Raw genomic sequence first — 70214 nt, 5'->3', positions numbered from 1 at the left:
CATGCGGGGTCCATAGGACCCAATTAGTGACTTTTGGACAATGGGTGTCATTGGTCATGTTTTGACGTCAACAGTGCGTACATCATAGTTTTGAAGTTGTTTGGATGAGATTTGATCACTTTGGACCCCTGATTGGTCTAAAAGGCATTTTTATCATTTAAGCTTGAAATCTTAGATTTTAGAGTTTTGTGCTAAGTTGAGTTACGTACTTCTCTTAGGTACTGTTGGATCTGAGTGGCTTGTTGAGGATTCATTGAGTTTACGAAGATTTGCAAGTTGGACCAGAATTGAGTAAATCTATTTGGTTTGTGATTGAAAGATTTGGATTGTGACTTAAAACACATGTTGTGATATTTACTACTATGTGGCTTTATGATTGTGGTTATGTGCATTTGATGTTCATAGTTGAAATTATTTGTGAGTGGTCATGTATATTAGATTGGGATGTTGTGATGGCATGGTGGTGTTCATAAATGAATGACCACGTACATATTTACAAGTAAATATATTTTTATATATTGTCGGGATGGAGTAAGTGTCTACACCTGTGAGAGAGAGTCGTATAGCTTGTAGGGATAGTAGAGTACACACTGTGCCCTACGGCTGTATCAGTGTTTGTACATGTTTGAGTTCACATTGTGTCTGAGGTTGAGTATGCACAGTGCCCCGAGGCTGTATCAATGTTTGTACAGGTTTGAATTCACATTGTTCCTCGAGGTTGTATCAGTGTTTATAAGTTTAGGAGTTCATATTATGTCCCGAGGCTGTATTAGTGTGAATAAGTTTAAGATTATGCATTGTGCCTTGAGGCTAGATCAGTGTTTGTAGGTTGGGAGAGTCTAGCGTATTCTCACTTATGTTGTCCAAAAGTGACATTTATGATTGTGTTTCTAACAGATTTGAACAGGTTTTGAGTTAGGTAATGACCAAACAATTCTTTTAAAAGGAAAGAATTGTGATTGTGATGTTTCGATTGATTATGATTACCTTGATTATACAAGGATTGTGTAATGCTAATTAAAGTGCATGTTGATGTATATTATGTGGATATGACATAGATATAATACTGTTGTAGTGGGTTTGTTCTTTGGTGAATTCGGTACACTATTCGACGGGTAGAGGCTAATCCTGCCGAGAATAGAAACCCATGACTTCGAAAGAAACAAGAAGCAGGAGAAGCATGAGGTGTACTTGCAATGTACAAAGTATGGTTTGATAATATTTGTGAGTTTAGACTTCAGCTCTGTATAATAAGCTTTGAGGAGCGGAATATGTAATATCAACAAGAAGCAATGTAGAATCATAGCTACAAGAAAAACAGTGTTTAGTGACGACTAAAAAGTGTCAGGTAACATAATACTTAACGGCTAAAGAGTCGTTAAGAGTGTCGGTATCAATAAAGAGTACCCTCTTCCTTGACACTTTTTCGTGTCACGTTTCACAACTTATAGTCAATTCTTCTTTTAATTCTCCCAACAAGAATGTGAAAGTAAGATTATTAACCTTAATTAACATGAACAATTAGTTATTCCATCTAGAACAGAATTAGTCCCCACTCAAGTAACTTTAATTAATACGAGAAAACAAGAATTGCATTCAGTACAAAATTAAGGAAAAATTGAAGTATAACCAAAGAAGTCACACCTGTTGTAAATCCAGACCTGGTCGAGTATCAAGTCTTCTAGTTTTCAACATAGTTTCTATTGATAAACTAATGTTCTTTGCAACGTTTTTATTCATAACCTTGTTTACAATAGCATTATCATGACAGAAGTGTCAATTCAAGAGAGAAAGGGAATGCGAAATATTGATGTATAGAAAATTTTGGCAAAATAAAAAACTGAGTTTGTGTAACACAAACTACTAAAAGAGAGAGGGGCAACAACAATAATTAAAGAATAACTAGATTTAAAAGAAATGAAAAAACACACTAGTTGAATTTTCAAGGCATCTGGGTTATCTTTCCTAGATTTCTCACGAACAAGTGAAAAAAGTTTCTGCACCATAAATCTAAAGACACACTAAATGTGAGAAATGATGTACAAAACTACCACACAAGAAATATATATTTTGTGAAAAAGAGAGGAAATGGGGAGCACCAAACAAAGCTAACATGAGAAGTAGGAATTTGCGAACATTGTCATTAAGGTGAACGGATATGTAGTCCGTTAAAATAGCCTTTCCAACCTAGAAATGAACACAGTTGCCCGATATAAGTAGTCTGTTAATGCAGCATTTCCAACATAATTTCCAAACTCCTTTTAAAGACCAAAACATTACCTAACATCACTTACAGCAACTTCCTTATCGTGGCACGTGGGGGACCAGACTGAGTGCTCCTTGTGTTTGGGGAGTGAGGCCAACCTCGAAAAGCACATGTGTTTAGGTGGTGCCTTCTAGTCAGCTAGGACATAGTGAATCGGTTCATATTGGTTGGATAGGACATATAGCTTGGGCATGACATTTTGGCAAGTCATGTTGACTAGCTAGGCTATATTGAAACAAGTAGAATACTTCGGGTTGGACATTTAGGCAAGGACGTATTGGCTAGACCATATTTCAGGTATATGCAAGGTCATTCGGTGCCAACTAGGTACATACAATAACAAGCCCCCAAGTTTTTAGTTGAGAACGAGTTCTCGACTGAGAACTTTCAAGTCAATCATATTGGCTGAGCCGAACAACCTGTTGTGAGTCATGAGCCTTTAATACAAATGATTAGTAGTCGCGATGAGCCGGGTGCTTATAGCTAGAAGGAGCAGTCATGCATGCCTTTGTTTAATAGGCAAGTGGAAGGCATAGGGGACATTCCTAAGGGAGGATCAACTAAGTGCCTTTAATACCAGCTTCGGTAGGTTAACTTAGCTTGGTGCTAATTAGGTGCCTCTAAAACCTGCTTGGCTAGGTCAGGTCAGCTGGTGACGATGAGGTACTTCAGCTAGACTAGGTAGGTGAGGTCACTTGGTCCTGACCAGGTACAACAGCTCAGCTAGGCAGGTGAGGCCACTTGGTGCAGACCAGGTACCTACACTAACAAGCCCCCAAGTTCATAGTTGAGAATGAATTCTTGAATGGGAACAACAAGGCAATCATGTTGGCTGAGTCGATGAGCCTGTTATGAGTAATGAACTTCAGCTACAAATGGTTAGAGGTCAAACAAGCTATACACCCTTCAATGGCGAGCTGAGTCATGAAAAGCTGAGCCTTAGTAAGTCTCAGTGGCAAACTGAGTTATGTTGGTCATGGTTGGCGAGCTCGTATAGGCCTTGTGGTGAGCTAAATCATGGAGAGTCGAGCCTTGGTAGGTCTCGGTGGCAAGGAGAGCATTAATCGAGTTCACACATGCGATATCACATTATAACATGATGAAGATGTATGTAATGATGACATGATAAGGATGTATGTGATGATGACATGATGAGGATGTATGTGATAATGAAATGATGAAGATGTATATAATGATGACATGATAAGGATGTATGTAATAATGAAATGATGAAGATGTATATATATAATGATGACATGATAAGGATGTATGTGATGATGACATGATGAGGATGTATGTGATAACGAAATGATGAAGATGTATGTAATGTGACACACTACTTGCTAATTTACCGAAAATATACCTTTTTCTGTCTCACTTTAACCATGACGGGATTTCGTCATCTCTCTTTAACCATGGTTGGACAAGTTGGAGGTGGTAGTGAAGCCGACATACATGGTGTCACCCGAGCCTCAAAGTTCTTAGTTGAGAATTAGTTATCAACTGGGAACTTTAAGTAAGTATTGGTGGAGGTGATCAACCAGTATCTTGGAGGTGAGAGTTTTTATTAATCAACCACGGAAAGTGATTGGGTCCACATGCAACGTGGACTTGGCTAAGCAAATTGCGCATGTGGGCATGTGACGTGGAGTTGAGCATGAAGGCGAATGAGCTAACTATGCATAGTGCTCGGAGAACTACCCGTGCTAGGTGGACATAGAGCTACTCGTGTCGGGAAGGACATATTGATTTGGGTAGGACCATTTGGATCAGATAGGACCTGTTGAGTTAGGTAGAACCTTTTGGATAATAAGCACCTTTAGAATTGGGTAGAGGACCTTTTGCATGTAGTGCCTTTTGGATCAGGTAGCATCTTTTAGATCGGTTAGGACCTTTTGGATCAGGTCGGCTCGGATGTATACCCACTCTCTATTCAAGGATCACACTTTGGGTGGGGAGTTGCATCAGTCTTCATACCGAGCAGATTCGTGTTTGGCTCATTCGTACCTTGCCTATGCAAGTAGTAGCAAGAGTCACGCAACTTGGAGGTTGACTATACAAGTGGTCGGGTCAGTAATCTGAGGTGGCGAGAGTGAGGCCAAGTCGAGCCGAGCATACAAGTGAAGATGGTGGAGTCGAACCATGGTGGGACAAGGTGGAGAACAAGCATGCAAAGTGCTTGGGTCGGTCATAGGGGAATGTCCTACTCGGAGATAGGATCTGACCTGGAGGTAGGTCGATCTATCAAGATGGAGTACAAGCATGCAAAGTGCTCAGGTCGATCCTGGAGGAATTCTGACCCAGAGGTAGGTCAATCTATCAAGGTAGAAAGCTAGCATGCAAAGTGCAAGGGTTCGACTTAGAGGTTGACCGTGGTCGACTACGACATGGAGGTAACGCATGCAAGGTAATCATCCAGTTCATCATTCCGAGTAATATGTCACACATGCAAGGTGGTAAGGTCGATTAGGCGTGCAATGTGGTCAACTTGATCACGCATGCAAGATGGTCAACTCGGTTACGAGTGCAATGTGGTTAGTTTCGTCACACATGCAAGGTGGTCAGGTCGATTGCGTGCAATGTGGTCAGCTCGGTCACGCATGCAAGATGGTCAGTTCGTTTACACATGCAATGTGGCCAGCTCGGTCACGTATGCAAGGTGGCCATCTGGCTCATCTTTATGAGTCACACGCCACGAGTTCAAGGTGGGCAAGTTGGTCCTGCGACATACGATCAGGCATACGAGGTAATGGTTGACCTATCATGCAACGTGGAGATTGAGCATGCGAGGTGGTGGTCGACCTATTAAGGCGAAGAGCCACCTATACAATGTGTTTAGATAGGCATGCAACATAGAAGTGCTCGAGTCAATCATGCGACATGGAGGTTGAGCACGCGAGGTGCTCGGCTCTGCATGGGACGTACGGTCAAGCATGCGAGGTGGTGGTCGATCTATTAAGGCAAAAAGCCACCCATGCAAGGTGCTTGGCTCGACATGCAACTTAGAAGTTGAGCATGCAAGGTCGTGGTCGACCATGTAATGTGCTCATGTCGGCAACGACATGGAGATTAAGCATGCGAGGTGCTCGGCTCGGCATGCAACGTACGGTCAAGCATGTGATGTGGTGGTCGACCTATTAAGGCAAAAAGCCACCCATACAAAGTGTTTGGCTCAGCATGTAACGTAGAAGTTGAGCATACGAGGTTGTGGTCGACCATGTGATGTGCTTAGGTCTGACATGGAGGTTGGCCATGCAAGTAGTCGGGTAGATCATTTTACTTGTGGTGGTCTGCTACGTCACGCACACAAGGTGGCCAAGTTGGCATGCAACATGAAGATTGACCATGCAAAGAGGCTCTTGTTTATCCATGCATGGTACGATACCAAGCCGATCTCGCTCATTTCGCTGGTCTTCAATAAAGAGCATGTGGGATCAATTCGTTTCTCCATTATTTGGTTGTCTTATTGGGTGGTTGGTGGAGCTGAGCTATTTTTATCCTTATCTCCCTGATGCTCTTGTTTTTAGAGAGATTATCAGCCCTTACTTCATCATCTCCTCCGACCTTTACCATGGCACATGAAAAATTAGCATAGAAGACAGCAGATCAATGAGAGGTGGCGATGAGGTTGGGTTTGTGGAAATGGCCAGGTCTACTTAACAACCAAGGGATCGGGTTGGTGACGGTGGCGAGGTCTGGTTTGTAGTGAAGATACCAGCTTGGCTGGATCAGGCCTGTAGCCAAGAAATTTGGTGGGAAGCCTTGGGACCAATCCGAGCTGCTTTTTTTTTCTTTCTCCTTTGGCATGCTACTTATGTTAATGACAACAATGGTATCAAATGGTGAGGTTTATCTTATCTGGTGAGTTTTCCTGCTTATTATGGTGAGAAGATCCGAGCCGAGCAGAAATGGTGAGAAAATCCAAGCTGAGCAAATTATCCATTGTTTGATTAATTTGAATCGAGCAGAATATCATTTGTTGGATTAATCCAAGCCGAGCAAATTTTGTAGGCTTATGTGCGTTTTCTTGCTTGTCTGGATCAACAATGTCTGGACCATGAGAGGTTGTTCCTAGAGGAGGTAAGATTCACGGGGGAGAGACAGACTTCACCTTGGAAGAATGAGAAATAAGAACGATATAACCTTTTGTATCGATTTCCTACTAACGGCCCAATTGTTAACGAGTGAAAGGTTTGAGAGTGGTTCACCCATGAATAGGGTTACGTCTACTATAGAGTTTGTATTTTACTATGGAGGAGCATTACAATATACATAGTGAGACTTGAAAGCCTGAAAACATGAGGAAGATGGAGAGTTTGGGCATCCCCGGATATGCCTAATGGGAGGAGAATGGGCCTCCTTTGTTAGAGGGAGGTCTCTCTCCTTATATAGCTAGAAGAGAATAGCCACTTGCCCTATGAGCAAGTGGCAGAGGCATGAGAGACATCTTTACTAGAGCATGAGTTGGGCACATGAGGCCAGTTAGGAGAAGGCATGGGCCTGTCTTCTTGGTGCTCGTGGCATGTGGGGGACTAGACTGAGTAGTCCTTGTGTTGGGGAGTGAGGGAGAAGCACATGTATTCAGGTCGTACCTTATGGTCGGTTAGGACATAGTGAATCAGGTATGCCATATTAGTCGGGTAAGACATATAGTTCGGGTATGACATTTCGGCTAGGTTACAATACCTAGCTAGGCCATATTTTAACAGGTAGAATACTTTGGGTAGGATATTTCGGTTATGCCATATTTCAGGTATAGGCTGGGCCATTTGGTGCCAACTAGTTACATATAATAACAATGGGAACTTTTAAGTCAATCATGTTGACAGAGACGAACAACCTACTGTGAATCATGAGCCTTTAATACGAATGGTTGGTGGTCGCGGCGAGCCGAGTGTCTATAGCTGGAATGAGGGGTTATGCGTGCCTTTGTTTAATAGGTAAGTGGCAGGCGTAGGGACATTCACAAGGGAGGATTGAAATGAAATTTGGACAACAACTCAGTAAAGAAAACTGCCCAAAACTAGTAGATACTTAGAGATTGGAACCGACTTTTTTAATATAGTTCTATATTGTTGTTTGTTATGGGTTTCAGGTTTTCATATTTCTGAATATATTTCTGTTTGGATTATGGGAAAATTAAATTTTTTTAGTTTTTATTTTTGCCTTGATTGATTGATTTGGTTTATCTTTTCAATTGTATTGTATTGTCTAAGACTTAAAGATTATGCTTTACTGATAATGCATTTCTATTCACAATCATTACAACATACATCAACTTAAATGGCGGAGCTACATGCATACTTTCGTATAGACCAAAATCTAAACAAAATACTCTAGTTAGTCCTGCCCTTGATAGTTTTTACAAATCATAGTTGATAATAATTGATCTATTGGAATTTTTATGTACTTGCCATTTCCATTTGGTAGGTTTTCCTCTGACAACCAAAGCAACATAATTGGTTTTGAAGGCCCATAAGAGCATCCATAATTGGCTCCCTAAACCACCTCCTTACACAAATTTTAGGGAAGAATTGGAAAAATACAACTCCAACTATTAAAAGCCATTTAATACCCACATCATCCCAAACATGATTACCCCCATGTTTGAAAACAAAACGTGCTACAACATGTGCTGCCCGATTGCAACTCCTGGGAGCAAATTAGATTTCTATAAAGTGTCCATGATCTTTCACTAAAATTGAAATACATATAAGACATACCTGATGCTATTTTTTGGAATACACAACCTCGGAACTCATTCAACGGCAGCGGCAACACAATCAAAAGCACGAATGGCTTAAGGCTTCTGCTCTCGCACAGAAACTATTTTAGCTCTCTCTTTATGATGAGATTAGGGTTAGATAACGTGTCTGATGAGAGCAAGATATTAAGCTTATATAGGGCTAAGTCAAGTCATCTCTCCAAGGGTCGACTTGACTAACACTCTAAGCCCATCAAGCAACGATTCACGTAAGACCCCTTTAATTGGCTTCAAAACTTTCCTTAATTCATAAGGTTTTGGATCTCAATGTATAACCTAATTTAAACTCTTATCAAACCTGATATAACTTAATATCTAGTGCATCGATTTAAATAGGAATATAACAGCAAACACAAAGGTCATCCAATTAAGTTGAGACAACAACGGCTATATATTGAAGACAATCCCTTCAAGGTCAGCATCCACCTCAGCCTTGCCATTGAGCATCGAGATATATCTCTGAGCATCGGATTCCAACATCACATTCCTGAGTTGTACTTGGACACACCCACTTAGGAGTCACCATTTGGCTCGCGGCCCGCAAGGCGAAGTTGGTAGCTCTACGCTCGATGGGCTAAAGCCCAACTGGCCAGATGTGAGGCCCGCTCTATTGTTGGGCAGGGTTGGGCTTAGGTTTTGAAACCTCCGATCATCCCTCGGCTTGGCCCGACAAAGCCCTCTCATGGCCTGGCCTAGTAAGCCCTCCGATTTGCCTTTTTTCGTCTTTGGTTTTGCCTTATTTTCATTATAAACATTTAATTTATTTTTAATGTTGGTTCAATTTATTTTCAATTTTTAATGTTGACTCAATTTTTTAAAATTTTTTTTTTACTTTTCATTCTTATTTTACTTTAATTTATTTTTGTATTACTCCATTTACTTAAGTTTACAATGTAAATAAGGAAGTACCCCCTATTTGGATTCAATTAAAAATACTAGAAAATCAAATTCCCAACAAATCAAAATATGAAAATCCAATTTTAGTATAAGGTACAATTTATACCAATATTGATACCTCAACAAATCTCATAAAATCGAGTTTGCTTATTTAAGATATAAGGAATGTAAACCGCCAAAAATATCATTGATAAAATTAGTATTTCGGAAGTCTATTTTTCATATTTAGTCAAATTTTGAGAGAAAACAATTTTTGAAGTATGATATGTGGTCAAATTTTGATGCACAATAATATAGATTACTACACATCTACTTGAAAATTTGTTTTCTCTCAAAATTTGACTAAGTATGAAAATTGGACTTTTAAAATATTAATGTTTTCAATGATATTTTTGACGATTTATATTCCTTACATCTTAAATAAACAACCCTGATTTTATGAGATTTTAGTATAAAGTATACATTGACTTGTTGAGCTATCAATATTGGAATAAATTGTATCTACTAAAATTGGATTTTTCTTATTTTGATTTATTGGGAATTTGATTTTCTAGTATTTTTAATTGAATCAAATTGGAGGTACTTCCTTATTCACATTGTAAATTTAAGTAAATGGAGTAATACAAAAATAAATTAAAATAAAATTTAAGAAATTTACTTAATGTTTAGAACGGACCCTACTTTTTACTAATAATCATGTAATTTGAACCCTACTTTTTTGAATTTTGATTCCACCTGGTTTCTATATCAGAATAGGTAATGTGATTGGCAATTAGATTGCGAAAATCTTCTAATTTCATTATGCTTATCAAAAGCTAAGGGGGAGTTTGGTATCCTATTTAAATAGGGAATTCAAAAACGTTGATTTTTCTTAAAAATAAGGAGTTCTTAAATCTATTTTTAAGATTCAAAAACTTGTTTAGTATGCAACTTAAAAACTGTTTTCAAATCTTAAAATTTTGAGAACTTGTGGGTTGTTAGAAAAAAACTGAAAAAACATATCTTTTTGTTTTTAATGATTGGGGTGTTTTTTAGTTGTTCTTGAGTTTGAGTTTTCAAAAATAGAGCTACCAAACATGTTTTCTTTGTTTTGGACTCAAATTCTGTTTTTGAGTTTAAAAAGTTGGATTCAAGTTGAATACCAAATAGGCCCTAAATGTTCGTGCTAAGTTCCAACTTTAGATTGCTTTGTAAAATGAACAAATCTGTGTAAGTTAAAAAAAGAAGTCGAACCCGCTCACATTTAAGATGGTGCTATGATATGAAGGATTAGATATTTACTTTACTAAGATCCATCTAAATTTTTTCTCAAACAAGGACCAATTTATTTAGTGCTTAACATAAGAAAACAACAAAAAAGAAAACAAAAAATTACATATATTAATGTGTATACCAATTATTTATTTTTTTTCGTTCGAAGGTAACATCGTTGGATTTTAGCAATGTCAAACGCTTCATGTTTCCTTTACTCATTTTTCTTTATAGATAGGTGATATTTTATTAACCAACTAGTTTTTCACGGAAGTGGTATTTTTTTTCTTCAATGATAGAAGATCCAAGTTCAAGAAACAAAATTGTATTAGAAGAAAACACTAAAGGTTATTATAATCTTGGATCAAAAGATCCGCAAGCAAATCAGGCGGTTCCGCCGTCGAAACAACATTATTTAATCCCACGGCATAACGTGCTAGCCCTATGAGCTACAAGGATCTTAGGGGTGGGCATCGGGATCGGAAAACCGGAACACCGAACCGAACCGGTGAAAAAAAAACGGGAAAAAAATCGGTTGACCAAAAAAGTCAACAAACCGGACCGGAACCGGACCGAACCGGTTCCAACAGGTTTTGGTTCCGATTTTACATCTTTCCGCACCGGACCGGACCGAACCGGACCGGTCATATATTTTATATTTTATATTTTTACAAATTTTTAAAATCTAATGCCATATTTTAACTTTTATAATCACTAATTTTCCAAGTTCAACTTCAAAAAATTTCTAAATGTATGAATTGGATTATTTGTTCATTTTTAAGCTTAAAAAATAAGTTATTTATTATAATTTTTTTTAAAAAAAATAAAAAAAATAATTTTTTTTTCAAAAAAAAATTAAATTAATACTAAATTAATAATCCGGTTCAAAACCGGAACCGGTCAGAACCGAACCGGCCGGTTTTTGAAATTTTTTTTGCCTAAACCGAACCGAACCAGACCGGTTAAATAATACCGGTTTCGATTCCGGTTTGAGGTGTGAACCGGACCGAACCGGACCGCGCCCACCCCTAAAGGATCTTAGTTTCTAGATATATTTAAGCATCCTTGTACATGCTTGAGCATGTTTGGGTTCGTCTTTGATTGTGCAAAGCATTACCACGCTCATAAAGGCCAAGAAAGAGATGGTATGGGGTTGCTTGCTGGTATGGTTAAAGTACATTGATTATAATTGGATTAGATTATGATGGCACCATTTTTTGGCAATTGAATGCTTTCTATCTACTTTTATATTTTAATGGTTATTCCACTTCAATATAGTTCTAAAACTTTGATCAGTTTTGATGATTGGTTTGCTAATTAAAAAAATAAGCATTGCCGCCAACGATGTCTAGTTTAGTGAAAAAGAACCTTGACTTGCAAATAAGAGGTCTTAAGTTCGAGCCCCCATGGCATCTTAGTTATGTTTGTGTGAGAAATTCCCCTTTCTCTTTTAGTTTCGACTATCCCTTGTAAAAAAAACAAAAAAACAAAAAAACAAAAAAACTTAACATGCCCTTAAACCAATTAGAAGAATAGAAGTTTCTTTTTTAATTTTAACCTACATATAATGCAACTTACATACACATCACCAAGTTTGAGCGGAAAAATTGGGTTTGAGATTGGGATATGAAAGAAATAATCAAGTGGCCAAGAGAAAACTTATGTCATCCCACCAAACTTTTGGCACCTCATAAAATATATAATCACTTCTTGATCCCAAAACGAAGAAAAAACATCTAATTGGTTTTAAAAACTTCAAATTCAATGCAACTGTTGGCTAGGCAAGTTGGATAAGATAGTGTGTCTGTCACCTGGCATTCGAGTTTGAACCCATTCTCGTATATTAGAATAGTTTAGAATATCACTTTGTCAAAGAAAGAAAAAAAAACATAACAAAAACTTTAAATCCAATCGAAAATCAATAAAAGTAGAGTCCAAAAACTTGATCAATTTAATTGAACAACATTGGTGAGATTGCTTCTTCATTAAGGATAATTGGTGAGAATAATCGCACAACCACTTAGTAAGGACTCTTGAAGATAATCATCATAACAGTTCAAGACTCGAACTCATATTGATGGCCAATTTGGTGGATCTTATTTTTTTACTCAGCCAAGTTTGGTTGGTTTGGTCTTTGGACAACATCAATGAATTATGAACGATTATTTTATGCAGAAAACTGCAAATAGACAATAAAATGACAAAAACTGAACATCTTTATGTGTTTTCAGCAGATTCCAGGTTGTCTTCACTTTGATATCTATTTAAAATCACTTCTGCTGGTAAGAGAAAAAAGAAGACAACATGAATAGATTGCGATCTGTTGCTAGATTGCTCAAGTCCCTTTCATGATCTGCATGTTCCATCATTACAGAGCCCAGTTCAAAGCTATAAGCAACAGAAAAATCATTACAATAAAACTGGGAGTTTGGACAGCAAAACCCCTGCCTCCTTCCCTGTAATGAGTAAATCCTATTTTTCTACCAATCACAATTTGCTATGCATAAAGAGAATTTTCCTTTCGTGTTTTTGATAAATTATTTTTACATGTCAAATTGTGATTTGCTGCTAAACCATTCTTATGCCATTGCATAGAATGGCTAAGAATGCTTTAGCAGCGACTGTAAATGCCTAATAATAGCATGTAAAATTCTTGAGAAAAGGGGGCAAAGGTAGCAAAATGTGGAGATTGATGGGTAAAATCGAGGAAAAAGAAATATATATATATATATATATATATTATATTAATACAACAAAAGCTAAATACAATGCATGTCCCTACTACAAGCCCCAACCAATCCAATGACACATGATAGAGAAAAAAACTGACGCCAATGGATTACAGACCTGCTCTATATGTATTTCAGGGCAGGAAAAGAAAGAGAAGAAACCCTGCATTTACATGTAAGACTACATAAATGATCTACGATATATGGTCACATCCACCTAGATGACGAGGACAATCAGAAATAATACAAGCAGTAGAGGCAACAATCTCAACGAACAAAACTGGGATGAGACGAGCCGACTTGATGCAGCTGATGGTTTTGAGGGAGCTCTTCCAGCAACAGCAGGTGCAAAGCCACCCGGTGTGCTCTGCTGCTCATTTGTTGGCAAGGGATTTGGTGGTGTGCCTTTTGAGGGAGTTAGGGGCATACTCTTAGCATCACTAAAATCTTGGCCTGCAAAGTTTATTGGTAATTATTGACAAAAGGGCTCTACCTCAATAATTAAATAGCATCAGCAAAGAGCTGCGCTTTTCACTTTCTAGTTCATCCTAATACAGTGACTTGAACTAGGCCTATAGCAGTGTCAGACAAACTTACAGTTAGGATAAATAAAACGAAATTAGCTAGTGGCATATCACTTTCAGGTCAAACAGATGATATTTCAACCATCATATGTTATAAGGACAACCAATTGCAAACAACAACATGGTCAGTAGGAAACATCCCTAATGTTTCAAGAAAGCCAGAGAACTCACAATTTGAGCGAGACCAGCCTAACTTTAAGTTCTCTCTATCAAATACTGTCCGGTATCCCGTCATGAAGTTCTCTGCAAAAGAAAATTCTCAAGTAACAAACCATTTAGCAGGAAAAAAAAAACAAAACAAAAGCTAAGCAGCATTCTTGCTACAGAGAAGACTCATGCTTACGTCCAATTGTTCCAATATCACCATCTGTCGGCTGTATGGCTAAGCAAAACCCAACAACTCCCTGCACCAGGAAGGCCTAAACTGTAAGATTTTATCTGAGTGATCATCTCTCACTGGTATATATTACTTTTCTAAACATCAATAAAAAAATGTTTATGGCACAAAATACATATGAAAAGTAACCTGTATGATCTTTTCTATATGTATATTAAGAGTTCAGAGTATATCAGTACGGATGAAAATCAACACATTAAAATCAGTTACACATTGTATTGTACAGAACAGAACAATGTCATGAATACTCAATTACAAAGTCAAGGCATCACAAGAAGAAATTTTAAGGCAAGACAAAGTCATGAATAGTCAATGACAATATAGAACACCAAATATTTGTTCCATAAGAGCTTTTTAACTAGCAATTGTTGAACTAACTCTAATTCCTTGTACAAAGTATGGTTAAATCCTTGCAATTCCATGTCAGGCTCTACTGGGGAGAGAAAGGGCACATGTCAAGGAAAGTGTTATAATAGATAGAAATTGTTGCCCCACATCCAAAAGCTTAAGGTTTGGGAAATAATGGTAAACCAACAAACTTTATCAAAGTACAAAGAGAATACCTTCTCATTATCAAAGCCAGAAAGTTTAACATTAATAAGCAGGAAAAAGAACTGTGTAATAACCATGATATTAAAGCGCATCATTCTTCAACCAAAGATGGGAAAGTGAAGTATCAAACAAATGAATTTAACATAAATTGCACCACCAGCGGACTGCTAATGCGAAGATTTACAGATTAGGTTCAGGTTTGTTTGACTGAGAGATATGACACTTCTAGACAAGTGAGCGCATTTATAAAGTTCATTCTCATTCAAATTAAAATAGTGTATTGGAAAAAGCCTCTCGACTATGACAACAGAAATTACATCATAAGTTGACTTTCGATGTCGTCACTTATTGTATGTAAATAAAATCACTTTAGAAGCAAATTAATCATCTAGTTTATTATAAAGATACTACATGGTTTACTATCAAGCTAGCTTGAATTGTCATACTACAATTATGATACAAATTTTTACCACTGAACAAAAATTACAGCTATACCATTTTGAATTAAAATTGTATCATGACTTAACGACAATCTGGCCCAGACATCATATTATTATTTTCATCATGAAAATGAACTTCTTGAACCATTTGTCTTCTTTACTAAGTTGTTATATGGCCCTATAAACTCAGTGAGCTATATGTATATTGACAGAAATAAAGAAACTTAAGTTATTTCACATCCACTCAAAAAATCTGAAGAGCTAGTTTACCTACCTGATTACCGTTTATCGGAAAGACAGGGTCATGTACCACAAAGCTGTTGTTTGCCACGAACATGAACGTGACAGAAGGCACTTTGGGAAGATCTTGAGAACTGTTCTAGGAAAAACCACCAGAACAAGGGCATAAGATACAGACACACACAACTGAGGGAAGTGGGGTCGGGAGATTCTCAAAGCTTATAATTTCATGAAAATTCACCTTGTATTGTAGCAGTACTTCCAAGGAGATCCTGCATAGTTGGTGATTGTCGCATTTACCTGTCTGTCAAACTATCAATGAATGGAAGTGGTATCAGCCTACCAGGTATGCAGATAGCAAACTCAGATATTGGAATTTAATGAAAAGATGTACCTCCTCTGAAATTTTATCATACAATGCTTCTGGAAGAAATGTAAATGATGTCCCACTGTCAACCAATGCTTTGAAGCTTGTCTGCTTAAGACAAGAATTTCCAATACAACATGCTTCCACTCCAACAATATAGGTTTCACTGGAACAAACGATAACACAATGGAGATTTCAGCATCTACAAGAATGTTAGCTTAGCAAGCATCTAGTAACTATCACTTAAAGTTGTAAATTGAACAGAAGTGCATATATAGTTTTTACTAGTTTCCATTTGAAGGCAGGAAAGATGTAGATTGTTGTGTAGCTGGTCCCTGGTCCCCAAAAAATAGTCTCCCAGAATCATCCTCATCAAAGCACATTGAGAAAGAGTTCTTGGTCAATCCTGCCTTAGCAAGGAAAGTAGGAACTGAAATCTCTCCAAGTCCTAAACCCAAAAGACCATCGGGAGCAATCCCATCCAGGTAACCACCACTTTGCTTCATACCACATCTGCATTATGCCAGAAGCAAATTTCTAAATCTTTGCTGGAACCATTTCCGACATTTAGTTCAAAATATTAATGAGGCAAGAAATATCAACCAAACACACCCTATGATAACAGGGGCTTCAATAGAAGTGTTTGGCCCATCATCACCGCCAGCAGCAAAGTGTAATATGTCCTCCACAAGAAGTCCAGAACTCGATGTATTTTCTGTGTAGTAGTCAACAGTGTACGGGCATGACTGCTTGGGACTCTCGCAGTTTGTACCAGATTCACATAACTCATGGCTGCAAGATACATGCTTGCTGGTGTTTGAACCCAATGGGCTGTACTCGTTCAAATCTCTATCCTGCATAATAGATGCCCCAAATACGAGGGAGCACCTGCCAATCAATTATTGGAAATAAGTGCTAAACCTGTTACCAAGCCTTAGAAGAGACTTACTAACTTCACTCAAACATAGATACCCCGAGTCTACTTAACGAAACATTGACCATTAACCAACAACAATTGATGAGTCTATATTAAATTCCTCAGATTTCCCCTTTTTTTCTTTTGCAGGTTGGGAGAGAGTGGCTTCAATTCCTCAAGAAAATGCAAAAATTTCTTCTTTTTCTTTTTTTCTAACATCTTTCTAACAATCTTGGATACACATTAAGTTTCCAGTAGCTCATGGCATGAAAATAAAACGATGAACATAAAATTAAAGGCAAAAGAATCATAATTACATAGAAAGGTGGCCTACCAGGGTACTATAGTAAGAGGCAGATAAGGGAGCGCACTGTATGCAATCACATGGAACCCAAAATAGATCACTCCCAGTATCCAAAGCAACCAGAAACGAAACATTTGGCGTCCCTATATCAATCCACGTATAATGTAACCTAAAATACACACAAAAATACATCATCTTTCTACATTATGGCATTATGCTTGAAAACAAGAAATTTGAAACGAAGTGAAATGAGGTAAGAAAGAGACGCACCAGCCGAAGTCGTTGCCAAACGATACCGTGTTGCTACCTTCAGAGGGGAAGAGGAACTGGAAGTGGCGACGAGAGCCGAGCTTCATCTTCTGTTTCTGGAAGTCGGTGCTTGCAAGTAGGTGATAGTAATCCATGGAGTTCCTCTGCGGCCACCGACCTAAGTCCTTGTAGTCTTCTCCGCTTCTCGAAATCCGAAGCGCCTTCGCCTCATCTGAGAAGCGGTGTATGAGCCTCGCGGACAGCGTAAGCGCGCGAGCATTCTGAGGCTCTAGAAGCACGCACGCCAGTAGAAGAAGCACAGAGAGTAGAGATCGAGCCGCCATGGCGACTCCAAGAGAGAAACCTCAGCTTGAGATCTGAAGGAAGAGAGAGGAAGAGAAGAGAGAGAGAGAGAGAGAGAGAGAGAGAGAGAGAGAGAGAGACTGAAATGGAGTGAAAGGTAAAGTGGAGGGGAAGAGGACGAGGAAGACGCACAGCAATGGCCTATGGGAATGCGAAGCTAATTAATAAATTTAAAAAGGATAATTAATTATGATTATTTAGTTAATTAATTAATTTGTTAATTTGTTAATTAAAGTGAGAGGTGAGGAGGTGTTTACGTGTCGCAGATTCGCAGTGTCACAGAAAACGACGTGCTTTGATTGGAGGTGACGCTGTGTGTCTGACACCTGGGCTGGGACCGCTGGCTCCTCCTCCATGCTCTTTTTGTTTTCTTTTTTAATTTTACAATTTAATATGTACTTATTTATTTGGAGTTTGTTTTCCTCTTCAGATTCAGAAAATATAGGAAAGATGTGACTTTTATTTTTGTCAGAAGGGCAAGAGATTTGTAGTTTAGGTGGCTTAGGGATGCTCAGAGTAGTTATATGATGAGAAGGGGGGTGGCAATTTTGGGCACAAAACTTATTATACGACTTAAAATTCGCATGAGAATTTAGGGGATTCAACTCGCACGATTAAAATTCGAGTTATTCTCATATCAACCCGCCATGACTCGTTTAATAAACGAGTGAGTTTCTGGTCAACCTATCAACCCGCTAAAATACCTATTAACCCACTAAAATACCTATGTAACCCGGAAATCCACTAAAATACTCATGTAACCCGCCAACCCACTAACCCGTTTATTTGTTTATTCTTCATTTTTCTAATTTTTTTAAATATATTTTAGTTGCTACCACTTAGCGGGTCGACTCGAAACCCGCACGAGAACTTAATGGGTCAACCCGTGTGACACATTTATTAAACGGGTCGGGTTTGGGTTGAGCATTCCTAACACGTATATAATCTTAACACGACATGAACTCAACACGACACGACTCATTGTCAGCCCTAGAGGGAATGAACTTAGGACGTTAGATGCAGGGACAAATGTTTTAACTTGTTTATAAGCCCTTTGCAAGGAGAAAGACTTCCATGAAAATAGGATAATACTATATTTGCTATTCCTTGCCAATAACGCTATGACAACGTAATAACACTTTCACATGAAACAGTATTATTGGTCAGAAATAACAAAACAGTAATATCCCCATTGTAGCTAAGTTTTTCTCCCTTGCAGAGATTCAATCCTTGAATCAATGTACTTCAGAACTCAAGTTTTAATCACTTCGCAAAAATGTACAAGTATAAAGAGTTACGAAGATGACCTTTACAAACTGAAATTGCAGCTAATATGGCTCACATGGTTATTTGAAACTCTCCATAAATAACTTGTATGTCATAAGGGAGAATAATAATTTTGAAATACAGACTCTTCTTTATATCAATGGAGCTGCCAAATTTTGGTCATTTCTTAGATTTGGGGCTCCAAGTTTTTGAAGCTTCCTCATTGTTGTGATTGTGAGTAGCCAGTTTAGATGATATTATGATATACATTTTTTTTTTTTAATACAAACGATATTCTACTTTAATATAATTTAAACCAGAGAGAGAGAGGAAACTTAGATGATATTTTTTCGTTAGGCTTGCCTCATCTCGTTGGTTTAGCCTTCAGCCCAATTTTTATTATTTTTTTATTATTACATTTAAGGAAAGAAATCGAACCATTCCCTTATCATAATCTTTCCTTATGAAACTTTGATTGATGAAACAATCGAGACCACATTCCATGTGGATCCACAAAGAGAAATAATCTTCAACACATATAATACTTGGACCTTAGTCCTTTGTCGAGATGGAGGAAAATACAAGAAGATAAAGTGAACAAATCATTAATCATTACTATTTATTATCCATCAAATAATACATCAACATATGAACTAGCCCAAAACCCATAAACAATTTCATTATTCCTCTAACATTGACAAAGCACACAAGAAAGTTACATCTTTCCCACAGGTCATAAAAGAATACATTCACAAATGACTACTTACTGGACTGTTGGCAAAAATCAAAATCTTTGGGAGATTATGTACATTGACATGACAAATAATCCAGAATGAAAAGAAAGAAGAAAAAAATGAATCCCTTTTTGAAAAAGTTTTCCTCTAATAATTCAATTTTCAGAAGAATAACAAAAACTCCGTATGGGGTTGTTACTTGTTAGACCACTGGAACTCTATTTCTAAATTCCGTGAGGGCCCACTTTTGCTTTCTGGCAACAGAGTGTACTCACCGGCAACGGCTCCCAGCATTACTACCCGATCAATCTGGATGGTAACTTTTCCGAATGAACTCTGTCAATATATCAAAAGATAATTGGTTACCAGTTACTAGGTAGAACAAGAATAAGGGATCAGCTGAGAAAATATATCCTGTTATTATAAAGAAAAGTGTCTATGTTGGCCATTTCTTTGTTCACTTACCTTTCCCATTTTGCTCTTGTTCTTGCAAGATATGTGGAGCTTCTGGCCTTTCGGGGGACTCTCAAAGGACCACGAAAAGGTTTCATCCCATTCTGGATTAGGGCCAGTTGAAACAACCTGAAAAGTTCAGAAATTCATTGTGAGAAGTTAATACCGATATCAGGCCAAATATCACTGCAGACACAGAAGAGACACAATGTGCATAACTATCTCCAAAAAAATACAATCAAAATGTTTCCAGGAAACATAACCTATCCACATAATTTCAATAATTCGGTTGTTCTTGCAATAATTGCAGAAGATACTATGTTTAATATACAGTACATGACCCACAGATTCAACCACGATCCTAATCCTCAACCAATCACGAAGACTATTCAAATTAACAACCAGGAAAAATTGATGAACAAAAGCTAATTACCTTATTAAATCCCCAAGTTCTAATTCTAAGAATAAATAAAATAAACTTAATTTCTTCTTGAATACACATTGTAAATACTGGCTGCAGTCTTGCATTCATGATGACATAATCAAGCGTTCTATGTGGCACTCAAATGAATGATGAATTCAGAAGAAGATTCAAATCTCTTAAGAATAGGAAAGAAAAGGTAGCAGAAAGCACATTTAAGGCATTTTACCTTAGTTTGCTTAGGTGGAGTGTTGCCTAGTGTAATCTTGCAATAAACACTAGGGTTTCCCACTGACTGCTTCATATTATTTCCACGTTTGATTATGACCACCAATGTCCCTGGCAAACATTGTAACAAAAATTCTGTCTTCTCCTGAAACCGAGGTGGGCCGGACTGAATTAAGTATTGCAGCAAGGGAATCGCATCGGCTGCAGCAATTGACTGAGCCCTAGAAACTTCCGCGGGGCATGCTGACCAGGCTTGCCTAAGAAGAAAGAGTGCATCCAAGGCAGCTTCTTGAGTTGCCTCTGACCCTGTCTTGAGGGATGTAACAAGATGAGGAATGCTTAGCGTTGCAGGTTCTGTGGCTCTAAGACGTGGGAAATTGCTAAAAAGAGAATTCAGAGCTTTCAGATACTCCTCATTCACAGTTCCAGTTGCCCATAAATCCTTTTCGATAGCAGCTATGACACGACAAAAATCTTATTAGATTCTTTTTTTAAAATGGAAAAAGAAATCGGCTTCAGTGATGATCGACCTAGGGGTTCTACTATCTCAGACATTGTATATCACCATTTAAAAAGAGAACTTACCAGTAATGGCCCTTACTGTCTCACTAGAAGCATACTCTTGAATGGTATTATTTGAAAAGAGAAGTTTAACAAACATTGCAGCCTGAATGGACGTTTCTGGATCACTTGAACCAATCAGATCCAACACAACCTGAACACCACCAGCCTCAGCAACGGCTCTTTTATTGGACCGACTGTACATCACAAGGTTTTGCAAAGCACATATCGCTACAACTTTCATTTCTTCAGTAGGTTGGTCTTCAAGCACATTTACTAGTGCACGACAAGCAGATACAGCGTCAGCACTTCGAGCAAGGCCTTCATTCTGGAAGAGATCACCAAGAGCTAGAGTTGCTAGCAACCTCGCTTGTTGGGCTTGGGTTTGCGGATCCAAGAGGTACTGAGACAATGGTACTATGGCAGACTTGGTAGCCTTAGTTTCTCTGATCTTCACATTGTTCAACAATACTTCCAACAGCCTTGCAGCAGTTTCCTCACACTGATGAGATCTGAGAAGTTCCAAAAGAGCCTCTAAAGCACCACTTTCGGCCATTGCTTCTGCACTGGTTGCATCATCACTTTCCAGTACCAGAAGAGCATTCAATGCACCAACTACTGTGCTTTCTGAGCCAGAACGAAGCAACCTTACCAACACAGCAACAGGCACTTCCAAATAAAATTCAGAACTAAACTGCAGAATACTTGATAAAACGGAAGCAGCCGATTCCCACAAAGCATGAGGAAGAGATGGATCTGATTGCAATATCACCTTGGACAGTTCAGTGACACCACCCTCTTTAGCAATTTCATTTGGCCATATTAGCGCAATACTAACAAGGGCCTTCACAGCTCTCTGCTGCAATATGTGTATACCAGAGCCAAGAACCCGTATGAGAGGACCAATCACTTGCTGAGTCACTGAATCCTTTTGAAGTTGTTCTTCAAAGAGTAAATGTGATAGAAGCTCAGCAGCCAACTGTTGTACTGCAGGAGCAGGAGAATCAAGCAGGGGGATAATTGGTTCAATAGCTTGGTGGGATGTCAAGCTATAGTCAGAACGACACTGTGGATGCTCCAAAATGTTGACAAGAACCTGTAGTGCACTATGCAGCCCATCAGGTCCAAATTCTGGTCTTGTTAGCAGCATAAAAAGGGGCTCAACAACTTTTGAAGCAGACGGTCCCTTAGCAATGCTTGCATTGTTGGTCAATATTCGGAGCAGTTCTGCAAAAGCAGCACAGAGAAAATCGGGTGCCTCATGGAGGATGTCAAGTATGCTCTCAATCACTCCAGCTTTCACCATTTCCATCTTACAAGCAGGCCTGTCTTTCCCTAACTTCACAAGGGCTCTGGAAATAGCTTCGTGGAGCAAGTAATTCTTACCATAGAGGAGGCCAACAAGAGGAATAACTGCACCATGAGCAGCAACAAGCTCTGCAAGTTGCTCATCATCAACAAGTTTATCCAACGCTCGGACAACTGAATGCTGCGCAGGACTGAACTCAGTAACAAGAAGAGACACCAGAGGCTCCACACATCGAGCTGCAGCCATTGTCGACCTGATTCTTGTATTTCCAAACAGAACACAACACAACTCAGCAGCATCCCCTTTCAGCTCCATTGAGCAATTTGATGAAAGAATCTTGCAAAGAACATCTACTGCATTCATTTCAACATCTGCAACTGCTAAGGCCCTTGATGGATTTTCACTCAGCAACCTCACCAACGCAGCAATTGCAGCATGCTGCTCCCTCTCAGAACCAGTATTAAGAATCTCCACCAAGGGTTGAACGGCTTGCCGAGCACTTTCTGCATTCCTTATATGATCAGCAGAAAATAAGCTTTCCAATGCTTTAGCAGCACTATACCTGGAAGCTCTTCCACCTAACCGTAAAACTGCCACAAGTTGACTGACAGCACCAAATGAAGAGTCATGTCTCCTTATCTCAGCACTGCCAAATAGTATACCTAACAGATCTGTAGCAGCTTCCTCAGTTGCATCTTGAGGACCAAGTGAGAGATACCTAGTCAGTGCTTCCAAAGCTCCTGATTCTACCATTACAATCTTATTTGACGGACAGTCCTTTGCAAGTTGAGTCAGAAGCCCAAGTGCTAAAAATGGTGCTCCAGGACGATCTGGAATTGGTTTGAGAAGATCAACAAGTGCAGGTATTGCTTTTCTAGAAGTAGCACCAACTCTTATGTCTTCAACTCTGAACAACCTCTCAAGAGCAACTTGCTCAGGATAACGCACTAAACCAAACTCTTCTGACAACTGCAAAAGATCACTTATATCAACATCGGCACAGCCAAGTAGGGAAATGAGCCCGCCTGCTGCTCCAGAATTTGCAACAGATAAAAGAGTACCCCTGCTACCATTACAGACTAGGCTGGCCATTGCCTGTGCAGCAAAATATCTGGTGGTCAACTCCTCTGACCTCAACCAGTTTGCAAGTACTGGTATAGATTTCATGGTTGCGTGTGCTCGTATAATATCTCTATTTTGAAATAAGATTGCCAGCAGCAAAGTATAAATCCATATGCTACTATCTTCTTTAAACTCAATCTGCATAAATTACACCAAGGACCATACCACGTTAGATGATTAGACTATAAACCCAATATTTGATGGATAGAGAACAATAAATTTATATTCTGGATCAGTGTATATAGAAATTCAGAATTGGTAAAATGTATCTCGATCTTCTTCCTTATTGAATGAAAACATAAAGCGGAATAACAGAGCTACCTGAGAGTAGGGTGAAAAACAATTTGAGATCCTGTCTGTGAGAACTTCCACCGCCCCAGCCTCCATAATCACAATCTTGCACCTTTCATCATGACAGGCGAGAACAGACAGAAGCCACATAACTAAATTAACACCATAAATAACTCCTGTGCTTGAATTAGATTCATCATTCTTTGTTTCTTCTTTACTACGCCTATAAATGCTAATGGAGTCATTGTCATCATCCCCTGGGTTTCCCAAAGAAGTAAGCATTGCAACAAGAGATTGAATGAGATGGGTACATAAGTTTGATTCGCTAAGATCTTCCGTAACCCTCTGATGACTAACTTTTGCAGCACAAATAAGGAGTGCAGCTCCTCCAATTTTAACCTTTGATTTAGTTGAATTGATCACCCTTTTAGTGATTGATGATATACATCCAGAGGCAGTAGCAACTGTGTCCCCCAATACATCAGGCTGATCTCTGCAGAGTCGGGATAATATTTCAATAGCTTTATCCTGCAACAAGGGTGCTGCATCAGCAATGGATAAAACTATTGGGGTTATGCTTTTCGGGAATTCAGCTAAAACCGCCCATGCAGGTTTTGTTTCTCCAGTAGCTCCTTCTGACCTGGACAGAATAGCAAGTGCCTCGAGTGCCTCTGATGTGGCAACAGATGCATGAACAGATTCTAGAAAAGAAACTAGTGCAAGAACGGTTCCAGCACGATTGACGCAATCGGTTAAAGCATAATCAATTTGACGAGAATGGAGCAGGCGAGCAATTGCTGCTGCTGCATGGGTCTTTCCAGATACCGAGCCTTCACGCAAAACTCTAGTAGCTGGGAAAATGATTTCTTCAGCAACTGCTTTCTCTGAAACTTCACTGTCCAAAATAAGATTAGCCAAAGCACATGTTGCTAGTTCTGCAACTTCCAGAACTGAAGAGTTAGCAAGCACAACTAACGGAGATAATACATCTCGAGCAACAGCAGCAACATCCCGGTTCTCTTTAATCGAAAGAAATATTGCTGCAAGGCAACGTGAGGCCTCTGCAAGGATACTTACAGATTCAACACTAATCAACTTAATGGCTGACCAAAGAGTTTTAACAGCAATGCTACTTTCACGCAAGTCCTTCCTAGATTCAAAGATTCCAGCTAAAGCTGATGCAGACTTGGCTTGAGTCTCTTCTTTAGTTGAGCTCAAAATTTTTATCATTGTCTCAATTGCATCATTAGCAGCACTACCTTCACGTGATATATCATTGAGGGGGACCACCGACAGCATACTTTTCAGAGCATCCAAGACATACACTTTAGATTCAGGTAGATCACTGGTTAATAATGCAGTAAGTTGGCTGATGGTTGCTGTATCAGATTTATGGATTAAATGATTTAAAGTCTTCGCTGCAATTTCTTTTCCGTTTGGGCTTCCATTCTTCAGAAGCCATAATAATGCAGGAACAGCATCAGCACTTTCGACACACGCACGTATATCTTCACTGTGATTGCATAGGTTCCTAAGGATTGATGCTGAATCTTCCTTGGCTTTTGCAGATCCCGTCTCTAGAATCTGAACCAGTGGAGGTATGCCACCAGCAGCAGTAATAGCCCATTTACTTTCGTCATTCTCATTAGAAAGCAGGCAAAGCAGTGCAACTGCACATTCTTGCTGCTGTTCTGATGAAAGCCCAAGAAGTGATATCAACAGCTGAACCCCTTCACGGCCTTGAAGCGCACGCCAGAGACTTTCTTCACTATTGCAAAGTGTAAGAAGAGCTCTCATAAGCTCATCCTGAACTTCATTTGTAGCCATTGTGATCAAACCAACAAGCAAACGTTTTGCTTCTGAATTTGAGAGTTTAGTTGAGAGTACGGAATTCCCATACAAACTTGCAAGGGCCTCTATGGTTCTTTCCTGAACAAGAAATGGTAAACGAGGTTTGAATTGTGAAACCAAAGTCTGCTCAATAACCACAGGATCTGATGCTCTATTAGATTCTGCTGTACTATCATATATCATAAGAGCTGAAGCTAAAGCCCCTAATGTATCAGCAATTTGGGCAGGTGAAGAGCAAGATTCAAGGCTTTGACCAAGGCTTGAGATCACATATGACAAACCACCAGAAATATTTGCTAAAGCACACATAGCATTCTCCTGCAACGCTTGGGCATACTCGCCCTGCATGAATTCTTTTGAAGGGGCTATTGTAGCATTTATCAACACAGGAATACCATTGAAATTAGCTATTTCCCGCCTTGCTTCTTTGCACTGGGAAGAAAGAGATTTTAGAGCACCTGCTGCTTCTGCTCTAACACAAGCTTCATTGCCAGACCCCAAAAGCTTGAGAAGTTGCTTTGTAGCCTCTGAAGCCAGCACCTTAGAACAAACAGATGCATCTTCCATCATCATACATGCCAGAAGAAAGCACACGTTAGCTTGAGTGTTTGGCTGTCCAGTCGAAAGCAACTTCACAAGTGCATCCACTCCTCCAGCTTGAAAGGTTGCAGTCCAGAATCCCTCCGTGCTGCTGGATAGGTTCTTTAATGCTCCAGTCAACAAGCTATCAACCAAGCTACCAGTCTTGATCCCTTTTTGCAGCTGCTCCCAAAGCACTGGCACAACTCCTTCAGTTGAAAATATTTTTGATCCAACATGATCCCTAGCACCACCTTGAGAAACAGCATAAATTGTTTTTGCAGCTGCAATTTGCCCTTCTGCCGAGCTGGACCTGAGTAGACCAAGCAATGGTGGAATGCATCCTCCAAGCAAGACCTTCACCCTTAGTTCATTCTCCTTACAGAGAGAGCCTAAAACAGTAGCAGCTTGTATCTTAACTCCAACTGAACCTGATCGAAGAAGAGAAACAAGTACTGGAACTGCTTGAGAGTGAGATCCAACAGCACTGAAAGCATTTTCACGAGTATCAATAAGCTCAAGCAACTGCTTCAATGAATATTCCTTCTCTTGTACAGATGAGGAACTTTGACGCAGCTGCTCAATGCATTGAGCAACACTTGCCAATGTCCCATCTGCATCCTCCATGCTACTACGATCCCTGTCAGAAAATTTAGAACAGCAGATAATTTAGGCAGAATTATCCTTTTTTTATATTATTATTATAAGAAACATAGCTTATATAACTAAAAGAAAATACAACACAGGGGACAAGGTGTCCCCTACAAACATCAATTAGTCTACATCTAAAACAAGAAAAAACAACAAAACAGAATTACAAGGCAACATCATCCTAATACGAATCATAGCATGAAAAGGTAAACCCCTAACCTCAGAGGAAATAACTGATGGTAAAACTTAATATTTCAAATTGACAATCTTTAGCCCAACTTGATTTTGGTGAAACTTAATATGGTTTCTAGTCAACATTGACAATGCATATGCTCAGTAAGTTCTCTATCAAATATTTGTTTTTTTTAGATTAAGGAAAAGAAAATAAAGATACCCTGGGATTAAGACAATGTCTAGTTTCAAGTTGAAGGCAGAATGAAGAGTATCAGTATGAGTGAGACAGCAAGTAGAGGCATTAAAGTATGCAAGGAGATTACCACCAAATAAGAACATAATTCCATGAGAGTAGACAAGCAGACACTTGCTCACAGAAAGAAAAATGCCCACCAGCATAATCTACAAGAGCCTTAATGATTACCAAGTGGCAAACAAGTTCCAAGATGCAGACAAAAATAATTCTACCAAACCGCACAAAGAATTTGTAGAAACAAATTTTAACTCACCTTGAACCCATTTTTATAATAGAATGTGGTGTTGGAGGCTCTGAATCTTGAACTTTTGCATCACCATTTCTTTCCTGTAATCATAAGAATGAAAGCAAAAATCCATTATCAGTTTTCATATTATCTAAAAAATGAATCCATCTCCTCTCCTTTTTCTTAATATTATTCTTAATTTTTTCATCACTTGGTCCATTGTGAGTTGCATTTTAACATCAAAGTCTGAACAACCAATTCGATTACACATTTAAATTTTCCCAAACTCCCAGAAATGCATCCCTGAAACACTTAATTTCAGCGTAACATAGATTGTCTATCTACACTAATAATTTACACCGAACCTACTGCACAATGAGGCTTTTAGATTGGAAATTGAAACAAGAACAGGATAAATGTGATCTAGTGCGTCCCCCCCAGTATTCATAAGAGGCACATGAAACTTTCAGTATCTTAATTATACTCTTTCAACTGGTTTTATAATCTACAATCTCAAATTACGATTCAAGAACAAAAAAAAAAAGGAAGAGAAAAGAAGAAGAAAAAAAAAAAAGAAAAAAAAGAAAGAGAACCATATAAGAAATGAAACAAAAATGACAAAGGAAAGTACCAGATCATTAGTGGCAAGGGTGCTGCCATTGCTGGCAGCAAACCTCCAACCCAGTGTGGTTGCCAGCTTTGCTACTCTTCAAGATTCAAAGAACAAATCAATGAAGAGACCTTGCCCTTCTCCAGATCTAACTCACAGCCTCCTGTCAAACACAATTGCAGACCAGATTACACACAAACCAATTTCCAATCTACAAATCTTTCCCGGAAAAGAAAAAAGAAAAACTGAAGCATTGACTTAAGTGAGCTAGTGAAGCTCAATTCAATTCAGATAACACTTGTTCCTCACTTGCATTTCTACAAAGTGGGCTATTTGGGCACAGAACAAAGGAACAGATCAAAGACAATTCACAGAAATTGGACAAGATCGAATCAAGTCCCGAGCTTGTCAGTGGGTAGTCAAAATGTGAAACTAAAAAATGCAACCCAATTCATATTTTTGTATGTGTGTGTGAAATTGTAGTGCAGAATCTGAAGAATGCAACAAAAGTGTTGACCTCAGATTTGGAAGAAATTACAATCAATTGGGTCAGAAGAAGAACCAATGCAAATGAGAGAGAGAGAGAGAGAGAGAGAGAGAGAGAGAGAGAGATGGGTGAGCTGACCTTGAGAGAGTGAGAGATGGGGAAGCTGTTTGGTGCATCAATTCAATTGGGTTTCGTAAAAGACAAGGGAAGAGAGCATCAAGAGCAAGAACACCACAACTACAACAACCAACAGCTACAAGCAACAAAGAAGCTACAATGAAATGAAAATGCACTCACAATCAGACACAGATTGATATAATTTTCCCTTTTTTATTTTTCTCTTTTCTTTTTTCTTCTTTTGGTGCTTTTTTTTAAATAAATTTTATTTCTTTTTTGTTTGTTGGACGAGTTTTACGTTTCCATAGATACTCTCTCAAGCCACAGAGAGAGAGAGAGAGAGAGAGGGTGTGGGACAGACAGCCGCACCGTCACAGCCTAATAAGACCACCGACAATTTGCAGCGTAAAAGGCTTTCATGGCTTGGCTTCGGCTTTTTTAGGAGCTCCAACTAAGATTTTAACTTTTTTTTTTTTTTTTTCACCATTTCGTCTACAAATCGAAAAGAAATTTTTTGAAACACAATAAATACAAAAATAATAATTTTATTGATAGTCCAAAAAAAAGGAATTTTTGAACTGCAATAACAACTTCCAAAAAAATACCTCTAAATTTGGTATAAATATTTTAGGAACAAAATTTTCGGCAATTTGAATTTAAGCTATTATAAAAAATAATATATAAGTTTTGTGAAATTGTGCAGAAGAAAATGTTAGAAAGGAATTAATAAAATTACCACATGAGACTATGCAATTTGTCCTAAATGCATAATTTTTTGGCAATAATTCTAAATATTAATTTTCGGAAATAATACTTTTTGGAGAAAATAATACCACATGGAATATCAAGAGATTCATACCACATGGAAAATAATTAAAAAAAGGTAGAAGGTCGGCTCAATATCTTAAGCTGAGCCAAGCCAGATGGAAAATCAAGAGGTTCATCCTCTCTCTCTCTCTCTCTCTCCCTTGTTGATACTCTTTCTCTTTCTTAGTTGGCTGGAAATTATGTGTGCAATTTATTATTTTATCAATAAAAGGCAATTAGTGGCATTGGCATAGCCAAGTAAGATACACCTAATAAGGATACAACTATAACTAATTAATATTCAACCATTCTTATTTTTTGTGCTAAGCTAACTGAAAACTCAGCATTTTGGCAACTTTCCTTATGTACCACATGCCTTTTGCAATAGTCTAAAATTAAAGGAAGAATAGATTTTTCACACACACTATTACGGTGCTATGGAGGTTCGATCAAGAGATCAATAGTCTGCAAGTCAAGACCCCTTTTCACTGAGTTAGATCTTATTGGCATAAATTATCCACTCTTATCAACCTGCCTCGTAGTAAAAAATAAATAATAAAAATTTAGAAAAATCCAGTTTTATTTTATCTGCCAATTTACCCAACCATTTGAACCCTACAAATACCCCATTTACTAAGCTTTTTTACAACCTTCATCATTCCAGCCAGAATCTGATAAGTCAGGACTTGAAAACTAGTTGGGTATTGATTGTAGCAATCAATTAATTGAGTCGACAGCAGGACTTGTGTAAATCCAAAGTGAAAGCTTGGAAGTCTTTAAAAAAAAAAATTCTAAATCAAATAATTCCTCTTGTCTGTTAGCATTTTCTTGGAGGACCTGGGATAATGATTGAGACCCAGTACCATTACCAGCTGCCAAATTTGTGGAAAAGATGAAAACCAAAACAGGCTGCAATTGCAATACATGGGCAGTCTTGTGGTAAAAGCTGAAATGGAAGAATTTCGTTTCCGCTACTTGACTAATGGCTTGATACATGGATGTCGTCCGTAATTTAATAATATTTTATACAAAATGCCTCGATGTTATTAGTATCGGAACAAATCACCCTAATTAGAAGTGAGTAGTAACAATTTCCTTCCTTACCCAAAAAAACAAAAACACCAGAGAGCAACTAGTTGTTGATATGTTGATAAATATTTTTGTGAGTGGCAGTGGAGCCCATGGGTGAGGGGCATGTTCTTGTCATTTTTTTAATGTAAAAAGGTTTTCATGAGTTGATTTCTCACCAATTATGATTAAGATTGATAAGTCTCAGACTAACCAACGAATCAATGATTTATAGATTGTAATTTGCAACCACGTCATCTTCGCTGTCAAGTGATATACAATTTGCAATCAGCAAGTTTCTGATTGTCAGACGCGGATGTTTCTTCATGTGTAATGCTGCGGGTAAGTTAGGAATGTGACATTTGCACTAAATTTATTTATTAATTAATAATTTTCAGGCACATGCGTGTTTCTTGAATTTTGACAATTGTTTCAAATAAAAAAAAGTTGCAGAAAAATAATATCATTTTTAAGAACATAAATTTTCGACGAAAAAAATAACTCAAAATTTCTTACTTGGTAAGAGAATCAATAAGTAGAAATTAAATATAAAAGTTATGAGAAAATTAAATGTCAATAGTACCTCTAAAATCGCCATTACAATAACACACAACTATGCCCAAAAGTTTGATTTTTTTTTTTTTTTTTTTAAAACTATGGCCATCAATTGTCAGGAGGCTTGGTAGTACCATACAAATTAGGAATGGACTTAGTTTAGATAATTGAATTGAGAGACCGGAATCGCCCATCGAATTGACCAAAATTAGTGGAGGAAATTTTGATTTTGATGTCGACCACATGCAGTTTACCTAACAAATGGTTTAGTGTTGGTCGATTTATTGATGGGATAAATAGAAAAGTAAACCTTGAGAGGACGCTCAAAGGAGACTCGTATGTCATGGGGATAACATTGTTTTGTTATCCTCATCTAATCATGCTCCGTTATGTGGAGTTCTTATCATTTGTGACAAAACATGATTGGTTAAAAATGACAAAAGAGTGTTATCCCCGTGATATACAAGTTTTTCTGGACTTAGAGAAGGAAGAGTGTTGAGGTGAAGCTTGGGTGAGATGTGCAATGTGCATGCTTTTTATCTTGTGGCATGAAGGCTTGTCGTTGTCTTGAGTAATGAATCTATTCCTTTAATAGGTAAACCTTAAGAATGTCACCTTAACTTATACACGAGCTTCAATTTTTCACCAAAAAGAAAATCATTATGTCACCTAACACCAATTCCGTTAATATATATATATATATATATATATTTTAATATAAACTATATTTTAAATTAAAAGAGGAGGGAGTTTCTCACACACACACTATCAAAGTGTCATTGAAGTTCGAACCTAATATCACTAGTCTGCAAGTCAATGTCCTTTTCCACTATACTAGACCTTGTCGAAATATGTATTAAAAGTAATGTGTCATGCGCATGCCTGACTTAAAATAATAATGGTAACGATAAGACTTAAATGCAAAAATAGTCCCTGTGTTATATCATGGTGGCCAATTTAGTCACTGTGTTCTGAAGCAGTGCTACAGCCTATAATGCCATTATAGCATGCAAAATTCTTTTGCAGCATTTGAAACAATATGCCACTCAAGAGGGTAATAGATAATCTACTCAAGCTCAAGACGAAAAATACAATTGCTCAGAAACTTCCCATGACATTAACCCCCCCAAAAAAATTAAGTGACATTTTCAATCATAATGTCGGTAACACATTATGATTTGTTTGTTTACATCAGAACCAGGCAATTATCGGGAGCTACATGACCAGACCAAAGAACCTTGATGTAAATCAATTATGCAGCCTCAGTATGCGTACTCAAGAAGTGGATTTTATGTGACACTGATAGAAGTAGCATATGATTGGAGAAGTGTAAGAGCTTGGTCTGTGATAGCCCTATTCCTAGCACGCTTCACCCATTCGCGCACTACTTCTGTTGCTTGGGTGCCTTTCACGCCCTCTTCAAGTGCCTCTGCTGCTTCAGCTATTTTCCCGTCAGCAAGGCAGGACTCCACCTTGTTGATGATGGATTCAATTCCATCCCCAGATTGGTCAACTTCCTTTACCTAGACAAAATCCCAAAAACAAATACAACGAACATTCCAATAAGTTTATTCATACTAGTGATTTAGAATTGAAAACACAGGCCGCATATCTACTTACCTTCAACCAGGATGCTATATGTGCCAAGGAATGTGCCAAAATGCCGCCACCACCAAGAGGGATTAAGCTCAGGTGCCGTACTGTCCCTTTCAAGGCATCAAACTGCAAGAAGAATGAAGTTAGTACAGCACTGAGTATTACCCTACTTACTAGGATTTCAAGAATTAACAATTCAGAACTTGAAGCACTCAACTATTCTCATTTCATACTAAGGATTTCCATAATTGTTGTATCTGCAGCAAGTTGAATTAATACCTCATATATTTTTCATATGGATACTCATTAACTCACGAAATGGCTCGCACTGAACCTGTATCCTTTATGCATTTATTAAGGAAGTCGCTTAACCAAAATTTTGAATATCTCAACCAAATAGAAGACTGCTGATCAAACAAACATTTGAGAATACTTGAAACGTTAGTCAATACGTCCTTAATGAAGCATATTGAATTTAATCTCACATGTTTTTACAACCAAAAAGTACGCACGAGATAGAGAGAGGGAAATTAGAAACAAGGCTTCAGTCAGCATATGAAGCGGTGCATTTCCGTCAGCATGATAAAACAATTTAAGGCGAAATACTAAAGAGATCCTAGTCAACAATAACTATTTAAGAATATCAGCCCCAAGTAAGTCCTATAGGCATGTCTTAAAAATGACAAATGGGGCAATTGCCACCCTTGCTAATAAATGAACAAATGAGTAGACAGAATCTCATCAACAGTTCTGAATGCTTATACACAGAACAATTCAACCCAAAAATCTAATCAGACATCTTTCATGCAGTAGTAACATAGAATATGTTACGTATCCATAACCAGTTGCTCTATGTATGACTTCTGAGGCAACTCTTGAGCACAATTTTAACAACTTTATGTCGAAAAACTTAGACATGCATGAATTACTAGCAGGTCAACGTTGGGCATTCAAACTATCTAGGAGGAATATTATTCCTCCTGTCAACTATATAAAGCAGTAAGGTCAATGTCTTGGCCATTAATTAGAGCGGATCAAAGCAAAGTTCAATCGTAAAAGTAAAAAGTTACAGAAGGATGTTAATAGTTGACGGCATAAGAAGGGTGAGTCCATTAGCAAATATTTAATGAAGAAGTAAGAAAATAACTAACCTTCTGATTCAATTGCAGTAAGGTATCTGTGCCATTCCTTCGTGTTTCCTCAGGAAGAGATGATAGGACCAAATCTAAAATTGAATCTTTATCAATGCCTTCAAGATAAGTGTGCAAAGCCTCTATTTCTGTCTGGATTGGTAATCCTTTTGAAAGTGCATCTTCTAGTGCAAGTGCTCCCTGCAAAGAACAACAAAACATATCATTGTTAAGAAGTAACTTACAGGCTTAGAAAATCACTGATGAGGGTATTAACACATTAAGTTCTCTTCTAAATAAAAAGTTGGAAGTCAATGAAAAGAATGAAAAGAATAATAATATTCACCAAAGCAAGCTTGTGAGCAGAGTGAGTCTGACGAGCTTCTTCAGATCTTGCATAGAATGCCACACACAAGGCATTTATCTACAAAAAGAACTTAAACATCAGATTTCGTAATGGACCAATTAGACAATCATTATTAGGGACATTAATACAGACAAACGTACCATGCACCACCCAACATAGAACTATTTAAGCAAGATTCATCAGTTATTATCACAAAGCTGTATAAAATTGAAGTCTACATGCCTTAACACTCTGAACAGGTCATATGTGGACCATTAAGTATGACTTCATTTACTAAACTTTGACATACCGATATACAGTTAATTCACTTTTTGACATACAGAGGCTTATAATCTAGAAAAAGCGAGCAAAACCACAAGCACATTTATATATCTAGAGCAGTTTACACCATTTAATGTGCCCTGCAAAACTGTAGTTACATTTCCTTCATGTTGGACATGGGCAAAATGGATCTACAAAAAAATAAAAAATTTGCATCCCAGCATCTATCACCCTCCTCCTTATTGTTTTGTTCCTTTCCTAAACTACAAAGTTCAAGTAACCACTAACATAACTACGACTGATTGTATTTGACTGCTTGAATGGAGTGGGAATTTACATCACATATGGGTGAAATGAGTTCATTTTCTGAGCAATTCTCTATTGAGCAACTGTTATAAGCAACACTACGAAGCATCCCCACCTCTATTTTTCTAGTTTTAAATAATCCCCTCAAAATCTTAGTGTCACCATTTTCACTAAAACCTTTCTTTTCCAGACAGTTCAAATATAAAGCAACAGCAAATTAGGACCAGAAATCCACATTTTGGTGTGTTTATCCATTCTTAGGTGATTTGAGCAGTCATCTTACATGAAGATTTGCTTCTGCCATTTTCTCAATCTGGCTTGTCTTCTCACTTGCAATGGCTGCTGCCAGTTCTGCTTTTGCTAATTCCTCAACCTTTTTCAACTTCATTTCTTCTTCATTTTCCTGCATTTACGTAAAATTATCAACTTCAATTTACCAGTCATCATCTGCTGATGCACCATAAAGAAAGGAAAAAGGCTTAATCAGTAATGTGCCCTTTGTGCTTCACCGAAAATCCCACTTTACCCCTTACATTTCAAACTGGGTCAATATGCCCCCTGTGCTTTATTTCCGTGTCCCTCGTTCCCCGTCCCCCATTCCGTCAATTTGGTTAGTAAAATCATTAACTTGCTGATGTGGCATAGGTATTTTAGTAATTTTAGCTATTACAAAATTTCAAAATCTAAATTAAATTTAAAAACAATTTAAAAATATTTTAATAATAATAAGATTAGAAAGATAAATTTTAAAAAAAGAACCCAGGACCCGAATAGCAAACCACCACACCACCACACCTCCCACCATAACCCAACCCTTCCCCGTGGCCAACTACTGCCCCCAACCCATGGCCACCATTCCCTCCCCATCTCGCCACCCTGGTTTCTCCTCCGCCATGTTAAAAAACTATTGAAAATCAAAATAAAGTTCTTCATGACTGCACAGAGAATATTGGAAAAGGACAAGCATGAAATCAAACCTGGTTGGAAAAGAAAAGAGAAGCTGTGGCTTGGGCTTTTGGTGTTTGGGTACTCTATTGGGGTGGCTAAGGCTTGGGGCAGATTGGATTATTGAGGTGGGTGTGAATTTGGGGTGGCGGTTAGGGGCGAGTATGGCTGGGGGGTGAAGGTGGCTAGGTGGATTGGAGGGAGTGTTATCAATGTTTTGGTGTGGGTATATCACCTGGGTGGGGAGATCATGTTTGAACCATGGCAGAGTGCTGGGCATGGGTGGGGACGAGAGTAGGGGTGGTGGGAGGTGTGGTGGTGCTGGGGCCTCTTTTTTTAAAAAAATCTGTCTAATCTTATATTATTATTAAAATGTTTTAAAACTAGTTTTTATATTAAATTTTTTAATAGCTAAAATACTAAATTAGCAATGCCATATCAGCAAGTTAACGGTTTTACTAATCAAATTGATGGAATGAGGTAACGGGGGACGCAGAATTAAAGCACAGGGGGCATATTGACCCAGTTTGAAATGTAGGGGGCAACATGAGATTTTCGATAAAGCACAGGGGGCGCATGGATATTTAAGCGAAAAAAATTTAAAAAGAAACTGACAGCACCAAAGTAATTCTGCACCTTGTGCTCAAGTTCTGTCTTAAACTCCTCTTCAAGCTTTTCTTGAAGTGACTTGAGTGCAGCAGCTGCTTTTGCTCTTTCTCTCTTTAATTCCTGAAAAACCAAAAAAGAAAAAATGTAAGAACAACAGCTACATCTTAAGTAAATAGAAACTATTTGTAGGTCCTGAGCAGTCAAAACAAACTGGATCTGAGGGTGGGGAAGAATCTCATGTGACTCTGCACATGCAGGTTATCTATCTCCACTCCTCATGCGTTACATTACTAGTGTCTTCCAAGTTCCAACACAATCTGTGTCCTCATATAGACCTTCATGCAGAGAAGTGACGCTATTTTCTAAAATCACAAAGTTCTTCAATAATAGAACCAAAGATTTATTCACAACCCAATTCAGGTTCAGACTTCTCACATGATTGCAAAAATCCACCCCTCTCCCTCTCCCTCTCCCTCTCTCTAAGAAGATAGTCTTTGAAAATAAAACAAAGAGAAGATATATAAGAGAGCTCTTTAACCTTGTCTAGCATTGCTGCCTTTTCTGCAAGCATGAGTTCCCTGGCCCCAGCATCCTTTAGTTTCTTTTCATACTTCTCCTGTGATGAGGTAGGTGGTCAAATTCATGAATAGTACAGAGCTCTCAACAACACTTTAGTCGAGCATTTTAAAGCAAGGGAATAATAAATTCTTGTAAGTAATATTAGAAACCTTTAACGTTCTCTTTTCTTCAGAATAAACACGAGCGTCTAACTCAGCTTGCCTTTTTTCAGCAGCATGAATGGCTTGTAAGAAGTCAAGAACTAGCTTTCCATCTTTGGATATGTAAGCATCATTCAACCCTTCAATTGCATCAACGAGATCCTGTTATTCAGAGAACCAGAATTTAGTGAGTTCCATTGGACATTCTCTTTTGGCATTGCAACAGCACTATGCATTGAAGAGAAAAAAGTAAAATAAAATAAATGCTGATAACTACCTCTTTTTCTTTAGAAACTTGATCGTTTTCATTGTTAGAGTTGGTTGCGATGCTTTCATTAGCCTCATCGCTCAGATTATATGTCTTGAGAAGAGAACCGGATGGTTCTTCATTATTACCTAATGCAACCTGTAACAAAGTTCCACCAAAAGCAACTTCATATAAATACCATTCAAAATAAGCTCCCATTGATGTTAAAGTCTAAATGACAACGTTAACATAATTATTGTGATGTATCAAGTTTCATTGATAAGTGCAGCCTAAAATTCTAGCATTCACAAGTGTATCCACAAGTATTCAGCTTGTTAAAAGGAACCTAAATGAGAACTACCTGTGCCTTGTCTTCTGTGATATCCTGTTGATGCGGCAATGTTTTCACTTCATTTTCTTGCTGCTGATCTGCATTAGTCTGCGAAACTATTGGCGATGTTTGTACCTCCTCATTTATCTCCACACTAGTTTTTTCCTCTGTACTCTTCGCATCTACATTCCCTTCAGATGATAACCCAAGATTTGCATTTGGGGAAAACTCAGGCAAAGCTTTCTCACTTGTTATGTCACTCTCAGATTTATTATCATCCACCTGAGAATGTTCTTCACCATCTCTTCCACTCAAACCCTCAACATGAGCAACATCTGAATGAGTTTCAATCTTCTCCTCAAAATTGCCAGCTTTTTCTTCATCCTGCTTTTCTTCTTCCACAAGTTTTTCCTCCACACCAATCCCAGCTTCCTTATGCAAATCACTCTTCTCTTTTGCACCGAAAATCAGGTCTAGATACCCAGTTTTGTAAGCTCCCACAAGCCCAGCACCAACAACAGCACTTCCAAGGAAAACTTTGGCGCTCGAACCGCCGTTCTCCGGCGGCGGCGGCGGCAAACTGCCTGCACCACCAGGTTGCTGGGGCGCAGTTTTGGACGCTGCGGCGGAGAATTCCCTTCTCAGAAATATTGAAATGTGCTGCAAATTTGAAGTCCCTATGTGTTATTATCAACAAAAGCATCACCAAATTCATACACTAACTAGCTCTAAATGAAGTGGAAATTTACATGCCTGACTTGAAATCGACCTCGGAATCTTCCTGAGTCCACGACGACACGAAATTTGCAAAATTGATCTGTGGAACAAAGAAGAAACAAAGTGTCAATAGAGGCATTGGCGTCGCTGAATGTAGTTTGATAGAGAGATTCCTGAGAATTTCCTGTACCTTCGAAACATGGCTTTGTGGTGAGAGAGAGAGAGAGAGAGAGAGAGAGAGGAGAGAGAGAGAGAGAGAGTGAGGCGCGAAAGGGCGGAGGAGGTGTTTGATGAAATGACGGAGTGAGTCGGTGAGCGACGGAGAAGAGGGCTCGCTTAGGAGGGCTAAAACGAATCGTTTTGGGTTGCTTGGGCCGCGCATATAATAATAAGCCCTAGACTATCAAAATTAAAAAGTTTTATTCTGCGTCTGACCAAGGAAGAGCCCAGCTGCCCCAAGCCAACTCCACAGTAAGTCCCCGCTTCTGCTTCTTCACCTTCTCGTTTTCACTGTTTATGAAGCTCTCTCAGTCTCATCCATGGCTTAACAAAACTACAGCAGAAAAATAGAAATCCTTGAAAACTCAAAATAAAATAAAAAACGAAATATAATATTTTTTCCAAGAAAAACTTGTTATTCATGTCATTTTTTGCTTTTTCTCTACCTGTTCGTTTGGATTTTGGGATTTCCAAGATATTGAATTCTAGGTTTTGTATTTAAGGAAATTGTCATTATCTAAACCCTAAACCCTAGACTTTGGTCATAATCTTATTGAGAGTTTCTTTTAATAATTATTTGGTTTTGAATCCTGTAGTTCCTTTCTGTTTATGTGACTTTTTCTTATTTATATGTTTTCTTTTTCTTACTCTATAATGTAGGTACAGCTTTGCTGTTGAGGACAAACTTTCTGTAAGAATGGTTGATTTCCTCTTTGATGATATTTTTACCATTGAGAAAGTGGATCCAGATGGCAAAAAATTTGATAAAGGTTTGTCTGAATACTTGTTGCCCTCATATGATTGCCAGAAAACTTGACTTAATCTTGATATATGGAAAGGACTTATGATTCTCGTAACCGAAAAAAAAAAAGGGACAGAAGATTACAGTGTACTGATAAGAAGTGAAGCGAATTTTCCTTATCCTAAATATAGTCTTTGTTTTTCAAGCTTCACCAGATGCAACTATCTGCTTTTCAAGCTTTTCCATCAACTCCTTTTTAGATTAATTATGGTCATGATATGCAAACAATGGAGAAAACAGTTGTCCTCTCGCTGGTGGTCTGTGGACATTGTTTTCTTTTTTTCTTTTCTTTGAAGTGGTGTGGGGTTGAGGTTTATTTGATTTATGCTACATTAAATTTTGCTATTTAAAAATATGGAGAAATTTCTTCTAGACTCTTTTTAATGGTTTCTTTCGGGTTATGAGACATTACTTTGATGTGATAAATTGTGTAGAGGAGTTCATTGTCACCGACCCCATATAGTTATAAAAGGCCTTTTATATTCTATTAGCTTGGCATGATCGATAAAACTTTCGAATTTTTCTGGAAACTACTTTAATGCTTTTTGGGTGCTTTTGTTTAAATTTTCACAAATGTGCTTCTGTAGTTTCCCGAATTGTAGCACAAAGTGAGAAGCATGGTGTGTCACTGATCCTAGATGTGAATACGGAGATATATCCGATGCATGAGAAGGATAAATTCTTGATGGTGCTGTCGCCCACACTTAACTGGGGCGGAGCACCTGTTGCTGGAAAACAGGGACAGGTACTGTACTATACTTTTGAGGTGAACTTGGAGAGCGGGCATATCAAAATTATGTCAATTTTAAATGGGAGAAAACTCCACCCACAGATTCATGTCTAAGATTAGCATCTTCCTTGCATGGCCAATATCCCATGATCACTCGGTGCTGATAATCATGATGGTGTGGATTGTGTGATTGAACAGTGATGAAAAATAAGAATAATATTCTGTTGTAGTTTGTATTTTGATATTTTCTATGGACTAGTGCCCGTATGTTGTGTTTTCTGAATTTATTGGAATTCTCTAATTGCCCATTTACTGAAGATGATTACCTTTTGGCAGGTTGAGCAGAAATCTCTTGCAGACAAGTTTGATTATATAATGCATGGATTGCTGTATAAAATGTCAACAGAGAAAGGAAAATCAGAGTATTCAAAAGAAGGTGTCAAAGTGTAAGTGACATACTGCTCAAACTATATTTTTATTGCAAATTATTCAGAGATTGATCATTACTTCCATGTCGAATTAGCGTATTGAGGTACAGTGGTGTCTGGCTAGATGGGGTTCATTTTTCTGACAATTATTTAGGGATTGCTTGTGAATGCAACTAGAACTTATGTTGTAGAATTCATAAAAGGGTTGAGATCCATTTGGTCTCTTTTATATTGCCTTCGTCTTATAATATCTCGAATTTAAATTGTCTGAGTGAAAGAAATCCATTTCTGTTAATCTGAATTTAGTGGCCTTGTGGTTATCTAATTTACTGGGTTTTCTAATTGGCTTCAGGGAGGTATATGCTTCATTTGGTGGGCTTCAGATGATGCTGAAAGGAGATCCAACCAATTGTACTAAGTTTAAGATTGATCAGAACATGTTTTTGCTTATCAGGAAATTGATATGAAACTTTGTCATATAATTGAACAGTGTGGCTTGTTAAACTCACAAATTTTCTCTATATGCCTTTAGATACGTCTAATTCTACTTTTGCGTTTCATTAACGGTGATATGTTGCAGATTTTCAATGTTCTGATTTTCCTTGTTTCTTTTTTAACTTGGTGAACCATTTTCTGAGATTAGGCAACAGGCTAATAATTTATAGTGTATAAGGTAAAACAAAAAATATATTATTCCCAGACTTCCACCGGCAAAAATCTTGGATTATTTTGAATTCAATAAATTCTCAATTAATCTCCTTTTTTATGAAATTATTATTAATCCTCCTATCAATTTGTTTATCCCTTATTAGGGGATGGCCATGGTGTAAACTTTTTTTGTCTGCATTTCTTTTCATTTTTGAAGGAGAAAAAAAGAATTGTAGACTTTGTGTGGGAATTGCGTATAATTTGATTGTGTTGATATTTGCTCTCTCATGCATCTTCTTTGTTATATTTAGAGGCTCTGGTTATAAATCTCTGTAGAGAATAAAAAAAAAAAGAGAACAGCTGCCAAAATTAGTGCCTACCCAGAAGGTTATTTTTTCTTCTGTGAACACCTAAGAAGCATTTCGAGGGGCTCAATTTCAACTTAATACAAGTGTCACAAACACTTATTTGACAATTTAGAAATTAAGACATAGTTCGAAAAGTAAACATAACTTATAATAACTCGAAATATAAAATGCAAGCAAAAGGCCACTGGGGACTTGTGCTTGTTTTGTTTTTCTGGTAAGAGAGGCTTTGTGCTTATTATCTTCAAGGGTTTCTTATATTCTTAATGACTTCATATTGCTTCCAAACTTCATCCACGATGGGGCGACACATTTAAGTATCTTGCTGCTTATCTCAAAATCCGTTGTAGAGGCATACTGCCATCTGTTTGTACTATATTTGGAAAATAGACCAAAGATGGTATATCTCTAAAGGAAAGAGTTATTGAAGCCCATGCTCAATATCTTTCATTTTCTTTTCTTTGGAAATGACAAAAAGAACTCTTTTAGTAATGGGTCAACGATGGGTTAAATTTAATAGAAGCCCATAGCGCCAGGAAGCCCAAAATTTTGAGCCACACTAAAGTTAAAAAAATTGGTAATTGTTACACATAGACCTGTGCGAGGGTTTGAAGAAGGATTATCTCCATTAATGGCGACTTGACTGCCTTCTCGCCCAACAAGAAAAGCGAGCTGTATAAAAGGCACAAGGACTGGAAGGAGCCGATTGCCAACTGGATTTCCAAATACAGAGAACTCAAGTCAGAGAAACACCTCGAAAAACCAGCGGTTTTATCAGAGACAATACATCCTTTCACCTATGAACCAGTCCAGATCAACAGATCAATAACTGACTTTGGATAGCAGCCAAATATCCTCTTTCAGCTTTCATCATCAAGATTTCTTGCTTATAAATATAAAGCCTCCGCAACAGAAGAAGGGGACTCTATCTCCAAAAACTAGTCGCAACGTCTCGAAAACACTTGAAAAACTCAAGATCTTTTCAAACAAGCCTGCTTAATTGTAATAACCCAAAACAAAATATCTAAACATTAGGATTAATTTATTTTAGCAAAAAGACGATTTTGCCCTCGTATTATTTAATAGGAAAAAAGTTGACTTTTTGATCGAGAAGGAAATTGGCAATTCCTCTTACGCCGTTGCGTAGGGCACGGCGAAACGAGTCCGTAGACACGGAGTAGACTCGAATTGGAGTTGTAACGAAGAAAATACGGTCAAAATACCGCGAAGGGCAAAACGGTAATTTGGACAAAAGTCAGATTTTTATCTCTTTTCTCCTTTCTCTCTCCTCATTTCTCTCTCCTCTCTCTCTCCTCCCGTCGCCTCTCCCGCGCGCAGCGACCCTTCGCCTTCTCGACGCCACACCGGCCGCCACACGTCGTCCCGATCTCCGGCAAGGGTACCGTCAGCTCCGCCTCGGCCTCGCCGTTCTTCCCCGACCCGTCGCCGCCCTTGTCGCGGCCGGAGCTCGCCGGAATCTGCAGATTTCCGCCGGTTGTCATCTAAACTTCAAACTCTTCGTTCTCTCTCAATTCTCCACCAAATCTTTTGAGTGAGGTATGGTTTCTCACCTATTTTTCGTGCTCTAACTGATGGATATATGTGTTTTGATCGATTTGGGTTCTAGAACACTTGATTTTCAACTTGAAAAATCGGCTGAACTTCGGCCGCCGTGATCGGCCATTTCCTGCCACTTTTTGGGGTATGCCCAAGAACAAAAGTGACTCCAAATGGGGTGTTTTACTTAGGATAGGAGTTTGGAGTCTTGGTTCCGAGTTTTTCGTACAACCCGGTATCGCTTTGGACAACCGAACTGCCTGCGCGTGTGGCGGCGAGTGGGCGAAGGTAGTGAAGTGACTCTATGTAGTTTTGCGATCCTCATGTTGTCACGAGTGCGTAGGATTTCGCGGATCTCGATTTGGAGTCCGTTTGAGCCCCGAACGGATTCTCCATATTACGCGATCCCAGGGTGCAGTGTCATCGAGTTGTCGGATTGCACTCAATTTTGGATATGTCGTTCTACATGATTTCAGGATCGTTTAGGATTCGACGGATTGCGAATCGGAGTCCCGGATACTCCGAAATCGCCAACCCTGGGGCTGGGGTTTGGATTTTAAGCGATAACGCGATTTTGGCTAATCCGACCGTCCGTTTCGGACCAAATTCGCGGAACATGGTTCTTTCTCCGTGAGGAACCTTTAGAGAATCCCAGATTGGCCATCGGAGATCGTGGACCCCACTGAGTTCCGGATCGGCCGGTCTGGCAGTTTATCGCCCAGTAAAACTTCGGGTCTTTGAAGGCCGTTCTAATTCTCTGAAAGACTAAAGTGGGCATAGGAGTGATTTTTAAATGTGTACACGCATTTCTAGGAGTCGGGGGCAGGGTGTTTAATTTACTTCTGTTATTGAGTAGTTTTATTAATTTAATATTCATGGTTAATCAGGCATTAGAGGTTCGATCGAACCATAGGGGGGAACCTTCAAAAGGTCCAGCTAGCTCGGACCAGCAGTAAGTGGACTTTCTTTCATAAATGATTTTATATAAATGAGTTCTATAAATGATTTATATAAATGAGTTTACATAAATGATTTTATCTTGATTTTATATAAATAAGTTTTTGATAAATAAGTTTATATGAGTGAATCTTATTATTTGATCTTGAATAAGTTTTACTATGTTTCCAAGCATGATTCGTACAGTAATCGTTCTATAATTCTGTGCTGCATACTTACACATGCTAAAAAGTGACAGAAACAGAGTCTGAGGTTTGAATCAGATGAGGTAGCAGCATAATTTGATATTACAGCTATTAATCAGATTTTTCTAAAGTAATTTATTTTAAAACCACCACGTACCCATTTTTATTTGGTGATTACCCACAGTTGGACCGATGTCTACGGACATCCAGTCTGATTTCAGTTACGTCAGTGCACTTGACTTTGCCTCACGAGTTTCGGGGACGCTCGGACTGTGAGTGCCAGGATTTGCGGCTCGGCAGACTTGGTGTCCCGAGACCTGCCAGGATTGCGGCTCGGCTGACTCTGTGTCCCCGAGACCTGCCAGGATTGCGGATCAGGCTGACTACGGTCCCCTGCATCTGCCAGAGCGGCTCGAGTCGACTTGGTGTCATCGAGACCTGCCGGCGGATCAGGCTGACCATAGTCCCCTGTATCCTGCCAGTTTGCGGCTCGGATAGACTGCGTGTCGCCCGAGACCTGCCAGGGGAATTGACGGATTGACAAGGGTACAATTAGGTGGTAATTTTAAAGGAATTTCAGTACTTTTATATAATTATTGTTTTCAGTCATTTTAAACTAGTTTTCTCGATATTCATGCATGTTTTATATTTCCATATATTTGTTCAGCTATACGAACACATATATATATATATATATATATATATATAGGTATGTTTAAATGAAGGCCTCGTGTTTGAGTACAGCCGAACTGTAGCCTTACTTATCATTTTATTTTTACCATGGGGGTTATGATGATTATAAATTTGTTTCAAGAATATTATTTTCGTCCACTCACATTTTCAACTTGTTTTTCGCCCCCAGGCCGTAGAAGTGCGCAGAGATCCACCACCGGGCCACTCTTAGCTTCCGCACCGCCAAGAAACGTAGGATTTTATTGTAAAAGTTCTTGAAATCTTGTAAATTAGTAGAAAATGCTCTGATATCTAGTTTTAGTGGAAAACTTGAACTGGTGAATGTTTGGTTGTTTATTCTGGCAGTTGGTGAAAAGCTATTTGCTTGTTTAACAGGTGGAAGATTTTGGGTTTGATCAAAATACAGGGGAGACTCTGCCGAATTTTCGGCAGGAGTCCAAAGGAAGTTTTAATAGTAACTGTAGCAGGAAGGGTAAAATGGTCATTTGTGCCCGACAGTTGCCAGGTGTTGGACACGCACAGGGCTTGATTCGAATTCCAAAGTGGAATTGGGATCGGGTCCTGTCATTAATATTCATATAACCAGTTGACAACTCCTGCATTCATCTTTTGTTGCTCTGCCATCTTCGCGGTATGATTTCTTTTAAGTGATCAGTTTGAATTCATATATCCCTTTCATTGGATAGAGAAATCTCCAGTTTTCCTTACATTGTAATCGATAGTTTGAATTAGTTAAATGGATAAATTTATAACTCCTATTCTTCTTTGTTATCAAGTTAAAATCGGGTAAACAAATCTTGGAGTTTATCTTAACTATTTCACTAAGTATCTTCTATTTAACTGCTTTTGCATATTTAAAATATCTTTGTAGACTAATTTAATTTCCCGCCTTTATATTATTTAAATTTGTCATTCAGACCTAGAAGTAGAGGTCTAGGCCCGAATAGGGCTCTATTAGTTTGAAAGTAAAGGTTGATTCAGGCCCGAACTACACCATTGGGCCCAAATTGACTCAAATCTTGACCCAATCTAAGGGCTTATGGGATTTAAATTATATAAGCCCAAATAGGGTATCATTAACCATGATTCTGGTTTCCTCCTTGTTTGATTAGGTATTGCTCGTATCTATCAAATCGACACGCACAAATGAAAGAATATTGAAGTCCTCTTGATTGAGGCATAGAAAAGAGCTCATACCCCCCTTGGAGCACAATGGCTTGAGCAAACTCCAGAATAAGCGCAAATATAGCAAATCAACATCCTGCATCACTCATACCAGGTCTATTAGGCTGGTCTCATACCCAATAGTGGCACGGCTACCCAATTCACGACCAGGATAGAAGAAATAGGCTGATAGGGCCCAGCTCGAGCTCGCCCATTCCTGTCAACCTGATTCAACTTTCAATTTTGTTCAGAAGTTGAAAGAGTCCTCTTCGCAAGCCAAAAACCCAATCGGGGCATTGGTGTTGATCCAACGATCTCCTTACTCTATAGAGCAGCTCGACCCGAGAGTAAACCACAAAAAGAGTGTCAACAGAAAAAGGAACCAACACCTCCTAATGGAAGGATCCATGAACTTATTAAGTTTCTTTTTTTGAAAATTTTCCAACAATATATAATATCAATAATAATAATAATTTTCTTAAATATATTACTAGTTATAGAGTATTTACCCAATAACAACGGTTATTTTTACAGTCTGTCAGATACTTTAAAGTATCCTTAAGCCCCTCTTCTTTAATTGTATCATTAGGTGTCTTTACCATGTAACCTGTGACCAATTCCAAGAGTACCACACCAAGTCCATAAATATTTCCCTTAGGAGCCCATTAATCTATTTCATTCAATTCATGATATTAACAATAGTGCAAACATAAAGCTATTAATTTGGAAATATGAATAATTTTCTTCATTGTCAGAGTACTTAGGAGGGGACAAATCCTCGAGTCGGGGCAATAATGCGCTACTATCATAATACATGTGATATGCTCCATTTAGTTAGTTAATAATATTTAAAAATAAACTATAGATATTAAATTGAAAATAACAATCAGTAACTTACCATAATACTCGGGAGCAAAATATTGGATATAGAACAATATTTGTGTAAGATGATACCCGAGATCTGTCAGGCCAAAACCTGAAAATTTCAATTTTACCATAATAAATTAACTATAGATATTATACATACCTTAGTTAATATAATTAAGGGTAATAATATATATTGAGATTACGAAAAAATGGATTTAAATACCTCATCGAGGCAGATGTTGTTGAAAATTGGCTCGCCAAAAGGATGCTAAGAAGGTAAAAACAGAGGAGCAACAAAGGAGCAGGAAGAAGCAATTGTCTATAGGAGACAACCAGTTGCGTCCACAAGGGCGACCGGTCACTTTTGTAGTGCTAGGTTGTTTTCTACACACGTTTCAGCTTGTTTTTCCATGTGTTTTCAGTTCTCATTCCAAATAGTTTTGTAACCCCAAAGTCCATAAGTTTGTTGGGAAGCTTGTGAGCTGTTTTGGGGGTCAGAATTAGTTTGGGAAGGGGGAACTGATTTGTAATAGCTCTAGGTGTGACTTTGAGCATGTTGTTATAGTTCTAGGTGCATGACTTCATATCCCAAGCACTAATAGGGGTGGCTGAGCATTCAAAGCTTTTGATAAGCGCTGATGGACATCCAAGTGCATTGAATATGTGCAGCTCTGATGTATTGTAGCAGACAAGGCATTAATGTGAAGGCTTCCCATCCCAATGTGGCTAGTGTGAAGACTTCTCGGTACAAGATAAAAGTGGCTGGTGAAGACATTTCAGCACAAGACATTAATGAGAGTGGTTGGCAAGGTGAGATAGCAGCTGAAGGAAGCTCCCTACTTGTCTATTTAAGGAAGAAGTGTAGATGATACAAATGAGGGAAGTACCAGCCCAAATGAGGGGGTTAGGAGTCCAATGTGCTTTAAGAGCAAGTGAGAGTTGAGAATACGAAGTGTCCAAGAGAGCCAGAGCAAGGGGGTTTAGGCTCAGGGGTAAGGGTAAACACATGAGAGCAAGCAAAGTAAGCTTGAGGGAGATAGTAGTGTTGTAAGAGGTTTTCTCTGTAAACCAAATTGCAACATACTCTTTCAAAAGTAAAATTTCTCAGGGGGATCACCAAAAGGATGCAGGAAAGATTGGCTGAACCTCTATAAATCTTTGTGTACATGGTTGTATGCTTGTTCCGAAGGTGTTTGCATTCAATTCATCTGCAAATGTTTGTTTGTGTGTGCCAGTCGCAAAGTCTATTAAAAACAAGATCATGGGGAGTTTTCGCAATTCAAGAGGTCTTGGAATGCTTTGCCACTCACCAAGTGGCACCCAGGCTTGTTTGTCTTAACAAGGAGGGTGCCGGGGAGACTTTTGTTATAAGTAAATTGCACAATAAGTGGTATCAAAGCATATGGTGTCAGGTGATACCACAACAAGTGGTACCAGAGCTGTGGTTGGATGTAGGGCATTAGATTATGTTCAATATTTGAGATGGAGGGCGACAAGGTGGCTGTTGGAGAAAGCTCACAGTAAAGGCAACCACGAACAGCTGGCTTGAGTTGAAGCCAATCAAAGAAGACTTTCACACAGCAAGGTCGGGATGAGGCATGCTCAGGCTCAAGGAGGTCTCGCTGTTGTTTTGGCAGATAAGAAGAAAATACCAAAATCGATAACAACTAATGGGTGAGACGTGCTCAAGAGAAGCTAGGCGAGTTCATCATCAAAGGTACTTGATTTCAAAAGTGCAGAAGTTGTGGCCATTAGAACCACTAGGGTGAAGTCAAGTCAAGGGATGATGAGACGATGTTGTTGAGTCGATGGAAACCGAAGTTGTGGTCACATTAAACTGCTGTGAGGAATCCCTGGCTGTACTGGCCACTGACTGTTGTCCTGAGTGCTGGCTCCAAGCGGGTCGAGAACTATACCTCCCACTACCTGAACTGGACCCACGTCCTCCAGACCGACCACTGCCTGCAGAACTGGAACTAGATCCACCCCTCTTTGATGGACCGTAATTATGCCCACCAAAACCTGATGAGTCCCTGCGGCGCCTACCGATGCCTACACCCAAACTGTACTTCCTAGCCACCATATCCGCTGCTTGGGCCGATGCCCTCATGGTAGGATATGTGGTGGCAGTGACCACCGCCTGAATGTCTAACCACAAACCCTCTTCAAAACGTGTGCACTTGTCTTCCTCTGTGGTGACCAACTCAGGTGCAAACTTGGACAGCTCATTAAATTTGTGCTCATACTCCAATACTGACATAGAACCCTGCTCAGATGCAGAAACTCGGACTTCTTCGCATTCTTGTAAGAATGCGGGTAGAACTGATTGAAAAATACCCTCTGAAACTCCTCCCAGGTAAGGGCAGCAGGGTTAGCATACCCTCTGCGGACTGTCTTCCACCAGTGATAAGCATTCCCCTTCAAAAGGAAAGCAGCTAAACGAACCCTATCTCCGTCAAGGCACTGGATAACCTCAAATATCCGCTCGATATCTGTAAGCCAAGCATCGGCCTCAGCAGGATTCGAAGTACCAAAGAATTCTTTTGCCCCCAATTCTTTTACCGTCTTTATATCAGAACCTTCAGTACTTTGTCTCCCTTGTAAAGCCGTAGATATGGTCCGGGTGAATTGGGATAATAAATGTCGGAAGTTGGGCTCATTCCCCTCTGCGCTCTTCAACAGGTAGAGATGGAGGTGGAGAATGTACCGGGGATGGAGGTGGAGGATTGGCTCCCCATCTCGGAACACGATCACCCCTCGTCCTAGGGCGTCGAGGATGCATGATTCTACACAAAGGACACCATAGAATCATTAGTTTCAACAATGCAACAAAAGAGCAAAAGTCGAAGGAAAGTGAACCTAATGCTCTGATACCAAGCTGACAGGACCTGCCCCGAAATTCTCAAAAATCGGAGCGAATGCCGTCTCGTTACCGACATCTCCCCGATGCCGGGCCTACTTACCAAGAATTGAGACTAGCAAACCCTAGCAATGGCGATAACAGAGCATATCTAAGGAATTCCAAGTATCTCAAGTCTCCGTATCCAAGTTCCAAATCAGGGGAGGTACATAGGGTAGTGCTTATAGCACTCCAAACTGACATTCTATACTCATCACTTTCCAAAATCTCATCTCAACAACACAAGTACCCCACACATAGCCAAACATATGTATAAATTCTCAAAATCCATATATACATACTCAAGATACTCAAATATGTCAAAACCCAAATATATTACCAATACTTTATGAAAATAAAGAATTTAACTACTAAATATAACATGCATTTCAATGACTGTTTAAATCATATGCATAAAATTCTCATTATAAAACCATGTTTATAAGTTGAAAACAAAGTTCACTCACAAGTAGTCCCACACTGCCTGACCCTGAGAGGGTCCCGCCTGCTGCGTATGCATGGTCGGAGTACCTATTTCAGAATACAAATATGGGATTAATACAAAGTGTTTCGAAAGAGAACTTGAATTAAAATCCTAAATTCCTGGGTTTCTAGCGAGTGTACAAGGAACGGAACAATCTGGAAGTTCCTAAGAGTTCCACAAGGTTTAAGACACATGTCCCGTAAGTTTGGTCCAAAAAGGACAGTTAGATCGCTCACGATCGAACGGCTATCGAAAAATCTTCAAACTTTAAATTATTGAATCGGAACATCCGGGGCTCCGATTCATGATCCGCGAAATCCTACGCACTCGTGACAACCAGGAGATCGCATTGGGACAAAAATGCAAGTTTGCTCCAGTGCCCACGCGCAGCCACACGCGCTGGCAACGCGTGGGTGTCCAAAGCGATAACCCTTCGTCGGAAAAACTCAACCCCTCGGCTGAAGACTCCTATCCTAGGTACAACACCCTATTTGGAGTCACTTTTGTTCTTGGGCCTACCCCAAAAAGTGACCGGAGGTGGCCGGGATCGGAAATCCAAAACCGGCGGAACCCTAAGTTGAAATTCAATTGACCTACGCTCAAAGTTAACGAAATCCTACCCAACCATCAGATAGAGCATGGAAAATAGGTAGAAAACCATACCTTATTCGTCAAATTTGGTGGAGAAATGAGAGAGAACGAGAGGCCGAAAGTTGGATGAAAATCTGTCAAAACAGCTTCGTTTCGTGGCTGTTTCCGGCGATCACGACGGCGGATCGAGGTGGCGGTGGGTTGGAACGGAAAGAAGGAAGTGTAGTGGTTCCAACGGAACCGGTGCCACCCCAAGTGGCGGAGTGTGGTGGCAGTGGCAACGGTGGGAAGTTTCTACCGTCGCAAGCCAAAAAATAAAAAAGGGAGGGGATTTCTGGTTCGCAGGAGAGAGAGAGAGAGAGAGAGATATATATATATATATATATATATATCTGGTTTTTTTTTAAAAAAACAAACAAACTTTGAAATATTTACGATTTTGCCATTGTCGATGTTTTGATCGTAACTTTTTCGTTACAACTCCGAATCGAGCCCACTACGTATCTATGGACTCAACTCAATACAATCTACCAAAAAAACCAGCCACTGCCCCAAACTCTGTCCGAGTAATAAAATGACCAAAATACCCCTACCCCAAGGGTAAATCCGTAAAGTCGAAAATTAATTAACTTGAGAAATTTAATTTAGGAATTTAGTTTAGAGTCGGGGTGTTACAGAAATGACGGAGCTCTTGGAGATCACCGAAACGATTTCAAGAGGTTGAGGATGTTTTGGAGGTTCGATGATTTTCATAGGGAGTCTTTGGCTCGCCAAGCGCATATACATGGGTGACCGGTCACTTTTGTAGTACTGATTTTTTTTTCTCCACCCTTTTCCATATGTTTTTAGTTCTCATTCGACATTGTTTTGTAACCCCAAAGTCTATAAGTTTGTTGGAAAGCTTGTGAGTTGTTTTGGGGGTTAGGAATTAGTTTGGGAAGGGGGAACTGATTTGTAATAGCTCTAGGTGTGACTTCTAGCATGTTGTTTTAGTTTTAGGTGCATGACTTCCTATCCCAAGCATTGATACAGGTGGTTAAGCATTCAAGGCTTTTGATAGGGGGTGAACATCCAAATGCATTGAATATGTGCAGTTGGTGTGTTGTAGCAGACAAGACATTAATGTGGAGGCTTTCCATCGAAGTTGGCTGGTATGAAGACTTTTCTGCACAAGACAAAGGTGTCTGGTGAAGACTTTCAGTACAAGACATTAATAAAGAGGGTTAGCAAGGTGAGGTGGCAGCTGAAGGAAGCTCCATACTTGTCTATTTAAAGAAGAAGTGTAGATAATACAAAGGGGGGAAAGTACCAGCCCAAATGGGGGGACTGGGAGTCCAAGGTGCTTTGAGAGCAAGTGAGAGTTGAGAATGCAAAGTGTCCAAAAGAGCTAGAGCAAGCAAAGCAAGCTTTGCAAGAGGGCAAAGTAAGGGTATAAAGGGTTTGAGCAGGGTGTGGAAAAAAAGCGAGCTTGAGGGAGAGAGTAGTGTCCTAAGGGGGTTTCTATGTAAACCAAAGTTGTAACATATTCTTTCATAAATGAAATTTCTCAGGGGGATCACTAAGAGGATGTAGGAAAGATTGACCGAACCTCTATAAATCTTTGTGTCCATGGTTGTATGCTTGTTCCGAAGGTGATTGCATTCAATTCATTCCCGAATATTTGTGTGTGCGCTAGTCTCAAAGTCCATTGAGAACAAGGTGTTGGGGAGTTTCCGCAATCCATGAGGTCTTGGAATGCTTTGCCGCTCACTAAGTGACAATCGAGCTCATTTGTCTTAAAGAGGGGTGATGGAGTGCCGGGGAGACTCTTATTAGAAGCGGAAAGTACAACAAATGTTCATGTCCTTGAAGTATGGGATAAACCCCACTGGTGACGACGCACATGAGGAACAGCCAATCCCTTGGCCGCTTCAATATATATGGTGATACGGTTGTCCCAATATAAACTGCCCCTATTTGTTGCAAGGATATTTCTCAAAGTTCTTTTTTCAAATGACAAGTGCAAGACAAGTAGAGTGACAGGACCCGACCCAATTTCCACTTTGCAATTCGAGCCAAGTCCTGTGCGTGTCCGACACTTGGCGAATGTCGGGCACAAAAGACCTTTTTACCCTTCTCGTTTCAAATTCTTTTTAAACTTTCCCTTAGACTTCTGCCGAAAATTCGGCAGAGTCTCCCCTGTATTTTGACCAAACCCAAATTTTCCACCTGTCAAACAATCATATATATATCCACACCAACTGCCAGAATAAACAATCAAACATTCACCAGTTCAAGTTTTCTACTAAAACTAGATATCAGAGCATCTTCTACTACTTTACAAGGTTTCAAGAACTTTTACGATAAAACCCAACTTTTCTTGGCGGTGCGAAAGCTGGGAGTGGCCCGGTGGTGGATGACTGCACGCATCTACGGCCTGGGGGCGAAAAACAAGTCGAAAATGTGAGTGGACAAAAAGAATGTTGTCAAACTAGTTTATAAACATAATAACCCCCGTAGTCACAATAATTATGTATGTAAATCTAAAGGTCATCGGTAATCAATTATATAAAGCATGTAAATAAACAGGTATACGTATATGTGTATATATATATATATATAAAACGGTGCGAATGTTAAGAAAACTGATATCAACTTTTCTGAAAACAATAATTTCATAAAACACTGAAATTCCTTTAAAAGTACAAGCTAGAAGTACCCCTGTAAGTCCGTCAATTCCCCTGGCAGGTCTCGGATGACACGCAGTCTATCCGAGTCGCAAACTGGCAGGATACAGGGGACTATGGTCAGCCTGATCCGCCGGCAAGTCCTCGATGCCACCAAGTCAGCTCGAGTCGCTCTGGCAGAATGCAGGGGACCGTAGTCAGCCTGATCCGCAATCCTGGCAGGTCTCGGGGACACAAAGTCAGCCGATCCGCAATCCTGGCAGGTCTCGGGACACCAAGTCTGCCGAGCCACAAATCCTGGCACTCACGGTCCGAGCGTCCCCGAAACTCGTGAGGTAAAGTCAAGTGCACTGACTAAACTGTAAACAGACTGGATGTCCGTAGACATCGGTCCGTCTGAGGGTAATCACCAAATAAAAGGCGGGTACATGGTGGTTCTAAAACAACTATTTTAGAAAAACCTGATAATTCTCTGTAATCTGATAAATCTGAGTTAAGCTGTAATTCTGAATCACCAATCTCAAATTTACTGCTCAACTGAGTAATATAAAAATAAGGATGTTTTATGCTACATTTCATGCTAAGAAAACATGTAACATCACTTATTCAAGATCAAATACTGAAATTTATTCAGGTAACTCATTTATAAAAACTTATTTGTATAAAATCAATATAAAATCACTGATGAAATCTTATTTATAGAAATCATCTATATAACTCATTTATATAAAATCATTCATGAAAGAAAGTCCACTCACTAGTGGTCCGAGCTAGCTGGACCCTTCGAAGGTCCCTCCTGTAGGTCGACTGAACCTCTGGTGCCTGATTATCCATGAATAATAAATTAATAAATTGCTGAATAAAAAGAATTTAAATTAAACACCCTGCCCCCGGCTCCTAGAAATACGTGCGCTCAATTTTTAAGTTACTTCTATGCCCACATTAGCCTTTCAGACTCTTGGATCAATTTTTGGAAGACTCGACGCTTAATTAAGCGATAAACCACCAGACCGGCCGATCCGGGACCCTGTGGGTCCACGGTCTCCGAAGGTCAATCTGGACTTCTCTGAAGGTTTCTCATAGAGAAGGAACCATGTTCCGCGAATTTGGTCCGAAACGGATGGTCGGATTGGCCAAAATCACGTTATCGCTTAAAATCCAAACCCTAGCCCCAGGGTTCGCGATTCCGGAGTATCCGGGGGTCCGATTCACAATCCGTTGAATCCTACACGATTCTGGAATCATGTAGTACGACATATCCAAAATTCAGTGCGATCCAACGATTGAACGACACTGCACCTAAGGATCGCGCGATATGGAAAATCCGTTCGGGGCTCAAACGGACTCCGAATCTAGATCCGCGAAATCCTACGCGCTCGTGGCGACACGAGGATCACGAAACTGCATAGAATCACTTCACCACCCTCGCCCACGAGCTGCCTCACGCGCGGGCAGACTTGGGTGTCCTAAGCGATTTCGGGTGGTCGAAAAATCTCGGAACCAAGACTCCAAACTCCTATCCTAGGTAAAACACCCCATTTGGAGTCACTTTTGTTCTTGGACATACCCCCAAAAGTGACCGAAAACAGTAGATCACGGCGGCCGAAGTTTTGGCCAGATTTCAGGTCGAAAATTGATCGTTTTAGAACTAAAATCGATCGAAACCCATACATCCATCAGCTAGAACACGAAAAATAGCTGAGAAACCATACCTTACTCGATCGATTTGGTGGAGAATTGAAGGAGAACGAAGAGTTGGAAGTTTAGATGACAATTCGGCGAATATTTGCAGTTTCCGGCGAACTCCGGCCACGGCAAGGGTGGCGACGGGTCGGGAAAGGACGGCGAGTGTGTCACGGTTCCGACGGTACCCACGGCGGAGATCAAGACGTCCTGTGGTGGCCGGGGCAACGACATGAAGGGGCGGAGGTCGGGGAGGAATCGCGAGGGAGGAGAGAGAAACTGACGGGGATGAGAGAGAGAGAAGAGATAAAAATCTGACTTTTTCTCAAATTACCGTTTTGCCCTTTGCGGTATTTTGACCGTATTTTCTTCGTTACAGCTCCGATTCGAGTCTACTCCGTGTCTACGGACTCGTTTCGCCGTGCTCTACGCAATGGCGCAAGCGGAATTGCCAAATTCTTTCTCGATTAAAAAGTCAAATTTTTTCCCATTAAAATATGCGAGAGCAAAATCGTCTTTTTGCTAGAAGATATTAATCCTACTTTTTAGATATTTTATTTCTTTTTAGATATTTTGTTTCTTTTTAGATATTTTGTTTTGGGTTATTACATAGAGAATTTTCATCCATAGAGTATTCCAAATGATGGAGTAGATTTGGATGACACAACATCCTCCTTAAGCATTTTCTCTTCGCATGTATCTAATACATGCAAAAACTCAAGTTCATGACCATAATAAAAAGGTGATCTGTCAATGCAAATGCAATGCATATTATAAAAGGACTTACCACCCATTTTTGGAAAACTTCTTTAGATCCTTTGGCTACCTTCTTTAAAATTTCAATCTCCATCAGTATCTTAGTTTTCTTAGCCATAGGTTGAAGGGTTGTACTGTTGAGAAGCCCATTTCGCATCTCCCATTTGCCTATTCCACGAATTCTAAACGCCTTGTGCTTACCACTTTTCAAAGCTAGTAATCAAAACTGGGTAACCGTTTATGACAGGTCCTCCATGTCAAATTGATGAAATTTAGACTGCTCTCCTCCCTGTTCCAAAATGTCAAAGAGAGGATACTCTCTATAATATTTTTTGGAGCTCTAGCTAGTAACTATCTAGCCCAAAATGGCAAAATCAAAGCATTTAAAAAGGAACAAGAAGACCAACAAAAAAATAAATAAACCAAAACAAAAAACAAAAAAACAAAAAAAAAATATATTATAGAGAGTATGTTCGCTTTCACCCAAATGTCAAAGCGAGCAAACTCTCTATAATATTTTTTGGAGCTCTAGCTAGTAGCTATCTAACCCAAAATGGCAAAATCAAAACATTTAAAAAGGAACAAGAAGAACCAACAAAAAAAAAAGAAACAAAAAAAATATATTATAGAGAGTGTTCGCTTTCACCCAAATGTCAAAGCAAGCATACTCTCTATAATATTTTTTGGAGCTCTAGCTAGTAGTTATCTAGCCCAAAATGGCAAATCAAAACATTTAAAAAGGAACAAGAAGAACCAACAAATTTTTTTTTTTTTTAAAAAAAACAACATTACAGAGAGTGGGTCAAAGCAAACATACTCTTTATAACATTTTTTAGAGCTCTAGCTAGTAAATATCTAGCCCAAAATGGCAAAATTAAAACATTTAAAATGGAACAAGAAGACTCAACAAAAAATAAAAGAAACAAGAAAAGAAATGCATATAAAAAACAACAAAACCAGGAGCAATGTATAAATTTTTTTAAAACATTGCATTAAAAAGAAGCACAAAACTCGAAGGACAAAAGAAAAAGAACAAAAAATAGAAGGGTAAATACTTTTTTTATTTTTGAAATGAAATTCATAGTCTCTATAATCAAGATTTTTAAAAGGAAACGAGAAGGAAAGAAACCCAAAGAAAAAGAACATTTGAGTGGCTAAAGTTGAAGCAGCATGCTCTCTTTGACAAGCATTCAAAGAGAAGCACAGAACCCGAAGGAAAAATAAAAAGAAAAAAACATAAAAAAAAATTTGAGTGGCTAAAGCTAAAGCATCAGCTCTCTTTGATAAGCATTCAAAGAGAAGCATAGAATCTTGTAACGAAAAAAAAGAAGAAGCACATATTCGAAGGAAGAAGAAAAAGAAAAAGAAAAAAGGATAAAAATCAAGATTTTTAGGGCTTTTGCCACTAGCTACAAATCCAAATATCAAAGATTTGGAGCTAGCTTGCAGCTCTTTAGCCCAACATGTCAAAATCAAGATTTTTATAAGGAAAAGAGAAGGAAAGAAACCCAAGAAAAAAGAAAATTCGAGTGGCTGAAGTTGAAGCATCATGCTCTCTTTGACAAGCATTCAAAGAGAAGCACAGAACCCGAAGAAAGAAGAAACAGAAAAAAAAACATAGAAAAAGAAAATTCGAGTGGCTGAAGCTAAAGCAACACTCTCTTTGATAAGCATTCAAAGAGAAGCACAGAACCTTGTAACCAAAAAACAAAAAGAAAAAGCACATAACTCGAAGGAAGAAGAAAAAGAAAAAGAATAAAGAATAAAAATCAAGATTTTTAGGGCTTTTGCCACTAGCTACAAGCTCAAATATCAAGGATTTGTATAAAAATAAATAAATAAAAACATTCAAAGAGAAACACATAACCCGAAGGAAGAAGAAAAAGAAAAAAACACATAGAAAACCCTTTTTTCATTACTGAGGTGAAAATCATAATCTCTATAATATATTTTTTGGAGCTTTTGCTAGTAGCTATATAGCCCAAATGTCAAAGAGAGTATACTCTATGATACTTTTTGAAGCTCTAACCACCAGCTCTTTAGCCCAAACTATCAAAATCAAATTTTTTGAAAGGAAACAAGCTAAGGAAAAAGGAAACTCTCACTTTTTCAAAACCCGTTGCAGAGGCATACTGCCCTTTAATGCCAGGATCCATAAACTTCTTAGCTTCTTTCTTTGAAAAATTTCCAACAATATATAATATCAATAATTATTATTTTTTCTAAAATATATTACTAGTTATAAAGTATTTACCCAATAACGACGCTTATTTTTACTGTCCTTTAGATACTTTAAGGTATGTGTTAACATAGCTATCGAATCCAACAATCTCTCCATTGATTTTCCTTAATCTCCTCATATTTAATCAAGTGTATACGATAGTCAACTCATGTCATTGATTTCCTAGATATATGTTCCATTTGTATACCAATATGCATAGTATATAATTGTACCTTGTTTACCTCAATGAGTATCAAGAATCATATTTCTACATGGTATCAGCCTAAAACCATAATCTTTTCTCCTCAAATTTTTTTTTTCTTCGATATGTCCAATGTATCTTAGTTTATTCTTTTGATGGATAAGTCAAAAGGTTCCAAAACTATTGATGAATACCTCACTCATGCCAAATCCTTGGCCGATGCACTTGCCTCAATTGACAAAGTCGTTTCCAATACTAACCTTGTTACTACCATTCTACATCTATGACGCAGATCATGTGTCGTCGAATAACTGTTTCATGACGTGTAGAGGACGTCGTTAAATTAAGAAAATTTGTGGGGTACATCTATGACGCAAGTCATGCGTCGTCGTAGAGATGTTTCATGATGTATAGACTACGTCTTTAAATTCACAACAAGCAGTAGGGAAAAAAATCTTAGTGACGTATGAAAGGCGTCGTCAAAATGTACAAGAAACAATGACGCACATCCCACGTCATTGAAAATGATATTAATGACACATCAAGCGAGTGTCGTGATAACGGTGTCGTAAATTCACTTTGATGACGCATTTTAAAAACGCGTCATAGATAATGGCATTTAATGATGTGTATTTTCAATGTGTCATTAAATCTGTGTTATAGGCAATACCCAAATCAAATTTTTACTTCCCTTATGCCTATAAATATAAGTTAATATGCTTGTTTGAATGATTCATCACCATTAAAACTTCTGTGTTAGCTATCTTGATTGAAATTAAGAGTAGACACCATATGCTGGAGTTAGGGTTTAGAGTGAGAGTGTTGGTTTGTGTCGGCTTGGCTATCGAATTTACTATAATGATTTGGTGGCGGGTATGAGAGTGAGAGAAAATGGGTGGTGGTTCAGGTGACTTTGTTGATGGTTAGGGTGGCTCGGTGGGTCGGAGTGGGGGTGTGGGAAAAGGCAGGTGGGATGGGAGGAGATATAGCGATATATATTTTTTCTTTAGGGTTTTCCTTCACGCGCAAGTAAACGGGAATGAAAAATGCTAAGAAAGTGCTTGCACACATTAGGGGATTCGAACCCCTTCCATTCCCTTCCTCTTGCTGAGCCTTATTCAACACACTGCAGACAAGTTTGTGATTTTAAGCTACAACGTGTAACATTTATAACGTCTTTAAAGTTTCTAAAAGCAAAATTTAATGTTACTTTTTATTTTAATATTCCCTAGGATAAATTTCCCTAAAAAAAAAAATTCCCTAGATAAATTTAATCAGTTTAATGTTATTTATTATTGTATTATGGAGTTGTTTTTTTTTGGTTCATATATTATGGAGTTGTATTATTATTCACTATTGAGTTTTAATATTGTTCATTATATGTGATACTAAGTTTGAACTTTATAGGAATTCTTTCTATATAGTATTAAGTTACTCATATATCTGATCTTTGTTTTTTGATCGAGCTTATATACCTTATCCATATGTATAAAATGTAAAATAATGTAGTAACTTATTATAACTAAAAAAATATGGTATGTTTAATTTTCTTTTACTAATTACTATAAATTTTCTAAAGCCATAGTATTTATCAGCTCACAAATATTTTCAAAATCTTCGTATTTTAGACTTTGATAGTGACTGAATCGAAAAATATTGATGTATCGATAAAATTGGTTAAACTTCAACGTAATAAATGAAAATTACCCTAAAAAATAAGACAAAGAAACCTACCCGCCACAAACGTCTGGTGCATCTACCGACTAAAACCCTCCTGTGAAAGCTAAAACCACATCGGCACCATCTTCACAACCAGCCCATTCCCAGTATTGGGTTTTCTGCAGAAACAAAAACAAAAAATGGGTAACAACAAGCGGTTCAAGAACCACAAGCCCCATCGTGGACAATCTAGTCGGACCAATAACCATCTTCCACAGTAAGTTCATTATTCCATTTCTATTTTACACCAAATTCACCGCGTTGCTCTTGATCATCTTCCCTATCTTTCTGTTTTATCTTTTTTTATTTTTTTTTATTTTTTCAGTGAAGGTGATTCCCTACCATCTGATCAAGGTGCCAATTCATCAGCTTTAATTTTTCATTTTTGCATAAGGGTTGGGCTAGAAAGTGTTTGTTATAATTCCAGCTGTGGTATTTTGGGTTTTGAGTTTTAGTGATTGATGGGTTTATTGTTACTTCAGCTACGGAAGAGGAGCCAACGGGTCCCAAAATCCAGCTTGCAATGTGGGTATGCATTTCTTTTCTTGTTGATTTACTACGAACTAATTTGTTTCTCCCTAACTTTCGATTTTTCTTTGCTTGTTTCTTTGCGATTTTGTTATTGAGTCACCCTCTTGAAATTGGTATGCTTTTGTGGATGTTCTTTTTTCCCACATAATATTAATTTTTGATTCTTATTTTGGGTTATAGTTAAACTGTAATAACTTCTGTGTTATATCACATTCATGTTTAGAAGGGGCTTCGATTGTTTTCTTCTGCCCTTCTTTTCCAGTTCTAGTTTGAGATTTGAGTTATATAAATCTTTTGAAAAAGATATTAGTTAATTTATTTCTAGATAAAGTCCAAACCTTTGGCTTACTCTGCATTATTCTGCGTGTGAAATGGATTTTGAAATATCATCCTCAACTTCAATCTAGTCTTTGAACGTGAAATCATTTGGTGCTATTTTGTTGATTCAGGATTTTGGCCAATGTGATGCAAAAAAGTGCACAGGACGCAAGCTTTCAAGATTTGGGTTTTTGAAAGTAAGTATCCAGCTACGTTTTCCTTTTGAATTACTCATTTGCATTTAAATTTCTATGTTAGCTGGGGGTTTTTTTTTTTTTTTTTTTTTTCAAACAATAATTTCTTTTATTAAATCAGAATTGGCTTGGGGTCTTTAATGCTATTTCTATAAAATTTGCATCTTTAATGTGGATGGTAAATTGTTCATCATATTTGAGGTTATCAATTGGCACTAGGATCTCTACTTTATGGAAATATCACTAGTGTAGTGGAAGTGGAATATTTATCAGATATTTTGGATATGACTTTTTCCAATGGTAAAAAGAAAGTATTTAAAAGAGGCATAGGTCTCGTAACATTTTTTTTCAGTGAAATGCAAGGATGCCAACTATAAATGATGAAAAGTCTTTTGTAGAAGCTTAGCGTTAACATTCTTACTTCATGCAGGAATTGCGTGTCAGTAATGGTTTTGGAGGAATTGTTTTGAGGTACCTTACTTTATCTATGATGCTAATTAATTTTCTAGAATGATGTCATGTTGCATTGTGTTAGTTTTATATCATCATCTGCATGCCCTGGAATATTATACAGGAAAAAGAAATAAATTATATACCAAAAATCAAGTGAGCATTTGACCTTTCTGATGGTGTAATGGGCAATACTGAATCATTTTAGCCTGCTGCGTTCCCGTCATATATGAATTATTTTACTAATGGTGTTTTCCATTTTTGCAGTCCAGTTGGGACGCTTTGTGTCTCAAGAGAAGATTATAGCTTAATCCAGAGAAAAGGATTAGCTGTTGTGGATTGCTCTTGGGCACGCTTGGATGATGTACCGTTTGTGAAGCTGCGTTGCACTGCTCCTCGCCTCTGTATGAGCTTTAGTTCTTCAATCAATTAGCTTACTTGAATTATCTGATTTAAAGTATAATTTGTGGGTACACACAACCAGGAATGTCCCACATGTCTATTAAAAAATAAATATATATGTGCGGACATACTGATTTATCTATATATATATATATATATATATATATATATATATATATATATATATATATATATATACACACACATGTGGATTTTTGGATTTTTATAGTAGTTGAAATGTAAAGAGCCATATATATGATAATTATGAAAACATTAAATATGAGGGTACATTTGTGGAAGTGGGTGTGACACCGAGCTCTCTCACCATAGACTCACTCTAAGGACAAAGATCATTTTGGTGTGATCATTCCTTGTAGATGTTATAGTTAGTGGATGGGGACATTTGGGACCTGCCATGGCAGTGTTTTGACCAGCTGCATACAATTAGCAGTCTTAGAATAGCTGTTGTAAGCAGGGACACAAATAAAGTAACTCACAGAGCTGCTATGCAAGGCTTGCAGGCTGAGCTACCCTTTATGTACAGTTCTTCTTATGAATAGAATTTCATAGATAGGAAGGCTGCAGTATCTTGATTACTTTTGGTTTCTTAATCTTGATGTATTTGTCTGTATTAATGTTTTTATGCTCTTTGTAGATTACTTGCCCACTTTACTGTACAGTCTTTCTTATGAAATAGAATTTCATATTTTCATTTAAAAAAATGTGCTAATGCTACTAGTCTAAACGAATAACAACCTTGCTTCTCATTTTTATATGGTACTGCCTATGATAATTATGTTATATGGTGTTGTTATGGGTCATAAAATTTACTGCACTTATGGTACTGCTATGCATGCATGGAGTTGAATTTCCGTGTTCGACAGTTTTCTTCTTACCAGGTCTCTAAAATTTACAAATCATATAATTGCAGTGCCTTGGCTTGTAGCAGCAAATCCGGTAAATTATGGTCGACCCTGTCAACTATCTTGTGTGGAGGCATTATCTGCAGCTTTATTCATATGGTACTAACAACTCTTTGCTTTACCTTGCAGAGTGAGAATTTTTTTTATTTTTTATTGCTGATGTCTTTTTGGACCTTACACCAGTGCAATCTGTCATGCCTGTTTCTTTTACATATTTTTGTAATTGTATGAGAGATATTAAAGATCTATGACTTATATGCTTTCCCATAATAATAAAAGTAAGGCTGTTGCGCTACTGCAGTACAACCTACTGACCCAAGTAGGCCCAACCTAATCAAGGCTTAGGTTTGGAGCCCTTTTTCTCCCATGCCTTTGGTATGCTTTAAAGGGTGTTACCATTCATCTTTGTGAACTCTTTGTGATGAAATTATTTATCTATTTGGCCCAACAGTTTGATATGTTATCTGCCAGACATGCAGTTGAATTTTTTCAAATGTTTTTTTTATTTTTTATTTTATTTTATATGATTTCACAGTGGGGAAGAAGAAACTGCAAATTTGTTGCTTGGAAAGTTCAAATGGGGTCATGGTTTCCTGTCCCTCAACAGGTATGGGTTTAGTTCATTTGTTGAATTGATTATTTACTTTTGCATAATATGAACTTCAGAATTCATATTCCAGCCAAGAAATTCGAGCTATGTCAGTTGAAACCCATAGCGGATTTAGAATATGTAAACCCAATTCACAAAATGAAGTCTAACTTTCGATGACACGGGTCCAGCATCATATCTTAAATGTATGGCTGAGTGAAGAAAATCCATCTAAAGCCCGTTTTGTGTTTTGAACTTTCACATTGACCTGGGTTGTCATTTCGTTCTGATTTGTTTGCTCAGTTCAAAAGGAAATTCCATACAATTCTAGATTGACTAGCATTTTCTAACGAGATTAGTGACTGAAATTCAACTATATCCAACTGCTTAAAGTTCATAATGACCACCCGGTATCATGGTGGTATCTCAGTAATCTCCAAATTATTTTCCATAGTATATTGGGATTACTATCAATCTTTATCAAACTACACAATTATTCTTGACTTTTATGTCTCTAACACTGTTCAACCATTGGCATTTTAAACCGATGCAGGGAACTTCTAAAGGCATACTCTAAATGTGAAAATAGTGCTGATATTATTTCAGTCCAAAATGATTGGCTTTCACAAAATAGTCAACTTCCAAAGGTTCCTGCAGAGGTGAAAGGTATTTTTCACTCTTAAACAACAGAATAGATACTCTTTACATTATACGGGGCTGGTTCATCTGTTGTTTCAATTTCTGTCCCATTACATTTCAGGGTGCTTTTTTTTAATAATCCTTTACATTTTCATGGAGTTTTCTGTTTTGCTCCATCATCTTATCCATCTTAACATCCAGCTGGTGGGTGGTGAAGGGCCATACCTTTTTTGTGGCACATATATTCACAAGACTTAGGGTGATCTGTGTGTGCATTCTATCGAACGAGGATGATCTTTAAACAGCCGTCTTTGTTGAGAAAGTTATGCGAGTCTCACCATATGTTTGCTTTTTTTCTGTTACAGGAGCGGACGAGTCATCGCTCAGAGAAGATGAGGGCTCTTATGATTCCGACGATGGACTTCCACCACTGGAAAGGAATATGAATCATTTAGACATACAGGAAAGTGATGATGAAAGTGAGTAACGAAGGGAAAATGTTATATTTCCAGTGTGATTTAATATGTAAAAATGCTCTTAAAGACTTTTTCTAGCTGACTCTACTAATATATCCAATCAGCACGTCATTTTGGCTTTTGGTATGTGCTGAGGTTTGTTTCATTAATTATTGTAATTTCAATTCTTTTTGTCTCATGCCAGAACTAAAATCCTTTTGCTCCCCGAGTGACAATTTTTACGTTTATGGCCATGTTTGTCAATTGCAATGCAAAAGGTTGTTACCACTCTCTGCACTACACACACACTCCCATGTTTCAGAAGCGATAATGCTACTAACCTTCTCTTTAACCTTCTCTATTTTTTGCTTGACATGTGTCATTCTCCTACACTTAAAACTATATCATTAATATATTATACAAGTTAACTTTTTCTTTTCAAGTTTACCCTTATTAAATGTATTCAATTTATCTAAAAAAATTTCACAACTTTCTTACCATCTTATTATTATTTTTTTAAATGTCAATTATTTTTTTAAAGAAAATGTCTGCTTTTTTCAAAAAAGAGGAAATGTCCAGTTTTTTTTTTTTAAAAAAAAAAACACAAAGGACTTTTTTTTTCTCCTATCTAAACCATTTTTGTTAAAAAAAGAAAGGGACATTTCCTCTTAAAAGCAGATATTTTCTTTAAAAAAAATAATTGACGTTAGAAAAAAATTAATAAGATGGTAAGAAAGTTGTGAAATTTTTTGGATAAATTGAATACATTTAATAAGGATAAACTTGGAAAGAAAAGGTTAGCTTGTATAATATATTAATGACATTGTTTTAAGTGTAAGGAGAATGACACATGTAAGTAAAAAAGGGAGAATATCCAAATGAGAAAGTTAGAGAGAAGGTTGCTAGCATTCCTCTTTCTCCCCATTGGTTAAGCAGGCCTCCAATTGGTTAAGTGCTTATCTTGTCAATGATCTGTTTGGAATTGTTCATTCTAGATTGGTCTGTTTAGACCAGTGGTGTGTAGTCTGTTTCTTGGGGCTTTGCCCCCACTACTTAGTACATATACATATATATATATATATATATATATATATAAAGATAATATTTTGTAGACGACACAAGAAAAAGGTCACCATTTTATGTTTCGGATTAACCCATTAATAGATTTCTTTAAAAAGAAAAATTTACCAACATGTAGAGGTGAAGAAGTATGGACCAGAAGGGGTGAAGGGTGGATGCTAGGTTCAATTCCACTGTAACAAAAAAAAAAAAAAAAGGGTCTTAAAATTCAAGCTTACTAGTGGTGCTACTTTCCTCGTCACACAGAAGTTGAGAAACCTATGTTCAGTACCAGTACGCTCTTTTGCACCTGAATTATGAACTCATTTGGTGTTTCTTAAAAAACTGGGGTTTAATATGACAGGTTGATATGGTATCACTTAAAAAATATTTCAGTTATTTATTTATTAGTGTAGTGTTTTCTTTTCCACACAATTTACCAGCCATGATTTTGTACTGCTTTAATCACCTTACGCAACATGCTCAAGTCAAATGGTGAAACTGAAAAACAGAAGCACAATAAAACTCAAATATGGCAACCATCACTAATTAGAATAAATTATCTGATCCCAAATCGCATCCTTGTACGAGCAAGAAAGGGGGTGGAAACATTACTTTTCTGTTAGTTTTTAAAAACTTTTACGACAAGCAGAAATTCATTCACTGTTCTTTAGCTCTTTTCCTCGCCAGATAGCGTTCTTTCGCTGCAGTTAGGGCATCTTCACTTCTTTTATGATGGTTACTCTTTGGTTGGTTTTCTGGTGGCTGTTCAACTGACGAGTTGTCCTGTGCCAACGTGTTTGAAGCTTGCTTTTCATCAGAGGGCTCAACACTACTTTTAGAAATAGTTAAAGTTTCCTCTTGATGCCCCTCTATCACCTCTGGAGAATCTAGTAGCTCCGATGCTGAAGCAATTGCTCTGTCTTCATGTTTCTCTGGCTTGTCCATTTTGACCTGCTTCTCTAGCTGCCCCTCTTTCAAACCGTCAGACTCCAATGGCTCCGATGCTATAGCAATTGGTCTGTCTTCATGTTTCTCTAGCTTGCTTAATTCAGCCTGCTTCGCTAGCTTCCTTGACTTGGCATCTTCTGCCCCAAAAGCAACATTTTTTCCAAGGTTGAAGTAAAAATCAGTCAAGTCTTTCTTCTTGGTAACATCATCTTTCTCCTCACGAAGTTGACGCAGTCGTTCTTCCTCCATCCATTTTGCCTGCTCTGCAAGTTTCCTTTTGTAAGCACTTGTAACAAATTTGTCCTTGTCTGCATAGAGGTGATCCTCTTGGGTTCTCTCTTTAGCAAGTTTTCTCTCATATACTATTTCATGCTCTCGGTTTCGTTCTTCTGCTTTTTTCATTAGATACTGAATATATCTTGGCTTTCTCTCTTCACGATCTTGAGCACGAGGTTGGATAGCTTTCTGTTTCATCTCGTCATAAACTCCATCGTAGTCGAACACCGATGGGTCCTGCTCCAGTGCCTTCCTCTGCTGCTCCTCAATATCCTTGAGAGACTTGTTCTTGGAAGCATGGCGAGAAATTTCTTTCTCAACGTCATTGTCATCATCATCTCCAAAACCGAGAGGTTTAGGGAGGGGAGGCCTAGTCGGCTGCTTCTTCTGCTGCGGCCTAAGGTTCAACCCATACCTACTCATTTTTTTTTGCCTTTCCTGTGTGATGAGTCGAGTCGGTAGGAGTAGGAAGCACTGCTTCTAAATTCCAATCTACAAAGCAGTTAATTTAGCTTCAATTAATTTAGTAGAAAGTATGTTGGGATTAAAGAGCTGTAAAAGTATACACAAACCAGGAAAGCATTGTAATCCAAAATTATAAAGTATTCAGATGAGCCTTCCTAATTGCATAAGGATTCTAATTAACTTTCATAGTTGTAAAAGGTCAACTGCATAAGAATTCTAATTAACCTCCTCCTTTAAAAAAAAAAAAATTTATTTTTTTACTTCATTAATTTGACAAGACTTATAACAACAAAAAACAACTGAAAAAGTAGTAAAAAAACCACATATCACAATTTTTATGCACACCACAAATTATTTCTCATAAAAACAGTTGCCACCCAGTTGCCTATCATAACAATGAATCAGAGAACATGAATGTCCACTAAAGGTGCAATAAACAGGAGAACCTGTAAGCAAATAGCACTCCAGGGTTTCACATCATTTTCAACTCTCAAACACAAAATCCATCAAATAATACACAATCGAATCAATCAAAACCTTAATTTCACTATGTATTCGAAAATCAGGGCATGCCCAAATCACCATTTTCTCGAAAAAGAAAGAAGAACCCAAAAGAGAGAGCAATCTGAATTACAAAACCCCAACCAATTTAATCGATTCAAATATCACTGAAACATAAATAAATAAATTAAAATACTCACAGAAGGTGGCAGAATCAGGGGCCGCCAATCGCAAATTCGTTTCGTCTGTTCCTTCACAGAGACGACGAGACTGCAAATCCCATCAGATTTGGGAACGAAGGTGATTAAAAAAAAAGGTTATTTTAGTGAGCCTGGGCCTGACGAACAAGCCCAGTTAAGGCCCAGGTTCTCTTAATGGGCCTACATGGGCCTGAGTTCTCTAACTTCAGCCTCAACCTCTATCCAATCAGACACCTCAGAGCGACCACGTAGGATACGTGACCCAAGGGTATTTCCGGAAACCCGGTAACAAAAATATCACATTTTTAGATGAAAGCCCACTTCGCCTCGTTTTCTTACCTCCTCCTTCGATAACACAAACAAAAAAGAAACTAAAGGAGCAAAATAGGAACCCTAGAAAACCCAAAATCAAATTTCCCAAAACGAAAGAGAAAAGAAGAAAGAAATCGTTTTTGTTGTTTCCGTTTTCCCTCTCTCGCATACTTGTTTTTCACTTTTTTTTTGGTTTCTCTTTCTCTTTTTTGGTTTGTTTTCGTTTATTTTCAGGAAACGAGAAAATTCACACCGACTCAAGCGCCGGGTCTTTGTTCCATTGGGAGAGCTCTATAAAGATTTAGCCTTGTCAATCTATTTTCTGGGTTTTCTTCATAGATGGTGATGTTTTCTCTGTTTGCTTCTCTAATGGTGGGTTTTGTGTTGTAAATTTAGGGTTTTCAATTTGTCCACTCCCTTTTTTGTGGGCCTTTTGATTCTCTCCTCCAGGCTATCAAGCAAGCGTTCATTCCTGTGAGTCTTGTTATTTAAATCTTTTCGTTTTGTGACGTGTGAATGTGTAATGCATTTTCGTAACTAGGGTTTTGGTTTTTTTTTTTTTTTTTGCTTTTGTGGATTATTTGTATAAGAAATTGTGTTATTTTCTGCAGCAAAGGTATGGCCTTTGTTTCTAGTTTATCTGTTTTGTTGGATTTGGGGCTTTGCCAAAGTTTTGAATTCAGGATTTCGTATCTGGTTTTTTTTTTTTTCCCTCATTAATTATAAGCTTATCATTTAGTTTTCTCGATGAATTGTGACATAGAGCCTCTATAGAATTTATTATCAGGTATTACTTTCAAATGTTTTTCTTTTTCTCTGCATGACAAGTATTTCTTGATGGATATTTTTTTTTTTTATCAAACATGTTGGTAGATTATGGTATCTTTGTTTGCACTTTGCTCTTTGCTAAGTTCATGCATCCGAGTTAATTTACTATGATTGTTTAGTATAATGTGTTTGTCATTATTTTGTTTTGTTTTTATTTGTTCATATTATTTGCATGGAATTAGTAATTTGTATTTTTCTTGTCATTTTATGACGGAAGTATTATTTTTTATAGAGGAAAATATAATTTTATTGTAATGCCTTGAGTATAGAACAATTTTTCACAGTTTATTTAGCAAGAAGCTTATGGTATGCAGAAATTGTCGAGACCTAGAGACTTTCATCTTTAATGGGGAAATTGGCCAAATAGTGAACTTGAGATTTCAAAATTTTCTTATATTTTATTTTCTAACCTTTGTGTATGTTAGCTTCCTTAAATAGTTAAGTGGAAATATCTGCATCGTTGCATTTTTTGAATGTTATTGCTTCTTGTTTGGTACTTGGTGGCTGCATTTTCTTGTTTATGTATTAACTGAAGTTATTTTCCTTGTTTTTGTGTGGTTTTTTGTTGTTGTTGTTGTTGTTGCTGATATTTGTACCATGGTTGTTTTTTTTTTTTGTGTTACTTTAAAAATCAGGATTGAAGGTGAGGTTTTAGTTGAACGAAGATGTCATCACCATATCCAATTCTCGATAATCGACCAATTGATCAATGGAAGGTTACAGAGTTAAAAGAGGAGCTCAAGAAGCGGAAATTGACAACCAAGGGTTTGAAGGATGATTTGATAAAGCGTTTGGATGAAGCAATACGAATTGAAAGGGCAAATAATGGTCTTAATGGTGATCCCCAACCTGTTGTTGGGGTGAAAGTTGTAGAGCCACGTTCAGGTTCTAGAACACCTAAAAGTATTGGTTCTGGTGGACGTAAAAGGACTGAAAAAGTTGATGTTCCAGTTCAGATTGACAACCGCGCAG

At 38.1% G+C, this 70214-nt stretch overlaps 7 protein-coding genes across 8 annotated transcripts in view; 3 read left to right on the top strand and 4 right to left on the bottom strand.

Moving 5' to 3' along the window:
- Positions 1-12875: 12875 nt before the first annotated feature.
- Positions 12876-17445, bottom strand: LOC117632122 (aspartic proteinase-like protein 1). Of its 2 annotated transcripts, none has more exons than XM_034365528.1 (10): positions 16978-17445; positions 16738-16876; positions 16100-16341; positions 15773-16000; positions 15515-15653; positions 15362-15432; positions 15155-15254; positions 13835-13895; positions 13663-13734; positions 12876-13360 (listed from the first exon to the last, which is right to left on the bottom strand). In XM_034365528.1, exons 1-10 carry the CDS (start codon positions 17298-17300, stop codon positions 13125-13127), a joined length of 1611 nt encoding a protein of 536 aa, XP_034221419.1. In that variant the 5' UTR covers positions 17301-17445; the 3' UTR covers positions 12876-13124. The 2 variants fall into 2 exon arrangements, with proteins under 2 accessions (XP_034221419.1, XP_034221420.1); XM_034365529.1 differs by having other exon boundaries at positions 16100-16375; positions 16978-17094.
- A 1729-nt stretch (positions 17446-19174) lies between these two features.
- LOC117629839 (protein CELLULOSE SYNTHASE INTERACTIVE 1) lies at positions 19175-28932 on the bottom strand. The gene is made up of 8 exons (XM_034362468.1): positions 28677-28932; positions 28073-28214; positions 27469-27542; positions 23735-26774; positions 21007-23551; positions 20423-20877; positions 19785-19901; positions 19175-19655 (listed from the first exon to the last, which is right to left on the bottom strand). Exons 3-8 carry the CDS (start codon positions 27477-27479, stop codon positions 19515-19517), a joined length of 6309 nt encoding a protein of 2102 aa, XP_034218359.1. The 5' UTR covers positions 27480-27542; positions 28073-28214; positions 28677-28932; the 3' UTR covers positions 19175-19514.
- Positions 28933-31999: 3067 nt separating this feature from the next.
- On the bottom strand, positions 32000-38671 carry LOC117631481 (MICOS complex subunit Mic60). The gene is made up of 12 exons (XM_034364670.1): positions 38504-38671; positions 38350-38413; positions 37627-38256; positions 37296-37424; positions 37028-37180; positions 36838-36915; positions 36327-36419; positions 35029-35148; positions 34158-34235; positions 33833-34012; positions 32706-32807; positions 32000-32608 (listed from the first exon to the last, which is right to left on the bottom strand). The coding sequence occupies exons 1-12, from the start codon at positions 38512-38514 to the stop codon at positions 32375-32377; spliced, it is 1872 nt and encodes a 623-aa protein (XP_034220561.1). The 5' UTR covers positions 38515-38671; the 3' UTR covers positions 32000-32374.
- Positions 38672-38720: 49 nt separating this feature from the next.
- On the top strand, positions 38721-41056 carry LOC117631482 (DNA-directed RNA polymerases II and V subunit 8A-like). The gene is made up of 5 exons (XM_034364671.1): positions 38721-38784; positions 39193-39302; positions 39922-40079; positions 40401-40510; positions 40845-41056. The coding sequence occupies exons 2-5, from the start codon at positions 39230-39232 to the stop codon at positions 40957-40959; spliced, it is 456 nt and encodes a 151-aa protein (XP_034220562.1). The 5' UTR covers positions 38721-38784; positions 39193-39229; the 3' UTR covers positions 40960-41056.
- Positions 41057-60040: 18984 nt separating this feature from the next.
- On the top strand, positions 60041-64874 carry LOC117631247 (ribosome biogenesis protein TSR3 homolog). Its single transcript, XM_034364287.1, has 10 exons — positions 60041-60366; positions 60475-60503; positions 60632-60678; positions 61130-61195; positions 61623-61663; positions 61910-62046; positions 62976-63066; positions 63503-63574; positions 64110-64222; positions 64561-64874. Exons 1-10 carry the CDS (start codon positions 60290-60292, stop codon positions 64680-64682), a joined length of 795 nt encoding a protein of 264 aa, XP_034220178.1. The 5' UTR covers positions 60041-60289; the 3' UTR covers positions 64683-64874.
- A 1355-nt stretch (positions 64875-66229) lies between these two features.
- LOC117629509 (nuclear speckle splicing regulatory protein 1-like) lies at positions 66230-68226 on the bottom strand. The gene is made up of 2 exons (XM_034362011.1): positions 68103-68226; positions 66230-67428 (listed from the first exon to the last, which is right to left on the bottom strand). Exon 2 carries the CDS (start codon positions 67357-67359, stop codon positions 66370-66372), a length of 990 nt encoding a protein of 329 aa, XP_034217902.1. The 5' UTR covers positions 67360-67428; positions 68103-68226; the 3' UTR covers positions 66230-66369.
- Positions 68227-68435: 209 nt separating this feature from the next.
- Positions 68436-70214, top strand: part of LOC117630702 (apoptotic chromatin condensation inducer in the nucleus) — a 4943-nt gene continuing 3164 nt past the window's right edge. Inside the window, exons 1-2 of the mRNA XM_034363430.1 lie at positions 68436-68888; positions 69878-70214. The exon at positions 69878-70214 is cut by the window's right edge and continues 1035 nt beyond it. Of these exons, the coding sequence (XP_034219321.1) occupies positions 69908-70214 (307 nt within the window). The 5' untranslated portion in view covers positions 68436-68888; positions 69878-69907. The remainder of the gene's footprint in view (positions 68889-69877) is intronic.

Source organism: Prunus dulcis, chromosome 6 (genome assembly GCF_902201215.1).
Source record: "Prunus dulcis chromosome 6, ALMONDv2, whole genome shotgun sequence".
Taxonomy (NCBI): Eukaryota; Viridiplantae; Streptophyta; class Magnoliopsida; order Rosales; family Rosaceae; genus Prunus; species Prunus dulcis.
This window is presented reverse-complemented; position numbering and strand designations above follow the sequence as displayed.

What these genes read in the sequence shown, in the direction of transcription:
- LOC117631481 (XM_034364670.1), bottom strand. An exon ending in TCACAGAAGACAAGGCACAG is followed by an intron (nt 37,425 to 37,626) that starts GTAGTTCTCATT and finishes ACTTTGTTACAG; the next exon opens with GTTGCATTAGGTAATAATGA. An exon ending in AAGAAAAGAGAACGTTAAAG is followed by an intron (nt 36,916 to 37,027) that starts GTTTCTAATATT and finishes ACCTCATCACAG; the next exon opens with GAGAAGTATGAAAAGAAACT.
- LOC117632122 (XM_034365528.1), bottom strand. Translation starts at nt 17,300, where the DNA reads ATGGCGGCTCGATCTCTACTCTCTGTGCTTCTTCTACTGGCGTGCGTG. An exon ending in CCTCTTACTATAGTACCCTG is followed by an intron (nt 16,342 to 16,737) that starts GTAGGCCACCTT and finishes TCTATTATGCAG; the next exon opens with GATAGAGATTTGAACGAGTA. An exon ending in AGGCTGGTCTCGCTCAAATT is followed by an intron (nt 13,361 to 13,662) that starts GTGAGTTCTCTG and finishes TAAACTTTGCAG; the next exon opens with GCCAAGATTTTAGTGATGCT.
- LOC117629509 (XM_034362011.1), bottom strand. Translation starts at nt 67,359, where the DNA reads ATGAGTAGGTATGGGTTGAACCTTAGGCCGCAGCAGAAGAAGCAGCCG.
- LOC117631482 (XM_034364671.1), top strand. Translation starts at nt 39,230, where the DNA reads ATGGTTGATTTCCTCTTTGATGATATTTTTACCATTGAGAAAGTGGAT. An exon ending in TTGCTGGAAAACAGGGACAG is followed by an intron (nt 40,080 to 40,400) that starts GTACTGTACTAT and finishes ACCTTTTGGCAG; the next exon opens with GTTGAGCAGAAATCTCTTGC. An exon ending in TCAAAAGAAGGTGTCAAAGT is followed by an intron (nt 40,511 to 40,844) that starts GTAAGTGACATA and finishes AATTGGCTTCAG; the next exon opens with GGAGGTATATGCTTCATTTG.
- LOC117629839 (XM_034362468.1), bottom strand. An exon ending in GACAGTAAGGGCCATTACTG is followed by an intron (nt 20,878 to 21,006) that starts GTAAGTTCTCTT and finishes GTCGTGTCATAG; the next exon opens with CTGCTATCGAAAAGGATTTA. An exon ending in CTCCACCTAAGCAAACTAAG is followed by an intron (nt 19,902 to 20,422) that starts GTAAAATGCCTT and finishes TGAACTTTTCAG; the next exon opens with GTTGTTTCAACTGGCCCTAA.
- LOC117631247 (XM_034364287.1), top strand. Translation starts at nt 60,290, where the DNA reads ATGGGTAACAACAAGCGGTTCAAGAACCACAAGCCCCATCGTGGACAA. An exon ending in AAATCCAGCTTGCAATGTGG is followed by an intron (nt 60,679 to 61,129) that starts GTATGCATTTCT and finishes TTGTTGATTCAG; the next exon opens with GATTTTGGCCAATGTGATGC. An exon ending in TCTGCAGCTTTATTCATATG is followed by an intron (nt 63,067 to 63,502) that starts GTACTAACAACT and finishes ATGATTTCACAG; the next exon opens with TGGGGAAGAAGAAACTGCAA.